Source organism: Taudactylus pleione, unplaced genomic scaffold (assembly GCF_031769625.1).
Source record: "Taudactylus pleione unplaced genomic scaffold, aTauple2 ptg000762l, whole genome shotgun sequence".
NCBI lineage: Eukaryota > Metazoa > Chordata > Amphibia > Anura > Myobatrachidae > Taudactylus > Taudactylus pleione.
In genome coordinates this window covers 225,140-287,554 of record NW_028285164.1, presented here as the reverse complement: position 1 = coordinate 287,554, position 62,415 = coordinate 225,140, and the positions used below count along the sequence as shown (strand labels likewise).

General features: G+C 45.1%; 1 protein-coding gene across 1 annotated transcript; it reads right to left on the bottom strand.

Moving 5' to 3' along the window:
- Nucleotides 1-18,846: 18,846 nt before the first annotated feature.
- On the bottom strand, nt 18,847-60,722 carry LOC148476867 (sulfotransferase 1C2-like). Its single transcript, XM_088457469.1, has 8 exons — nt 60,551-60,722; nt 30,825-30,997; nt 30,600-30,713; nt 28,961-29,058; nt 24,698-24,824; nt 24,346-24,440; nt 24,082-24,262; nt 18,847-19,151 (listed from the first exon to the last, which is right to left on the bottom strand). Exons 1-8 carry the CDS (start codon nt 60,586-60,588, stop codon nt 19,039-19,041), a joined length of 939 nt encoding a protein of 312 aa, XP_088313595.1. The 5' UTR covers nt 60,589-60,722; the 3' UTR covers nt 18,847-19,038.
- Between the last annotated feature and the right edge of the window lie 1,693 nt (nt 60,723-62,415).

The following is a 62,415-nucleotide window of genomic DNA, read 5'->3' as shown; positions in this document are numbered from 1 at the left end:
AGATTTTACTGAAATCTCCGGCAAAGTGCTAATTAGCACTTCAGATTGCAGTCCCCATTATTATCAATGGGGACTAAGATCTGACCCCTATGTACTAAACTCCAAAAAGCAATGCTTTTCGGAGTTTAGCCCTTTTAGTTTACACCATCTTCAGATGGTGTAAACTACTGTTTGTCTATGGAAGGAGAAGAGATCTTTCGATCTCTCTCTCGCATCCCCCAGCCAGTCCTGGAAGCTGACGCTGTGCGCATGTGCAGTGTCAGCTTCCCCCTGGGAAGTCTTTCACTTCAGTGAAAGACTTCTCTGAAATGCCAGGGATATAACTCACGGGGAGAGCGGTTACCGTAACTGCTGTCCCTGCGAGTTCTCGGTAGTACATAGGATATTCTTATAAAAAATGAAAATATCCCTGGCGAGTTGAAACGTTATTCATATATAAAGGTAACCAGTTCCATTGGCAGCCATACATGCCCACACCATGACACTACCACCACCATGCTTCACTGATTAGGTGGTATGTTTTGGATCATGAGCAGTTCCTTTCCTTCTCCATACTCTTCTCTTCCCATCACTCTGGTACAAGTTGATCTTTGTCTCATCTGTCCATAGGATGTTGTTTCAGAACTGTAATGGCTTTTTTAGATGTTGTTTAGCAAACTCTAATCTGGTCTTCCTGTTTTTGAGGCTCACCAATGGTTTACATCTTGTGGTGAACCCTCTATATTCACTCTTGTGAAGTCTTCTCTTGATTGTTGACTTTGACACATATACACCTACCTCCTGGAGAGTGTTCTTGATTTGGCCAACTGTTGTGAAGGGGTTTTTCTTCACCAGGGAAATAATTCTTCTGTCATCCACCACAGTTGTTTTCCGTGGTCTTCGGGGTCTTTTGGTGTTGCTGAGCTCTCCGGTGCGTTCTTTCTTTTTAAGAATGTTCCAAACAGTTGATTTGGCCACACCTAATGTTTTTGCTATCTCTCTGATGGGTTTGTTTTGATTTATCAGCCTAATGATGACTTGCTTCACTGATAGTGACAGCTCTTTGGATCTCATATTGAGAGTCGACAGCAACTGATTCCAAATGCAAATGTCACACCTAGAATCAACTCCAGACCTTTTACCTGCTTAATTGATAATTAAATAATGAGGGAATAGCTTTTGAGTTGATAGTCCCATTACTTTTGGCCCCTTAAAAAGTGGGAGGCACATATAGAAACCGTTGTAATTCCTACACCGTTCACCTGATTTGGATGTAATTACCCTCAAATTAAATCTGAAAGTCTGCAGTTAAATCACATCTTGTTTGTTTCATTTCAAAGCCATTGTGGTGGTGAATAGAGGCCAAAATATGAAAATTCTGTCAATGTCCCAATATTTATGCACCTGACTGTATATTATACAGCTTTTGATTGGTGGTGCTCCCAAAGTTTAAGTATCTAAACTATTAAATCTTTTTCCCTGCAAGAACGCAATGCCTCGATTATTAATACATAGACCCCTAAGACTCACTTAAAGACTTTCATTTGAAAGACTTAAACCTATTCTCTTCACAAAAGGCTTGGACCAAACTCTGAATATTTGGCCGCTAATGAAGAAAAGGACAAGGATAACACTGGAAGAACTGAGGCCCCGATTCAGAGGTGCTCGCAAAAAGCGAGCGCTCGCTCTGAATCAGGGCGGTTGTTTTTTTTTTTTTAACCGGCCACCTGGCCCATCGCTAAGCTGTGTGCACTGCCTGACCATCGACCTGCTTGCGAGCGTATAGCGCTTGCGAGCGGGTCTGAATGAGACCCTGAGTCTGAATTTTTTTTTTCTTGATGTGCATGGCAGCAATACTTATCTTTTTTTGTGACAAGAGGATGGAGAGGAACTTGAACATTTGGAGTGACATACTTGGTATAATTGGTAAGATTTCCCCGGACTGTGGGTCTCATTCAGACCCGCTCGCAGCCTACAAAAGGGGCTGCTGTCAATGGTGATCGACAGCTCGCACCGTTTTGTAGGCGGGGTGGGGGTGTGGCTTGCCAAACGGAGGCGTTCCCGAAGGAACGCCTGCCATTTGGGGGCGGCCCCACTGACATCACTCTATTAGAGCTGAAAGCTAACTGGGGCTTGCGGCAGAGGAGACCCTACCACAAGGGTCTCGTCAAAAGCCCGATGGTCGCGATGTTCTTGAGGCCGGCTCATTATAGAGATGCGGCCGCCTTCATTCAGAGCGAGCGCTCGCATTTTGCGAGTGGCTCTGAATGAGGTCCTGTGGTCTTGCCTTACCTGTAACCACAATAGACATAACATAGGAAAATTAATAGGAATAGAATGTTTCAAAGACAAATGTTTGTCAGGGATAAAGGATTATGGAGAAAGATCAGAATCAAATTAAAACAGAGCAGACCAAGATAGGACAGTTTGTAAGAATTGTGGGAAAACAATATGGGATATTACACAATATGGGCAGGGCCGAAACTTTGTCACCCGTGGCAAGACAGTAATTTGACACCCCCCCTTGTAATTCCCCCATAATAATGCCCCCTGCAGCAGTGCCCCTATAGTAATGCCCCCTTCAGCAGTGCACCTATAGTAATGCCCCCTGAGGTAATGCCCCTGTAGTAGTGCCCCTGTATTAGTGCCCATATGGTTATGCCCCCATAGTAATGCCCCTGTAGTAGTGCCCATAAAGTAATTCCCCCATTGTAATGCCCCTGTAGTAGTGCCCCTATGGTAATGCCTCTGTAGTAGTGCCCATATAGTAATGCCCCTGTAGTAGTGCCCATATGGTAATGACCCCGTAGTAATGCCCCTGTAGTAGTGCTCATATAGTAATGCCCTATTAGTATTGCCCCTGTAGTAGTGCCCCTATGATAATGCCCCTATAGTAATGCACCTATAGTAGTGCCCATATGGTAATGCCCCTGTAGTGCCGCTTACACAAAAAAAACCCAATACTTACCTTAAACCCCGCTCCTATGTCCGCTACCGTCCAGTCGCTCCTCGGAACTATGGGAGAGACGTCATGACGTCTCTCCCATAGTGCCCATGGGGAGAGCCTGAAGCTGGAGTTCAAGATAGAGCCCAAGACAGTGCCCATGGGGAGAGCCTGAAGCTGGAGTTCAGGAGCGAACTACAGCCTCTGGCTACTGCGGCGCTGCTGGGAAGGAGCCGGGTGCCCGCTGGTGATAACATCTCAGTGGGCGTCTGGCTTGGAGCCCCCCTGCGGCGCCGGGCTGGAGGACACTGGCGGCGGGTGCAGTGTCGCAAGGTAAGGAAGTCATGTATATTACACACATTAGATAACCATAAGTAGTAACAAAGTGTCATTAACAATTTTTTAATCTAGTACCCACATAAAGCTATGTAATTGGCAGCTTCTTCTACTCTTTAACATACATGACCAGACCTTCCACTACATAAAGGCAGGTCATCTTTGTAATGGTAATCTATGGGATGCCACCACTTCGAATCTCAATTATTTTCTAGAGAAACAAGATTAAGATTTGCTTTTTATTATTATTATTATTATTATTATTATTATTAATATTATTTTTAGCATTCATTTATATGGCGCCACAAGTGTTCCACAGCACCTAAAAAAGTACATAAAAAAATAGGTGACCAGTGACTTACAGTACAGTATAATACAATGCAGGACAAGGACATGGATAATGTACATTGCTACATTATGGACCATAACACCCACATAAGCAACAGCCCTAGTGGGGAGTAAGAAGTAGATGAAAGTAAAGTAGGGAGAAGAGCAAGAGGGTAGAGGGCCCTGCTCATAAGAGCTTACGTTCTAAAAGGGAGAGGCAGACAAACAGGTGTGACACAGCTGGGGCAGACGGGGAGTAAGGAACATGTAGTAGCAAGTTAGGATGAGAGCTGGAAGGCTTTAATGAAGTAGAGGAAGAGAGTTCCATAGGAGCGGAGCAGCACGGGCAAATTCTTGGAGGTGGGAGTGGGAGGTAGTAATCAGATGGCATGAGAGGCAGCGTGCATTTGTTGAACGAAGAGGGCGGACAGGAGAGTGAAGGGAGATGTTGTCAGAGATGTAAATGGGAGAAGATTGGGTGAGGGCTTTGCAAGCAAGTGTGAGAACCTTGAATTGGGTTCTAAAAGGAAAGGAGAGCCAGCGGAGGGCTTGTACGAGAGGGGAGGCAGATATAGAGCATTTGGAGAGGAAGATGAGAGCAGCAGCATTGAGGACAGACTGGAGAGGAGATAGATGGGAATTCTGGAGGCCAGATAGGAGGAGGCTACAATAGTCCAATCTGGAGATGACCAGTGATTGTATGAGGGTTTTGGTAGCATCCTGGGTGAGATAGGGTCTGATCTTGGAAATATTTTTGAGATGGAAACGACAGGACTGAAAGAGGTTCTGGATATGTGGTTTGAAGGAGAGGGATGAGTCCAGGATGACTCCAAGACAGCACACTATGGGGCAAGATGAGATAGTTGTGTTATCAGATTATATATTGAAATGGTGGGAAGTGAGGTTATATGGGATGATGGGAAGATGATCAGCTCAGTCTTGGACATTTGGACACAGTTTAAGAAATCGCTGGGACACCCAGGAAGAGATAGCAGAGAGACAGAGTCAGTAGAGAGGTGGAGAGATCAGGGGAGGAAAGGTAGATCTGAGTATCATCATCATAGAGATGATAATGGAGGTCAAAAGAACTGATGAGTTCACCTAGAGAGGACGTATAGAGGGAGGATAGGAGAGGTCCAAGAACAGAACCTTGGGGAACACCTACTGTAAGAGGCTGTGGGGGGAAGAGGAGTCATGAGAGGAAACAGAGAAGGATCAGTCAGATAGGTAGGAAGACTGCCAGGAGAGGGCAGTGTCACATAGACCAAGGGAGTGAAAGATTTGCAGCAGGAGGGGGTGGTCCACAGTATCAAAAGCAGCAGAGAGGTCAGGGAGAATGAGCAGAGAGTAGTGGCCCTTGGATTTGACAGCAAGGAGGTCGTTGCTGACTTTAGTGAGGGCAGCTTCAGTGGAGTGGAGAGAATGGAAGCAAGGCTGAAAAGGGTCAAGAGAGAGAGAGAGGAAAGAAAAGTGGTAAGGCGGTTGTAAGTAATATGCTCAAGGAGTTTGGAGGCAAACGGAAGAAGAGAGATGGGTCGGCAGTTAGAGAGAATGTTAGGAACAAGGTTAGGTTTTTTTAAGAATGAGGGAGACAAGGGCATGCTTGAATGCAGAAGGGACATTGCCAGAAGAGAGGGAGAGATTAAGGAGGTGGGCAAGATGGGAGCCGGCAGAAGGAGAGTGGTAGTGGAGGAGGTGGGAGGGGATAGGGTCATGGGGGGAGGTGGAAGGGGGGAGGACCAGATGAGGGCTTTGATTTCCTCTCCAGATACAGGGGAGAAGGATGTTAGAGTCGGTAAAATGGATGGGGATGGGTGATCCGGGAAAGAAGGTGGTGGAGAGCTGAGGGACTGGTTGGATATGATGTCCTGATGTATGGAATCAATTTTAGATGTAAAGTAGGTAGCAAAGTCAAGGGTAGAGGGTGAGGAGAGGAGATGAGCAGGGAGTGGGCAGATGAGGGAGTTGAAGGTGGTGAAGAGACGTTGGGGATTTGAGGACTGGGAGGAAATGAGGTTCTTAAAATATGACTGTTGAGAGATGGAAATGGCAGCACTGTAGGATAAGAGCATAAATTTGAAATGGATAAAATCTGCCTGAGAGCGTGATCTTCTCAACTGTCGCTCGGTGGTTCGTGAATACTTTTGCAGGTATCTGGTGCATTTGGAATGCCAGGGTTGAGGTGCGGATCTGTGAGGGTGAGTAGTGATCGTCGAAGCAACAAAGTCATGAGCAGAAGTAAAGGAGGTATTGTATAGGGAAGCAGCTTGTTCAGGGCAGGAGAGAGAGAGGATAGGGGAGAGAAGTGAATCAAGCAGGGAAGAAAAAGATGATAGCCACACTTAGTGATGGTGGCTTTAGGAGGTAGAGGAGGGGAAGGAGAGAGGGATAGTTTAAAAGAGAGAAGGTGATGGTCAGAGAGGGGGAATGGAGAATTGGAATAATCAGAAATATCACAACGGTGAGTGAAGACCAGATCAAGTGAATGACCACTCGCATGGGAGGGTGATGAGGTCCATTGGGAGAAGCCAAATGAAAATGTGAGGATGAGGAGTTTGGAGGCAGAGTGGGGATATCAATTGGAATATGGAAGTCACCTAGGATGATAGAGGGAAGTTAATTGAATAGAACCTGCGCTTAAAGGAATCAGCAGCGGGCACCAGGAGTCATCCAAACCCCTACAGTCAAAGTAAAAAAGTAAAAAAAATATATATATCTCACAAGTGCAACAGAGTCTCGAAAAAAGTCTCAAGCAAAAACAAAGTGTTGTTAAAGTCTGTGGTAGTTGCGCTCTGGTCCGTCAACTTACCCGGTGTCTTGTATAGTGCCGCGATCCTCCGCTGTCCTGGATGTTTAGACCCGCTGACTCCTATTGGAGTGTGTGTCTGGTTACACACTCACTATGGGTCCACCTTAGTCACCAGCCGCGAGGTAGTCTGCCGGTGCCCATGCTTCCTTGCAGTCACGTGGTCCCGGCTGACTGGTGATGCGGCCGGCCGCTCATCCCACCGGCCTCGGGGACTTGGGAGATGTAGTCAGTCAGCAGTTCGGGATGTGCACGTGGGCTGTGCACAGTTTCGACGTGCTGCTGGATCAGCTGATGTGAAGTAGGCACAGATAGTGGATGAGTATTGATAATGAGAAGAGAGATCTTGTGGATGTCTGACGTGTAGGGATGTGTTATAGTGGAGTAAATGGTCTCTTTAAATAGGGGAGACGCGCTTACGTAGTTGATGACGAGTGATAATTGTTGTCATGGATACACATCGTCATAGGGTATACATAGAGACTGATTGGCTGCTGTCCATATTAGGAACAAGGTATAGGATTGGCTGTTGTGTGTCAACAGCCTGAATGAAGAGGAACATTTAGGACAGAGCTAGTTTACCCGTGAAAAAAATGTTGTTCGGGTGTTAGTAGTTTTGATAAGAAATTGATTTGTCATGCACTATGGGTGTGGTCACAAGGGGCGTGGTCACTTAAAAATGGGGCATGTCTACATGACACACACCCCTTTCTCATCACTCTGAACATTCCTTTCCATATGCACCTTAATGCAGTGTCTCTTATACAGTCCCCCCTATGCAGTGCCCCCAGTAGTGGTCCCCCTTTGGCAGGCCCCCAGTAGTGATCCCCCCCTATCTAGTGCCCCTATAGTGGTCCTCCCGATTCAGTGCCCCCAGTAGTGGTCCCCCCCAGTGCAGTGTCCCTTGTGCCCCAGTAGTAAGTCCCTTATATAGTGCTCCCAGTAGTAGACCCCCCTCTATGCAGTGCCCCCTGTAGTGGTCCTCCCTATTCAGTGCCCCCAGTGCAGCATCCCTTGTGCCCCCAGTAGTAAGCCCCTTATATAGTGCCCCCAGTAGTAAACCCTGCTATGCAGTGCCCCCTGTAGTGGTCCTCCCGATTCAGTGCCCCCAGTAGTGGTCCCCCCAGTGCAGTGTCCCTTGTGCCCCCAGTAGTAAGCCCCTTATATAGTGCCCCCAGTAGTAAACCCCGCTATGCAGTGCCCCAGTAGTGGTCCCCCCTATGCAGTGCCCTTTATATAGTGCCACAGTAGTAGTCCCCCCTATGCAGTGACCTTTATATAGTGCCCCAGTAGTAGTCCCACCCTATGCAGTGCCCTTTATATAGTGTCCCCAGTAGTAGTCCCCCCCATGCAGTGCCCTTTATATATTGTGCCCCCTTAAGTAATACCCCCCTAAATACACTTGCCTGAATCCACGCTCTGGCTTCGGCTACTGCTCACGCCGCTGCCCGCACATCAGTCCTCCTGGGCTGACGCACTCTGCATTATGGAAGAGACGTCATGACATTTCTCTCCCATTACCCACTGCAGGAGCCGGAAGACGGAGCTCATGAGTGAGCTCCAGCCCAGCTCTTGCAGTGGGTGCAGCAGCAGCAGCCAATGAGAGTCTGCCTGACTCTCATTGGCTGCTGGTGTGTAAATACACCAGCCTGAACCCGCCTCCCGCCCCCCGCCTGGCGCTATTGGGTAAGTGCTCAGGGGGAGGGAAAGGGCTCGGCTGTGCAGCACAGGACGGAGCTGGGCGCAGGGAAGCCAAGCCCTGGTCCTGAGTAAATGTGTAGTGCTGACCGCACTCACTGCAGTCGGCACTACACTGGCTAACTAGGACGGGCCGGTACCTTGGCCGGCGGCGACCCCCCCCGTGCCTCCGGTCCCACGGCGCCCAGGGCACGAACCCCGGCGGCCCTGAGCTACTTATAAGCATGGCAAACATTATAGTATAGCAGTTCTCACTGGAGGCATATATTCCTCTGATTAAAGGCAACAAGTGTAGCAGGTTGCTGTTGTTGTTAAAAGCTCCCAGCCAGAACTTAATGTTTCCAATATTCCACGGTGTTCCAATAATGAAATTCAAAATTGTCAAAGTGTCTCAGCATAAAGTAAGGACAGCTTAGAGTCTTAGCTCTCCGGAGTACTCACTGTCCACCTGCGTATGATACAGCTACAGCAGGTTTTACACTGTGTGTACTCCGTGAGTATTCCTCCCGGCGCAGTGTTGCGTCCTCTCTCTCCATGAGTCTCACTGATCTCAGCTCTGAGTCTCACACTCTCACAGGGCTGAATGGGGTCACACAGGGTGCTGACAACTGCAGATGGGTTTCATGGGTTGAACAGGGTCACATAGGGTGGCGACAACTGCAGATGGGTTTCATGGGTTGAACGGGGTCACATAGGGTGGCGACAACTGCAGATGGGTCTCATGGTGCTTGAGACGGGACCCTTGTGCTAGGGTCTCATCCGTCGCAAGCCCCAGAGAGCTTCCTGCTCTAACAGAGCAGGAAGCTCTCCACTGACATCACTGGTGATGTCAGTGGTGCCTCCCACAAACGGCAGGCGTTCCTTCGGGAATGCCTCCGTTTGTGTATCCACCCCCCTCCCCGCCTACAAAACGGGGTGAGCTGTCGATCAACATCGACAGCCGCCCCTTTTGTAGTGAGTCCCGGAGCGAGAGAATTTCTCTCTCGCTCCGGGGCTTGCACATGCTCGCGGCGCGCGCCGCATGTGCGCAGTACCCCACCATCGACCCGCCTATGAGCGCTATGCGCTCGCAAGCAGGTCTGAATCAGGCCCACAGTGCAAGACCCGCTGGAGCTGTATCATATGCAGGTGGACAGTGAGTACTCCGGAGAGCTAAGACTCTAAGCTGTCCTTACTTTATGCTGAGACACTTTGACAATTTAGAATTTCATTATTGGAACACCGTGGAATATTGGAAACATTAAGTTGTGGCTGGGAGCTTTTAACAGCAACAGCAACCTGCTACACTATTATCAGTGGTATATATGCCTCCAGTGAGAACTGCTTTACTATAATATTGCTGTTTGCCACAGACTCTGTTGGGTAGCCATTATCCATTCATACTATTTGGTAGCTATCTGCCACAAGCTAGTCTATATTTGTGGATTTATTTTATTTTATTGCACTACATTTTATTTGAGGAATGTTTTTTTCTTTATCGTTATTATATTGATGTATTCACAACCCCACTCCCGGGAGTTTTATAAGTGTTGATTGTCTATTTATTATTTATGAACAACATTTTGTCTCAATAAATTCTTATATATTATCCCTGGCTGTGTGTTCTAAGCACCATCTACTTTCCTTGTTCAGGTCTCATCAACACCTAGAATTAGCCAATGAAGAAGTTTTATATACTTTCTCCTCATTTACTGCTGCCTCCCCAGCTAGTCCCCATGACTCCCAGTTCCCTGACTGGAAATCTCATGGACACAGGGGTTCTCCACAGTTGAAACCTTTAGCATCCAGAACTGACTGAAGGGGAACTTCTGTATTACTTTGCCTCCATTGCCATCTGCAAGAGGTGTTTCTCGCTTTGTGGGCAAATGTCCTACTCAGAGTCAGGAGAGGCAAGTGATGGCTTCAATGTGGAACCCACACACACCTGGCAAGGACATTGCTACCCCTCTGATCTGGGTCTGCACAGTGATCAAGGACCCCACCCCCCCCAAGAACCTGGATGAGAACGGCTTCTAGACAGGCAAGTGAGCTGTCATTGTCACGCAGATGGTTTCCAACACCTGCCACAAAGCTTCTCCCTGGGTGGATCTGCAGGGTTCTACTACACTGACCAACTACGGAACTGCAGAGACTGTGGTGGGCTATACCACATTTGGAGAAACTGCAAGATCTCAGCCTGCGGGGTTTGTAGTGTCAGGTCACGAGATCAAGAACTGCCCCCGAAAATTGACCTGCTACCTCTGTAGCCAGGCTGACCACATTTACAGGGAATGTCCCAAACGAGCAAGAACCTATGCTGTGGCTGCAGCCACAGGACCGCAAGACGTGGGACCTGCTTCTAATCTGCATCCTGGGCTGCCACGCGGGCACAGAGGAATAAGAAGCAGAAGCATCACCAGGAAGGTAGGAGATCTACCAGTCCACCCCCACCCCCTTCCTCTGAGTCAGTGGCTCCCCTCTCATCATCTGTCCCAAGTGTTCCTTCACCACCCTCCCTCCTGCCTCACACCACCCCCCACCCACCCTCCCTTCCCCCATGCGGTAGCACTATCCCCCACTCCTGCTAATGCAGTGCCCCTTCTCTGCCTGGAATATTTTCCCCCTTTTTGTGTCCACTACAGGCAAAAAAAACAAAAAGAGGAAGGAGACGGAGAGTCCAGAAGCTAGCACCGACCCTTTCAAGAAACTGGAGGTAGGTCCTGTCAGGATAGCAAATCACTAGAGAAGGAACTGGAGGAGTTTGTAGTCAGGATACGGGCAGAGCAGACATCATCCATCGAGGAGATGGAGGAGAGGCGGATGAGTTCCTAGATCTGCCAACACGCTTTACTGCAGAACAGAACAAGGCTCGGCTTTATATATATAATGTCTTTATTTTATACAGTATATATATAAATATAAAATTACAAGTTGGATGGCTCTCACCATTGCAGCAATAAAAATGTCCTTTATTTGTTACATACCACCAGTGTTATAGCACATGTTCCGACGTTTCGGTCTGAGAACAAACCTTTGTCAAGGTAGATAAGTGTTGCAAGAAGCCACAGCCATCAGAAATAGTCAAATACACACCAAACACGAAATATATATATATGTATATATATATATATATATATATATATATATATATATATGGGGAAAATGCTATAGTCTCCTTTATCCTAATGGGGATGATATAACATGGCCATAATCCAACTCTGCCTCTAATGTTTAATTGGTGTCATGGCTACATCTACAGTATGTATATCATGTGACATCATGACATCACTCAATGGGCTTGATTCAGAGTTGTACGCTAATGCCTCCGCAACACCGATCCTGTACTCAGTTAAAGTGTGAACACATGGAAATGCTAGTATAATCATTTCCTGTGTGTAGGAGCAGGAGATGGGCTATGTAAGATGTGAGAGGCTCAGTATACTTATCTGTGCATTGGCCAGATCCGTCAGCTGATCCGCGCCTTCCTCCACCATCCGACCATCGGACAAACATCGATTGCCCAAGTAAGTCCTCTGTCGTGCAGATTGAACTGTATAGCTTCCACAAAATATGGCCACTGCCTGCGGGACTGCGCCCATGACACTCCCAGTACACGCCCAGAACACAGCCTCTGTTTGCATTGAAGTTTGGTTACCTCCCAATCCCCACCCAGATTCGCAAGTCCTTCCCAGTGGTCTTCTCCTATCTTTGTAGAACGCAACTGTGGGCCTGACCCGGGCACTCCGTCGCTCCGGGTCTCGTACCAAAGGGGGCGTGCTGTCATTGTTGAGTGAACGCCTACCGTCTGGGGCCGGCCCCACTGACATCACAAGTGATGTCAGTGGGAGTGCTTTCGGCTCTGTTAGAGCCAAAAGCACTCTGGGGCTTGCGGCAACGAGACCCTACCACAAGAGTCTCATGGCAAGCCCGATGGTCGCGATGGTCTTGACCATCGTGACCATCTTCCTGGCCGCTGGCTATAGCTGTGGGTGGTCACCCACAGCTATGCGAGCGGCCAGGAGGCCGCTCTAAAAAACCAGAGGGCCGGCCCTGATTCAGAGCGAGCGCTCTGTCAGAGCTTCCGGCTCTGAATCAGGCCCTGTGTGCGTTATAAGGGTACCTGAGGATATTTGCGCATGCGCAGAAAAAAAACATCTTCCATTTTGTAAAAACATCGGCATAGTGTATGTTGTACCCCCATACAGGGCCGGCATCAGGGGGGGACTGCGGGGACTCCAGTCCCGGGCCCGGAGAGAGAGGGGGCCCGGGTAGCGGTGGTGTGAAATGCAGTGATGTGCGGTACCGCACATCACTGCTGGAATGCACCGGGGCCAAAGAACTAAAGAGACTTGGTGGCATTTAATACATAGAGCCGTCCGCAAGCCAATCACAGCAGCTCGCGGAACGGCAGCCAGCCAATCAGCAGTGGCCGCTGCTGATTGGCTGCAGTTCCACGAGCCAATCACAACTCGTGGAACAACATCCAGCCAATCAGCAGTGGCCGCTGCTGATTGGCTGGCTGCCGTTCAGCGAGTTGTGATTGGCTTGCGACCGGCTCCATGTATTAAATGCCACCAAGACTCTTCTTCTCTTGTCTGGCAGCTGCCGGTGCATGCATTCCACCAGTGACACGCGGTACCACACATCACTCTGCACTGGCTGTCCTCTGAGCTCCCAGAGTCACGAAGATGGCAGAGTGTCCAGGTAAGTTTGTGTGTGTGTGTGTGTATATATATTTATATATAGTGTGTGTGTGTATATATATATATAGTATGTATACAGTGTGTGTGTATGTGTGTATGTATATATATATATATATATATATATATATATATATATTGTGACACAGTCAGATTAGGAGGTCCCTCTCCTTCCTTTCACACACACACAGCAGCAGGGAAGCAGCACACCAGTCTGGAAGCGAGTACAAGCTGGTCGGCGCCAGTCTTTATTGTGCAAAACAGAAACAACAAAAGAAACCATAAACATAAAACCTAGCCCTGGCCGGGCTCTAACTTTACAGGTGGTTCCCTCACTACCAGAACCTGGCAGGGCCTAATGCCCTCACCAGCAAACAAGGCACAGCACAACACTCACAGTTAGGTTTTCCAGTGTCTCTGAGCAAACTCCCTGTCTGCTCTAACAGGTGAGACACTCAGCCCTAAACACACTAGGCTTATATTGGCCACTCTCAGGTGGAAAACTAACAAGCCTGTTACCAGGCTGCGAGAACCAAAACCTGGAGTGGCCGTGGGTGGAGCCCTCCCTCTCCTCTCACCCACAACCCCCAGGTCCCAAACCAGCTTTTCAAAAAGCCGAAACTCAAGCCTGCTACACTGCAGACTTTCTCCTGGGGGTTTAAAACACAAAAGACAGGAATCTGGGACAAATGTACATGCCACAGACCACTTTACCAGTGATCCTATCACAATATATATATATAAAATCACACCCATAAATGTGGGTAAGTGCTGTCATATTACTTGCTGTGCTGACACCTACATGCTTTCATGCTTTTAATTTAATATAGCTACGCAGCACCAAAAAGTCTAGTTACGGCTCTGTTTGTTTGTGTATGTATGATAGATATATATATATATATATATATATATATATACACATACACACACACACAATACATCTTGTGCTTAGATATATTAAATTAAACACATGCAAATAAAAATGTCAGCACAGCAAATAATATAACAGAATTTACGAATGATTAATCTGTGCCCCCAATAGGTCCAGCCCTCCCTGTCTCTCACCCCCAAAGTAGCTCCACCCACATCCACAGCTCCGCCCACTTCTGCCCCATATCACGGGGGAGGGGGGCCCTGCCTAATTTGTCAGTACCGGGCCCTACCATTTCTGATGGCAGCCCTGCCCCCATAAAAAGCTGTGGAACTACACATGCCAGCATGCTTCTGCAGCCAGCAAGGCTGAGGCATGCTGCACACAGCCCACCTCTACAGAAATGACAGGGACAACATGGGATAATGCAGCTAGAGACAATACAATGTTGCCAGCTGCAAGCCTCCTTACCTTCCCCTGATTGGATGCTCTGACAGTGGGAATCCCAGGCATGGAATGTTGCCCTGGACAGAGAATAGTATTAAATATGCCCTGCATCTGAAGGGAGCTGAGTAGTGCAGAGAAGAGGCAGTGTGGAGAGACAGTGTTGTTGATGAGCAGAGAAGGACTGATTAAGTAAAGAGGGAGTCCCAGCGACACTTGTAACCACACAAGGGCAGAGGAGACTTCCACAGCAACAGGGGAAACCCCTGCTATCAGCACCCAGGCAAGAGCTAAGGCAGAGAGGAAAGCCCTGCACTTAGAGTGACCCTGCAGCCTAAGTGCCCCCGGGCCCCAGCAGTCACCCCCCCACACAGCTCTGTGCCGCGGGAGCTGGCCTGGGCTGTGCTCCACCCGGCTACACTTGTGTTATTCTGCACCTGCTTTTCTACTGGTTACTAAACCAATCCCTGGTGAAAGGTATCTGTTGTGTGGACTTAGAAGAAAACAACCCTATGCTGAAAGCAGGAGGTGCTTCTCAAACACCCGGAGGTTGTCGCTGTGGGGTGATAAAATTTACATTGATGAATTAGGGGCCTATTCATCATTACTTAATTGTCACAAAAGCAGGTGAAAAAGCACATTTTCACCTGCAATTGTGACAATTAAGTATTCTGGCCATTCATTAAGAAGGTGTAAGAGGAGATATCACAGATATACACCCCATACACTAGTATCACAGATATCTCCTACTTACCTTCTGTTTGCGGAATGTGCCGCTGTCCCCATACACTAGTATCACAGATATTTCCTACTTACCTTCTGTTTGCAGAATGTCCCGCTGTCCCCATACACTAGTATCACAGATATCTCCTACTTACCTTCCTCTGGCGGAATGGCCCGCTGTCCCCATACACTAGTATCACAGATATCTCCTACTTACTTTCTGTTTTCAGAATGGCCCGCTGTCCCCAAACACTAGTATCGCAGATATTTCCTACTTCCTACTTACCTTCTGTTTGTGGAATGGCCCGCTGTCCCCATACACTAGTATCACAGATATCTCCTGCTTACCTTCCTCTGGCGGAATGGCCCGCTGTCCCCATACACTGGTATTACAGATATCTCCTACTTACCTGTTTGCGGAATGGCCTGCTGTCTCCATACACTAGTATCACAGATATCTCCTACTTACCTTACTGTTTGCGGAATGGCCCGCTGTCTCCATACACTAGTATCACAGATATCTCCTACTTACCTTCTGTTTGCGGAATGGTCCGCTGTCCCCATACACTAGTATCACAGATATCTCCTACTTACCTTATGTTTGCGGAATGACCCGCTGTCTCCATACACTAGTATCACAGATATCTCCTACTTACCTTCTGTTTGCGGAATGGCCCGCTGTCCCCATACACTAGTATCACAGATATCTCCTACTTACCTTCTGTTTGCGGAATGGCCCGCTGTCCCCATACACTAGTATCACAGATATCTCCTACTTACCTTCTGTTTGCGGAATGACCCGCTGTCTCCATACACTAGTATCACAGATATCTCCTACTTACCTTCTGTTTGCGGAATCGCCCGCTGTCCCCATACACTAGTATCACAGATATCTCCTGCTTACCTTCCTCTGGCGGAATGGCCCGCTGTCCCCATACACTAGTATTACAGATATCTCCTACTTACCTTCTGTTTGCGGAATGACCCGCTGTCCCCATACACTAGTATCACAGATATCTCCTGCTTACCTTCCTCTGGCGGAATGGCCCGCTGTCCCCATACACTAGTATCACAGATATCTCCTACTTACCTTCTGTTTGCGGAATGGCCCGCTGTCCCCATACACTGGTATCACAGATATCTCCTACTTACCTTCTGTTTGCGGAATGGCCTGCTGTCCCCATACACTAGTATCACAGATATGTCCTACTTACCTTCTGTTTGCGGAATGGCCCGCTGTCTCCATACACTAGTATCACAGATATCTCCTACTTACCTTTCTGTTTGCGGAATGGCCAGCTGTCCCCATACACTAGTATCACAGATATCTCCTACTTACCTTTCTGTTTGCGGAATGGCCCGCTGTCTCCATACACTAGTATCACAGATATCTCCTACTTACCTTCTGTTTGCGGAATGGTCCGCTGTCCCCATACACTAGTATCACAGATATCTCCTACTTACCTTCTGTTTGCGGAATGACCCGCTGTCTCCATACACTAGTATCACAGATATCTCCTACTTACCTTCTGTTTGCGGAATCGCCCGCTGTCCCCATACACTAGTATCACAGATATCTCCTACTTACCTTCTGTTTGCGGAATGGCCCGCTGTCCCCATACACTAGTATCACAGATATCTCCTACTTACCTTCTGTTTGCGGAATGACCCGCTGTCCCCATACACTAGTATCACAGATATCTCCTACTTACCTTCTGTTTGCGGAATGGCCCGCTGTCCCCATACACTAGTATCACAGATATCTCCTACTTACCTTCTGTTTGCGGAATGACCCGCTGTCTCCATACACTAGTATCACAGATATCTCCTACTTACCTTCTGTTTGCGGAATCGCCCGCTGTCCCCATACACTAGTATCACAGATATCTCCTGCTTACCTTCCTCTGGCGGAATGGCCCGCTGTCCCCATACACTAGTATTACAGATATCTCCTACTTACCTTCTGTTTGCGGAATGACCCGCTGTCCCCATACACTAGTATCACAGATATCTCCTGCTTACCTTCCTCTGGCGGAATGGCCCGCTGTCCCCATACACTAGTATCACAGATATCTCCTACTTACCTTCTGTTTGCGGAATGGCCCGCTGTCCCCATACACTGGTATCACAGATATCTCCTACTTACCTTCTGTTTGCGGAATGGCCTGCTGTCCCCATACACTAGTATCACAGATATGTCCTACTTACCTTCTGTTTGCGGAATGGCCCGCTGTCTCCATACACTAGTATCACAGATATCTCCTACTTACCTTTCTGTTTGCGGAATGGCCAGCTGTCCCCATACACTAGTATCACAGATATCTCCTACTTACCTTTCTGTTTGCGGAATGGCCCGCTGTCTCCATACACTAGTATCACAGATATCTCCTACTTACCTTCTGTTTGCGGAATGGTCCGCTGTCCCCATACACTAGTATCACAGATATCTCCTACTTACCTTCTGTTTGCGGAATGACCCGCTGTCTCCATACACTAGTATCACAGATATCTCCTACTTACCTTCTGTTTGCGGAATCGCCCGCTGTCCCCATACACTAGTATCACAGATATCTCCTACTTACCTTCTGTTTGCGGAATGGCCCGCTGTCCCCATACACTAGTATCACAGATATCTCCTACTTACCTTCTGTTTGCGGAATGACCCGCTGTCTCCATACACTAGTATCACAGATATCTCCTACTTACCTTCTGTTTGCGGAATGGCCCGCTGTCCCCATACACTAGTATCACAGATATCTCCTAATTACCTTCTGTTTGCGGAATGGCCCTCTGTCCCCATACACTAGTATCACAGATATCTCCTACTTACCTTCTGTTTGCGGAATGGCCCGCTGTCCCCATACACTAGTATGGGGACAGAATTCATCAAGCTCTGAAAATATTATATTTTTGGAGCTTGACTGCGGGGGCATTCGCCTTCTTCAGATGGCGAATACCCCCGTTTGGGGTTCGCAACCCGCTCTTCCCTATGGGAAATAGGTTCGTGTTGCGAAAACGGAGCCTTTCAGATCCCTCCGCCCCTGTCCGGCTCTTTCTGCCGGACGTCGGGGCTCTTGTGCGCATGTGTGACCTGTAGGTGAAAAGATTCACTGCTCCGAAAAGGAGCAGTGAAGCCGCTCGCGGAGGCAGCTGATTTCACATCAGCTGCCACCGCGCCGGAGCAATGCTGAATTGCTCCGGTGGCCGCCGCGAATTAGAATGTTAATTATCGGGGTCCGTTCGGGCCCCGATAATTAACATCATGAATATGCCCCTATGTATTTTTCTGCTGGTGCACTGCAGGTTCCAGAAACCCCTGGCATGCCAAAGCTGTTTGGGTATGCTGGTCCTTGTAAATCTACAATTGTCAGCGTACCCATCACTGTATGTACATGCTGGAACCTATAGTGCACCTGTAAAAACAAATACAGTAAAATAAACACACCCTCGTTGTAAGAAAACATTTTATTAAAAATAAAAACTCCCTCCCACACCCACTCGCACCCACGTTTACCACCTTATTACTGGTCTAATGGGGATTCTCCAGTCCAAACGCTTGGAAAACCATTGGGAGAATATAAAAACGATGAGAGGTGATGGTAATATTCTGCGACCCCTGTAACTGGGACCAGTGTCTATCATCTGCTAATCTATACAGAAAGTCCTCACTCTGATTGGTCAGAGTGTGCGGGGTTGTAGCTGTGAGGCCCCAGGCAGTAATAACTTGGCTCTGATTAGGACAGGTTATAATAGGAATTAGGCCTATGCTGGAATCAGACATTGGAATGTTACACTGACATTTTACATACTCATGAAACTTTATTAGATATAAAGGAGATTTAGTTATGGCACAACATACTGTATCTTATTCTATACCAATAAATGTAATTTCTTAACAGTCTATTTACTAAGCCTTGGAGAAAGATAAAATGAATGGAGATAAAGTACCAACCAATCAGCTCCAAACTGTCAGTTTGTGTTTAAAAAATGACAGTTAGGAGCTGATTGGTTGGTACTTTATCTCTATTCATTTTACCTCTCTCCAAGGCTTAGTACATAGACCCCTGAGTTCAATGCTTGTTCTTCAAGTTTTCGGTGACTTCAGCAGAAGAAAATTGTAACAATGCTTTTTGGATCTTCCACCCAAGGAAATCTGTACATAGTTATTGTGGTGTATGAATAAAATATATATATATATATGCCGATAACAAGATGATCCTTTTCCTTATCCTCAGAGCTGGGTGCGGAAGCTTAGGCCGCTGCCCTCCATTTTCTTCTTGTACTCCTCATCAAATACAATGTTCTGGGAAACCAGGAAATGGTTCTTCCAGTCTCCCACAATTCCTGAAAATGAAAAAAGTAATTATCTACTACAATCCTCCTACTGGAAACACGTGCCATTACACCTCCAACATGGATCATTACACCTCCAACATGTGCCATTACACCTTCTACATGGGTCATTACACCTCCAACATGGGTCATTACACATCCTACATGGGTCATTACACCTCCTACATGGGTCATTACACCTCCAACATGGGGTCATTACACCTCCAACATGGGCCATTACACCACCTCCAACATGGGTCATTACACCTCCAACATGTGCCATTACACCTTCTACATGGGTCATTACACCTCCAACATGGGTCATTACACATCCTACATGGATCATTACACCTCCAACATGTGCCATTACACCTTCTACATGGGTCATTACACCTCCAACATGGGGTCATTACACCTCCAACATGGGGTCATTACACCTCCAACATGTGCCATTACACCTTCTACATGGGTCATTACACCTCCAACATGGGTCATTACACATCCTACATGGATCATTACACCTCCAACATGTGCCATTACACCTTCTACATGGGTCATTACACCTCCAACATGGGGTCATTACACCTCCAACATGGGGTCATTACACCTCCAACATGGGTCATTACACCTCCTCCAACATGGGGTCATTACACCTCCAACATGGGCCATTACACCACCTCCAACATGGGTCATTACACCTCCAACATGGGTCATTACACCTCCAACATGGGTCATTACACCACCTCCAACATGGGTCATTACACCTCCAACATGGGTCATTACACCTCCAACATGGGTCATTACACCTCCAACATGGGTCATTACACCTCCTACATGGGCCATTACACCTCCAATTTGGGTCACTACACCTTCTACATGGGCCATTACACCTCCAACATGGGCCATTACACCTCCAACATGGGCCATTACATCTCCAACATGGGGCCATTACACCTCCAACATGGGGCCATTACACCTCCAACATGGGGACATTACACCTCCAACATGGGGCCATTACACCTCCAACATGGGGACATTACACCTCCTACATGGGTCATTACACCTCCAACATGGGTCATTACACACATTGGTTCCCAGAGCTCTTATCATAGTACTGCAGCCAGCCTGCGCTGTATTCCACAGACGGGACACTGTAGTGAACAAAGGCCCTGATTTAGTGTTATTGGCTAATGCCGTTGCAGCAGCGTATGTGCACGTAGCTGCTATGTGACATATGCAAATGTTGCAGATGCCAGGAGATGTATTGAGACGCCCTCACCTGCGGCTTTGCAAATTTCTGCTTAAATTGTTGCACTATTTGCGTAGAAAGGGCCTGATTCAACAAGGATCGCAATAGCAAAGCTGCACGCAGGCTATAGATATGATGTATGCACGCAGGCTATAGATATGATGTATGCAAGCAGGCTATATATATGATGTATGCAAGCAGGCTATAGATATGATGTATGCATGCAGGCTATAGATATGATGTATGCACGCAGGCTATAAATATGTTGTATATATACACGCAGGCTATAGATATGATGTATGCACGCAGGCAGCTTTGCAATTACAATCCTTGCAGTTATGGTAATGCAGCAGGAGGCATCACTTATCGGAGCTGCGTCGTCCAACGCTGCATCGGATAATCTGCGTAACATTGGCTGGCTACGGTGACCCATGGGGTCACGTAGCCGGCCGCCGCAGTTTAGAGGAAGAGGCCTGGAAATCTGCGTCAGCCGATGGAAATCCTGGCCTCTTCCCTCCCCCCCAAATGGTATTGACACGCATCCGTTTCGGGTAACCAAAACGCCAGCAGACTGTCCATCCCTGACAGTCTGCTGCCAGTTTACGTGCACCCTCGCAGACCCGTTCTGCACATGCGCAGAATGGGTCATGCGCCTGCGCAGATTCCCGAACATTGGGAATCTGCATTCAGTAGTGCACTGCTGACAGGGTCTGATTCAGAGCCGGATGCTATTTGCGCTCGCTCGTTGAGAAAAAGGGGCTGGCTATTTAAATTGACCGTTCGCTCTTTGCGGTCTGTTGACGCCTCTATGTCTGAACGAGCGAACAAAACATGTGGTCGTTATTTTGTAAAAAACGCCCCCTGGCCGCTCGCATCATACGTCATGTCCGCTATTTATTAGATTAATCGAGTACATGGAAAGGCGTCTGAACTGCTCGCTATTCTTGTGGTTGCATTTTCCTACCGCAATCATGCGAGCAGTTCTGGCTAAAAGACAACCAACTGACGTTGTCGTTGACGCTGCTTTGTAAATTATGCACACCCTTACAACGCCCGTTTTGACCTTTTGGCACGCCTGCGTTCGGATCTCCACTCCCCGTTTTCAAGCACCTTCCCCCATTACTCCCACATACGCCTCATCCTGTCACTCAAATTAGTAGACATTCGCTATTTTGCGAGCACACGATTTTCAACCGCACTAACTGGTTCGCGCATGCATATTACAAGCCATACGCATGCGCAGATGTGCGAACATCGCTCGGAACGAACGAGCGGCCGCTTACGAGCGGCTCTGAATGAGGTCCTCAGGCCCAAAGAGTCCTGAGTAAGTCTACGGTCCCACAGAATGGCCATGGGAATTGAGACGCCATGTTTCTTGGGTACGGGATCGCAGTCGCAGGGTGTGACGTGCCTCTAAAATGGTCGCGACATACTGTACCTGCGTTCTTTACTGCCTCTCAAAAGAACAGAACAGGCTGTTCTGGGTGCAGGGAAGAATCACAGCAGTTAATTCTACCACTGGCAGTGACCTCAGGGCTTCATTCAGAGCCGCTCATAAGCGGCCGTTCGTTCGTTCCGAGCGATGTTCGCACATCTGCGCATGCATATGGATTGTAATACGCATGCGCGAACCAGTCAGTGCGGCCGAAAATCGTGTGCTCGCTAAATAGCGAATGCCTGCTAATTTGAGTGACAGGAGGAGGCGTTTGTGAGTGGTAACAGGGGAAGGTGCTTGAAAACGGGGAGTGGAGATCAGAACGCAGGCGTACCTAAAGGTCAAAATGGGCGTTTTATGGGTGTGAATAATTAATAAAGCAGCGTCATCGACCACGTCACTTGGTTGTTTTATAGTCAGAACTGCTCGCATGATTGCGGTAGGAAAAACCAACCACAAGAATAGCGAGCAGTTCATACGCCGTTCGATGTACTCGATTAATCTAATAAATAGCGGAGATGACATATGATGCGAGCGGCCAGGGGGCGTATTTTTCAAATAAACGACCGCATGTTTTGTTCGCTCGTTCAGACATAGAGGCGTGAACAGACCGCAAAGAGCAAACGGTTCATTTAAATGGCCACCCCCTTTTTCTGAACGAGCGAGCGCAAATAGTGTCCGGCTCTGAATCAGACCCCCAGGCACTTCCTATTTTACACTAAAGGAACCCGGTAACAAACACACCTGCACTAATTACAAGTGACAAACACACCTGCACTAATTACATCAGCTTGCTAATTGCAACTGACAAGTGGAAACCTGTAATTGCCTAGCTTCCTAGTAACTAGGTAACATAACGTCTATAAGACTGGACTGGAAGATCTAGGGGTAAATTTACTAACAATCGAGATAGGTCGAGATGACCATCTCGTGTGATTTATTGATTTTTTTTCCTGCTTGTAAATTACTAAAGGCAAAAGTCAGGTGAGTTAGAGAGAGATTTCTCTCATCTCACTCGGAAAACTCGGGTGAGATAGCAATCTCGAATCTTATCACCATCGGGCCAAAGCGGAAGTACTTTTCACCTAAAACATACATCTCTCAAATGTACCAAAAATCGGGATGACAAGCTGGGTGAGATAGGAGCAAACTTTGCCAAAATCACTTTTCAAACTCTCAACCCCCTGATCTGCGAGATGGTCAGAAACATACACAAATCATTGTGATCTGTGTATGTTTCTTTCTGTAAATTCTGAAAATAGGGATAATATGTAAAACAAAAAATGACGTGAGGTCCCCCCCCTTATATACTATCCAGCCCTGGGCTTACCAGCCTGTCCTGGTTCTTAGTTTACAGGGAAAAAAAATGTGTAGGGTTCCACTGTAAATTACGAACCAGCAACAGGTAGCAGGGACAGAGCTGGGGGGGTCACCAACTCCCCAGGGATCCCTGGCTTGGGCTGACTAACGGTCAGGCCAGATGCTGCGGCTGGGGGGCCCGGTGAAAGGGCACCCCTGGCTGTGGCATCAGTCCCCCATTAGAAAGGGTCCAGGGCTGGTTTTAAATATACGGAGAAACTAACATTATTTTTTTTCTCCGTATATTTAAAACCAGCTCTGTCCCTGCTGCCTTGTGCTGGTTCTTACATTACAGGGGATCCCTACACATTTTTTCCCCTATAATGTTAAGAACCAGGACAGGCTGGCAAGCCCGAGGCCGGTTAGTGTTTTGGGGGGAACCTCACGTCATTTTTTTTAAAAAAAACATATATCTATTTTTACAAGGCTTAACACACAAGCAGCAAGCACATATCTCACTGATACAGTATGTGCAGGCTGCTAGCTCGGGAGAGATTTGCAGAAAGAAAACACTGCAATCTCGGGTGAGTAATCTCCTGCAAAACGAGTTACTCGGGAGAGATATCTCATTCTGCTTCACCATCGGCAAACTCTTTTAGCCTCAAATCGCCTGTTGGGAAATTTGGTAAAATAAAAGGGATTAAATCACTCGGATTTTGGCGAGTTCCAGCGAGATAAATCACTTTGAAAATCGGGTCCATCTCGAATCTTAGTAAATTTACCCCCTAATCTTTAGAATGTATCTTAAAATATTTTTTTAGAATATACAGTATACATCTCTGCCAGTCCCACCTCTGAGGTTCTCCCATTGTAATTTTTAGTTGGTATTATTATTGTGTAGCTAAGAAGTGTCAAATGGTTGTTTTGTATTTTTTGGCCATTGCATCATAGTCACAAACCTTTCCGAAAGAAAGACGAGCCGGATTTGTCATATATCGCTGAGGAGAGGACACCAAAATTGACCATTGGGTTCGTCTTCATTGAATTGAATGAAGTGAGTTGCTGGATCTTCTGCAGAGCCTCTTCAGATAGATCCTTACCCATGAACCTCATCACTCTCTCGATCTCACGCCGGTGATCCTGCCCAAGGAAAAGCGCTGAGTGAAAAGTGACAGAACCACAAACGGCTAAGTATAACCGGGTGCCGATATTTCCATCATTACCTCGATCATGTCCTCATAGAAGACGTAAAGTATCTGATGTTTGTCTTTTGATTTCCACCATCCGGTCACGTGGTCAAACCAGCTCCCACAGGAAACTAAGACAAGAAACAAGGACACAACACTCTTACAGAAGAGGACACTTCTGTAAGAAGGGCCACGGTTCTAAGTAACTGAGACATGTTATATTCCAAGAGGAGTCAGGAGAAATTTTCAGCTCTGTATTATGCTACGTTATGACACTAAACTAAAAAAAGTAGAAGAAGCTTACTGTAAGTAATATGTGGATCAGTAATGCCCAGGCATGGCCATTATATGACACTCACTGATAATTTAGGAAGCTGAAATGACCCACCTTCGCCAGCCATGAACTCTGAAAAGAAATTCTCCCAGGTTCCGGGGTCCGGCATAGTGCTATTCATCTTGTGGAAGAAATAGTAGGAGACCAAACAGTCTTTAGGGTTCCTCGCCACGTATACAATCTGTCAGAGCATTACACAGGATTAATACTATAAATACTCTTTATACTAGAAAGCCAGATTATACATCTTGAATTTCAGTTAAATATCAATGTTTTAAGTTGATTGGTTATAATAAATAAAGTATGACCGCTATTGGTTTACAATGATATACATATAACCTTCAATAACAAACTGGCTTAATAAGCCGGGGGATTGGGGGCATATTTTGTACCAGGGCACCAACCAATTTATAATTATACAGGGCACCCTCTCATACATTTATATATTAATAGGCTACTAAGTAAAGTAAATCATATAACCCATTCAGAGGTGCATGTAGTTACAGGCGCTAGGAGTGTTTGTTGGCGTAGTCGTGATAACATGCAAATGCAAGTTTCAGCCTTCCACTCTGAGCGTTGGCATGTGCAAGCCCTGAGATACCCACTTTCAGCACCCGTGTACACTGCGCCGGTGGTTCTAGACAGCGCGCCGTTGTCAGACTAGTATTTGTTTGTGAACCCAGTGTTGGATATTCGTCGGTGTTGGTGTCTGGAGGAGTGTACAGAAAGCTGGCAGGCCTAAGGAGACCTCCTGGCATGTAGTGAAGAACCCGGGAATCGAACCCGGGTCTCGGCGGAGAGATGCCAGATCGTACCCACTAGACCACCAGGGACGTCGGTGTTGAAGACAAGTTGTTATGTGCAATCAGAGGAGAGTGTGGCAGTAGATTGACCAGGCTGATACTGGATTAGTACTGTAGATATAATAATAAAAACACTTCTTTCTGTAACCGGAAATGCTGGAGTGGTAGATCTTGGCAACGTATTCACCAGGCTGAAACTGGGTTGTTGCTCTAGTCCAGGATCCAGGAGCACTCAGATGGTAGCAGGACCGGATGAAAATAAAACACCGGAATGGGTAGTAGGTGATGATACCAGGAACGGCATCTAATGGAGCAAGAACCAGGAACACTCACCAAGTAGTGAGAATGGTATACACAGGCGAGTTGTAGGTGCGGATAGCAGGAACAGGTAGGTACTCTCTGTGCAACTAGTGAGATAGCTGCCTCAGGCATAGATGGAACCGGATTCAGACCGGACACCGGAATGGATAGTGGATGATGATACCAGGGACGGCATCAATGGTGCAGGAACCAGGAACGCTCACCATGCAATGAGAATGGTATACACACGCGAGTGGCAGGTTTGGTTATCAGGAACAGGCTGAGATTCTCCGTGCAGCCAGTGGAATAGCTGCCCCAGGTGTAGATCACTTGCAGGAGTCCATGTAGCAGCAGGAAGCAAAACTCCACAAACAGGATACAAGTAAGCAACAGGAGCTCAGTATAGCTCTCTCAGTAGGAACTGAGATTAGATATTGTACTAACAATTAGGTAGAGTCAGCAGCTGGGATATATACCCCTGGGTTACCTAGAATAGGCTGTGCAGGGGCAGGTGGTACGGAGAGGCTCAGGATATCACTCGATTGGCTGCTACAGTCAGGTGATCGTGACTTGTCAAGGCAGTACTCTGTAGCAGGCTTAGATCTTGCTTGAGGCCTAGCAGGGCCGAGAAACACTGAAGCCTGTGTGTCTGGAATGTGACAGAGAACACTGGTAGAATCGGTGAGTGACCCGGCGACAGGGGAAACAGACCCGGGTTGTGACCGTCGTCACGTGCACCATCGAAACTTGCACCAGTCGATGGCAGACGCAGAGTCTCCTTCCGAACGTCTTGTAAGCATGGCCTCGGTGGCTGCGGTTGGGCATCTGAGAACACAGCTGCTTTCACTGACACGCCCACGGCACTCCCATAACACTCCCATGAGACGGCATTCTAATGCGTTCACTTCAGGCCATCGCCCAGACACTGGCCAGGAATGCCCATCACTTTGTGTCTCGTCCATTACCAACTCTCCCGTGACTGAAGAAGCAACCCACTACATACAAAGGATGCTGCATCCTTGGGACGTGCCCGGCGGAGCGCATCTTACTGTGATTGGAGTTTGTTATTTGATTAATGATGTCACGTGCCTCGGGGTTGGCGGCAGCGGTTGCCAGTCCAGATCCCAAGAAGGGTTGGCTTCACTACGCCCTGTGGCATAGAATGATTCTTAAGCCTGACAAATATTAAACAATATATGAGGACGTATAAATCGCAAATTGGGCAGGAACTTCCCTATGGGTCATACTGGGCTTAAGAAAACGGTATACAATCGGGAAGCCGGCTGCCTTAATACCGGCAGCCGGCTTCCCAACTGTGATATTCCGGCAAGGGTGATATGCCGGGCGTCTAGATGCAGACGCCTGACATTTCCCCGATGCCGGGAGACCGGCGCTCTGCATCCCGATCGAAGGGATGCCAGGCGCCGCGAGCGGACAGCCGCGGGTTAGGTTTAGGGATCCCGGGGGGGACTTAGGGTTAGGCACCCCCCCGGGAGGGTTAGGCTAGGGGGAGGGAGGGTTAGGGTTAGGCTAGGGGGAGGGAGGGTTAGGGTTAGGCACCCCCGGGGGGACTTAGGGTTAGGCACCCCCGGGGGGGACTTAGGGTTAGGCGCCCCCCCGGGAGGGTTAGGTTTAGGCAGCGGGGAAGGGGGGTTAGGTTTAGGCACTTAGAGGGGGGATTAGGGTTAGGCACTTGGGAGGGAGGTTAGGCTTAGGCACCCCTAAGGGAGGTTAGGTTAGTTTATACTTACCTATCGACGAACGGGATTTCCAGCGCTGTCGGGCTTCCGCTGCCGGGAACTCTGCTGTGGTCGGCCAGGCGCTGCCGGGAATCGAACTTCTGGCCATGCGGCCGACGGTATTTCATACCGATTCCTAGAAAACTGAGCGTTTCCCTACAGCTATGAATAAATCATATTACTCAATTGATGACATTGTGATAGTAGACAGCTAATAAAGACGCAGTCTAATTCTCAATCGTAAATGTTATAAAGAACAGAGCACATGCTGCTTTGTGACATCACTCACATATATCTGTGCGAATCCCCCATTTCTATGGGTACATGCATGGATGTGTGTGGCAAAGTCTCTGATGAAATCGCTAGCAGTACACAGAAACGCATCCGCTTCCTACACAGTGTATGTTGCCATGTTATAGAGGACCATAACAATTGCCCCATAATAATATCTACCCCAGAGTGGGATATTCAATCCAAACAGAAAACTACATTAATAACAGAACTTAGGGCCTGATTCAGAGCCGGACGCTCTGACAAGAGCCAAAAACACTCCCACTGACATCACTAGTGATGTCAGTGGGGCCGGACCCAGACAGTAGGCGTTCCCATGGGAACGCCTCCATCTGGGCTGGCACGCCCACCAAAGGGGGCGTGCTGTCAATCACCATCGACAGCACGCCCCCTTTGGTGCGAGACCTGGAGCAATGGCTTCCGAGTGCAAACCGGGTCTCGCGCATGCGCACGATGGAGCAGCCTCCGTCGTGCGCATGCAGACTTGGGCAACATCGACCCACTTGTGAGTGCTCAGCGCTGAAGCGGTCGCACTGCGCATGCGCAAGCCCTGCGCACGCGAAGCGGTCGCACTGCGCATGCGCAAGCCCCGGAAATTCTCTCGCTCCGGGACTCACTACAAAAGGAATTGACAGCTCGCCCCTATTTGTAGGTGGGGCGGGGGGGGGTTCCCGACGGCCTCCGTTTGGGGGCGGCCCCGCTGACATCACTCGTGATGTCAGTGGTGAGCTTCCGGCTCTAATAGACCCAAAAGCTCATTGGGGCTTGCGGTAGATGAGACCCTGCCACAAGGGTCTCGTCGCAAGCCCTGATGGTCGCGATGGTCTTGACCATCGCGACCATCAACCTGGCCACTCGCTAAAGCTATGGGTGGTCACCCAGAGCCTAGCGAGCGGCCAGGAGGCCGGCTCTGAAAATAGAAGTGGCCGCCCTCATTCAGAGCGAGCGGTCGCATTTTGCGAGCGGCTCTGAATGAGGTCCTGAGTGTGCCACTTAGAATGTGTGGGGCAGACAAGTAAAGGGAAGCAGCACGGTTCCGCATTTACTGTGGGTTATAAATTAGATTCTTTGCTCTGAAGTTTCAGAGTCAACTATATTGAATTTAGCAAGACCCCATACCCCCACCCACACACACACACACACCACGCAGTCCCAATCTATTCTGTCATCCATCCCAGTCTCACCCTGACGTTCTTCTCCAAGATGGATGGTGGCATCAGCTGTATGGGCAAATGAGATTTAAGCAGACGAGGGCTCGGCATGGAATTGGCCACCACCAGAGCTGGAAAACATGGCATCTAGTTACTCATAGACAGAACAAACAAAACACATGTGTACAGTACATAGAGTAAGGGATAATGTAACGACAAGTGTAGATAAGAACATGACTGGCAGCCATGTTGAGCATCCAGACCACAAGGCTCCATGATTATGTATGCTGACAGTGACGTATATAATTGGGCCGGAAGGAAGAATTAACAATTTTCCAACTTTATTATTTCATAAAATACACAGAAACAGTGAGCTAAAAATGTAACTCCAGTGCAAAGTGCTGGTCACCAGGAGGCTCAAGGCTAACATTTCCCACGCTTTGCATACATCAGTGATATATTGTTGCAATTCATCGAACCCCAGATGCCGCGATTGGAGCATCAGTGAATCCAACAATAATTTCCCCGATTCCCCGATGGCTCGGAGATCATCGATGGCCGCAGATCGGTATTTCCGACTGGTGGATAGACGGTCCTGGTCTGATCAGGGGATTGGCCGCCTGATGTATGGGGCCCTTGAGACTGGAGCAGGTGACTTCCACATCACGTACCATTTGTACAATACAGGGAGGTCACGCAGCAGCATACCGGAGGAGCGGGCAGTGCGTTGTGCTCTCCTTCCTGCCCCTACCGGCAGGACTAAACTGGAAAGGGGGGTAAAAGTGTGGCAAATTGTAATGCTTGGACTCTTGCAAAAATAATTTGTGTCCTAATTTAGATATGTTTCTGTAAGATAAATATTTTGTAATGCATAGTTACTGTAGGCAACCTGCAGGACTCTATTTGGTGTAGAACTACAAGTCCCAGCATGAGTCATGCTGTGACTTGTAGTTCCTCAGCACCCCGAGGGCCTTTTACTGAGTACCATTTTTAAAGTAGTTACTAGATATAAAGCCTTCCAATTCTCATCCTAAACCCACTGCTCCATGGGCCTCATTCAGGTTGGATCGCAGGTCTCCGGACGCACGCAACCGGCCAATGTTTCCGCTCTGCGCATGCGTACACACCACAGCCTGCATGCACGAACTTTCCGCTGCGATCAACAAAAGCGAACACATCGGCTACGCACAGACACAGAGTAATGACTGACAGGAAGTGGCGTTTGGGGGTGGTGAGGGGGGTGGTCGAAGGAACACAGGTGCACAGGTGTAGTCATTACTTAGCAACACATTTTAAAAGTTCCACAGGTGGAGCTAATTATTTCACTTGTGATTCTGTGAGGAGACCTGGAAGGACCGGGTTTGAGAACCTGTGGTCTATGTTATTGTTTCCCAAATCCAGTCCTCAGGGTTACCCAACAGTGCATGTTTTCCAGATCTTCTCAGAGAATCACTAGCGCAATAATTAGTATCACAGGTGGATCTTTGAAACCATGTTAGTCACTCAGTAATAAGTACATCGGTGCTCCAGCTAGGAGAAAGGGAAACAGGCGTTTTTAGGCCTGAGGACTCCATTTGGGAACCCTTGACCTAGGGGCTTCCATTTTGTTTGTCCACTGCCTGTGCATGCCCAGCTTGCCATATTGTGAGATATTCACTTATAAAGCACTTACAGGTGCGTCCAAACTCCAGAAATGGCACCCTGACGAACAAGGGCGCCCGCATGCTCTTCTCCACGTCCCCTTCCTGAAGTATCATATCCATAATCTCCTGCATCCAGGTGGTGCCTGTAATTAGACCACACACAGCATTATACCATGTTCTTCAGCTCTGTAGGAGGCGCTCTTACTGCTGAGAATCCTTCCCACTGCACAACCTACTTATAGAACGTCTCTCACCTGATTTGGGGTAAGACGCAACCACAAAGTCACCGTCTCGAGCCTGGAAGTTGTATATATTGTCCCATACGTCACAGGTTTTCTGCAGTATCGTAACGCCCTCGATTTTACCCAGTGCGTTGCTGAAATTTTTCCATTCTTGCACGATTTTCTCTGTTGTTTCTGGATCCATTCTAGGGGTAAAAGATCAGAGGTTGTCTGTCAAACACCAGCAGCCATCTGCCATGTCTCGGGACGTATTCTCCTCCACCCTCTATGATACGATCAGTAGAGCTAACGAAGTTTGGTTTCACATGACATATTTGTAAAGGAATTCTCTATTTCACCATTTTAAGGGTGTCGAAGTCGAATAATTGCATGCGACCGCAATTCAACTGTTATCGGACGATTTGGTCATCCGCTGTCCGATTTATGTTGGTACAATCCACAATGCACCATTGAGTGCGCACACACCCAGTGTGCGCACGTAATCACATATTCGCACAACACTAAATAGCGAATAATATACAACACTCTCACACTAACAAACACAATATTCATGCAGGGTTTAGTTTGTAATGAGAAACAGCTTCCTTATACATGTCTGAGAAAAGTAATTAAAAAATATATACACCAGGATACTGTGAGTGTTTTACATATAAATTGAGAAGCCCCGCATACAGACAAGTATGGCTGTGGCAATTGCAATATAACCCAGACACTGATATGCATAATTGAATTTGTCTGAATGAGAAGTTAGAAACAATGGTCGGAGGTTTGCTTAAGAAGTACTGACAAGTGTATTCTAAATAGGCAGAGGAAAACCTTTGAATTAGCTATCAGACGATGTGGCAACGGCAGTCAGCTGGAGGTCTCCACCCTGCTTGAAATTTAACCTAGCTGCTTGTAACACCTTGCACTGTAGTTTTAAAATATGTTAGAAAGGGATAATATATATTAAATCCATCATAGATACACTGACTTGCATAACACACACACATAGACTTACATGCATGCACACATTAAATAAAACATATAAATATCGCACAGTTGCGATGTATATCAAAGCACAAAACACATAAACGCACCACACATATTAGCGAAACTACGCAATATTCTTACACTTACACATTGCACACTTACATAAAAAGGTTCCCTAGCATTAAGGTTAATATTCAAGGTTTATTCATTATTAATTATGTAATGAAGCGACTGTATTTAAGATCTCAGGTTTAGTACATGATAAGCAGATCGTGTTTGGTGCTATTCTAAACCACTGTTTATTTGCAGACTTCCGGTTCCATCGGCAAGGAGATCGGAGCAGGCATTCGCAAGATATGAATTATAGGTTAGAATGTGTCTCTGTATGTAGTGTCTATTGATTAGTTAAAACGGACACAAAGAAGCTGTTGGAGGCTGAACTATTACAATACAAACTGACCTATGAACTGCATCGTAACAGGAGAACCAGGAAGATGAACCAATGGGATTATGTCAACTTGTTCTATTGTATTGCCTATCTCTGCAAGGGTTTATATGCAAGCTCCCTGAACCTGATAGTCAGTCATCATATTGTTTCTGTTGACGGAGGCTTCACCTTTGATGCTGGAAATCTGGATCCAGAGCGCCTGCATAATGTATTGACTGTACCTTGTTTATGTATAATCTTTTGCGCTAATTGTATGTAGATCACAGCGTGTAACTATCTTCTTTTTGGTGAATAATATCTTTTTGTGCTTCGGAACCACAATCCAAGTCTGGAAAGCAATTATTTCTTGTGCGACCTATAACGCTATTTAGCGACATTTAGAGTGTATAGATAGATAGGAATCAGTAAGGGTTATGTCAGGGGCCACAGAGAGATTGGACAGGCCCTGGTACAGAGGGGTGTGGACTGCTTACAGAGACTCAGCATCGGTCGCAGATCATTCGACTGTCGCAGTTCTGAGTGACCCTAGGGCTATTCAGAAACAGAGAAGCCACAGCCGCTTTTACTGCATGTGGGAACGCAGAAGCAGGATATGACATCACTGAAAAGGCTGTGACACGCCTGCGTTTTTGCTACCGCGCCCTGTTGCCTCCCACAAGTGCTCGCTGACTGTCAATGACACTGCGAGGAAACAGCCACTGCGATTGTCTACGGAAATGTACCTTGATGCACGCACAGTGCGACTCAGATACAACGCTCTTAATCAGTCCCCCTGTACGGACACCATCAGGACGAATATCGATCCGCACATCGAATCCATGGGTAGTTTTTAAGTGAACAATTTTTTTATATGGTGGAATTGTTCCCTAGAGGATATGTATAATAATGGGGCCTATTTATCAATATTAGTTCAGATCTTTCTTTTCAGCCATCGCCATTTATTGCAGTAATACAAAATATGATTTGGGTCAATTCACCCGTAAAATCTCACTGGGCAGGTGAGCATCGCTCCGCTCCCCTGTGATAATGGCTGACTTGTGGCGGGATGCATGATGCATCGTACTCGCGATGCATTCCGCTGGTCATCGCATGCATGCCGGTGTTGGTAACATCGTTATGCATGATGATCCCCGCAAAGGACCGCTCTGTCGGTAAGAACAGCCCTTTGTGGTGGAGGTACCTCCGGGACTATGACCCTGAAGCCCCTCCAGCATCCTTCTGCGCATGCGAAAAAGGACGCACGCGATATTGTGGGAGCAGGAAGGGATCCGATCGTATCCCTCTCACAGCACTCTTCGGAAAGAAGCCCATAGGCTTCAATGGGTAACACCAGGGCCGCAACTAGGATGGTGCGACCGGTGCCATGGCACAGGGCACCTCAGGGCAGGGGGCGCTGTTTAGGGTATGCAGTCGGGAAGCTGGCGGACGTAATCCCGATGGCCGGCTTCCCGACTGCTTTATCCGGCGAGGGTTAAATGACCGGCATCTACATCTAGACGCTTGTCATTTTACCGACGCTGGGAGACCGGCGCCCGTCATCCCGATCGAAGTGATGCCGGGCGCCGCTGCGGACAGCCGCGCGGGGGGAGGGTAGGTTTAGGGCTCCTGGGGTGGACTTAGGGTTAGGCACCCCCCGGGAGGTTATGGTTAGGCTAGGTGAAGGGAGGGTTAGGGTTAGGCACCACCCCGGGGGACTTAGGTTTAGGCGGCGGGGAAGGGGGGGTTAGGTTTAGGCACTTAGAGGGGGGATTAGGGTTAGGCACTGGGGGGGGAAGGTTAGGGTTAGGCACCCCCGGGGGGGAATTAGGGTTAGGCACTGGGGGGGGGAAGGTTAGGGTTAGGCACCACCCCGGGGGACTTTGGTTTAAGCGGCAGGGAAGGGGGGGTTAAGTTTAGGCACTTAGAGGGAGGATTAGGGTTAGGCACTGGGGGGAAGGTTAGGGTTAGGCACCCGTAAGGAGGGTTAGGAGGGGAGGTTAGATTAGGAAATACGGGATTTTCACCCATGTCGGGCAGCCGTTGTCGGGATTTGAACCCAATTCATACCGATTCCCTGTTTAGGCTTGTAAATTTTCTATCTATTATCATTCTCACTTGTAGCTTCCTCTTATTTTATCCCCAGCATCTCCTGGCCTCCCCTATCTCTTCCCTGGCTCATCCCCATGAGGCCATGGCCCTTTTTCGGGTGCATTATGTCCCTATTTGAAATATAGGGTGGGGCGCCAATGTTATTTCTGGCACAGGGCACCAAAAAGTTGAGTTACGGCCCTGGGTAACACCATCAGGAAGATGGCGTTACCAACCGCAACAAAGTCCCTGAGTGCATCGCATTCCGGGGCTTGGTGCATATGAGAAATGCGGTCAAACCTGCAATTTCAGGGTTTGACCACCTTTTTCACCTTGCTGCATCTGTATGAAGAGAATTGTCACTTCTTCGTTCAGCTCAGGTCCCATAACTGCAAGCACGCTACGCTGGGAGCCTGGACTTAAGCTTCCAGTATGGTCGCTCAGTGGGATGTGCGAGCACTGCTGTTGCTGCCCTACGACCCCTGCATCTGATTAGCCGGGTGGCGGACAGTGGTGCAGCGTCAGTGCTGCTTGGAGCTTCCAGAAGACCCTCTGGTCACGCACCCTGCAGTGTGTGGAGCCTCCTGGAGCGTCTGGACAGCTCTATACACTTCTCTTGCAGTTGGTCACACCCCCTCCCATGATGCAGTGGGTTCGGGGCCGCCCTGTGCTATAAATTAGAAAAATTATGACTTACTAAATGACAGAGTGGAAAAAAATCTGTTTATTTTGAAAAAAAAAAACTTTTACTTTAGTACCACACAATATCCAACCTTCTCCCCCCCATCTCTTACCTCTCACCTCCTTCAGTCCTTCTATCCACTCTCCTTAGAGAGCGCCAGTGGCAAATGCAGGATTTCTAGAGGGGGGTTTCCAAATGCTTGATTTTAGAATGAGTGTGGCCAGTCCATGAAGAGGGCATAATTATCACTTATCCAGCTTTAATATGTGTCATACATAGTGTATTGTGTGTCATAATTCCAGCATATACAGGACAAGCAGTGCCAGATTAAGGTCTACCTGTGCCTGGAGCTGAAATTTATGAAGGGCCTACTGAGTGCTGCCACAGGAGGTGGGACTAGCACAGTGGGTGGGTGACTACTGATGAGAGGGTGTGGTCTGTGCCACTGGGTGTGGCTAGCAACATGGAGGGCAAAGCTACCTGTCTATCTTTGACCGCAGGTGAGGGACGTGTCCTGTATTTGTCACTCTGGGGGCGAGTTTAGTGCTCCCCGAGTGGTTGGGTTCCCCCTAGGCTTTTCTCCCCGCACTGCTTACATGCCTTCTATGCTACTCCAACCAGCGGCATTTAGGAGTCCTTGCCAGTATCCAACACTGAAAGTTGCCGGAGAGTGGTCTGTGACATACCGACTGATTAGAGCATTACAAGCGGAAGTAGGCAGGTTCAGTGATTAATGTTTATTGCAACTTGCATGACAGATTAGGTGTTTACAAAATCTTTTACATTCTACAAATGTACACACCTGTTGTGCCTAATATATACACTCAGGGCTGGCCCGACCATTACGCTGGGTACGCGAGCGCATAGAGCACCACAGTGAGGAGGGCGCCACCATCCCGTAGCCCGACATGTTAAACTTTCTGCTGCCTGGGAGTACCGTGCCTGCTGCACTGATACACACACACACTGATCTTAGGTTGTAGATGTTATTATGTGTGTGTAGCACGCTGATTCTATGCATGTATTATCCCGAAGACGGTGCTGAGAGCACCGAAACGTTATGGAATAGCATGAACTATTAATACAAATCCTCTGAGTGCCGTCCTTATTTGTGAATATATACTGTATATACATACCTACAGTATATATATATATATATATATATATATATATATGCTGCACTCGGCATATAATACATTATTTGTATGCCGAGTGCTGCACATTTATCTATACCTATGTGTTTACATCTGTAAGGGTGCGAGGGCACTGCTGCTGATTGAAACATTTGCAGATGGAGTGCCGGATCATTGCTAATATATATATATACACACACACACACAGTATATATATATATATATAATATATATTCATATATTGTATACATATATTCACATATACACTCACACATCTATGAATATACACATGCATATTTATTTTCAATTAACACATGTGATCAGCAGCAGCCTCCCTGACAACTTTCTGGTGGATTAATTACTTACCCAGCCTTCATGGAGTTCAGTCTGAGTGGTTTCTTTGGAGAAGGGCAACTGCTTCTTCTCGGCGCGGACTGGCAAAGAGGCGGTATCTAAGTGATGTCATGCGTTATGACGTCACTGGGCGCAGCGGAGGTGGCGAGACACACAGTGCATAAGTGGCGCAGGGAGGACTACAGAAGCCTTCCACCGCGCCTATTAATCTGTGTGTGTATTAAAAGCAGATGCTGGTGTTTGATCCCCCACGGCCGTGGGGTGGGATGGTCGCGGCTTGCGATGGGGGGCGGGGCCTCAGGAGGCTACTATCAGGCTGCTGTAACAGGAAAAAACAATCCTGTCTACAGCAGTGTAGCTGCATGCTGTGGGCCTATTTTGATTGGCGGCCTGGAGCAGAAGCTCCACCCGCCCCATGGTTAATCCGGCCCTGCTAACACTGAAACGTTGATTACATCCGATTGTCAATGCCTGCTATTGCACCGAGTGCCGCACCTTACTCTACTACATGTTTTGCTTTTGTTGTGAGGGCACCGCCAATGTGTATGTATGTGTGAATATATATCTATCTATATATATATATATATCTATAAATATATATATATATATCTACACACATATGGAGCCGTATTCAATTTGAGCCGAGTTAAGTTAACACGGCCCGGATTTAACGCCGACTTCGCCTGTTTTGTAGGCGTTAAAGTATCGCACGCGTGCACGCTTTTCCCCGTATTCAATTTGAAAGTACGTGTAAACGGCACCCGGCGATACTGTAACTGGCGGAAAGTACTGTCATTTTTGGGGAAATCAGCCTGTCACCCCCAAGTGATGATCTGACATGGGGGTTCATTATGGTACCCCCCGATTTGGCTCGCTGAAGGTATTTGGTGTTTTTAAATGGGATCAATAGCTGCTAAATAGCGTTTCTCTATACCTGGTGCAGAATAGTATTTAGGAGTATTTTTTCCTGAAAATAAGTTATCCCAGCAAATTTGGGGTACTTGAAAATGTGGGTCAGCATATTTAAAGTTGAAAAAGTGAACTTGAAAAAATTTTGAAAAATCCACCTGCCACAAACACCTGCAATCAAAAAACCACCTGGGGCATTCTTGGGGACCCCCCCAGAGGCAAGTTTGCTAGTTTTTAAGTTTGTACCCCAACATTTTTTTTTTTGGCCCCCTTTTTCAAAGTAAATTTTTGGGGTGTCCTTAAGTTTTTTTTTTACACAGATTACCTTTGGGGGACTGTCTGAAGGCTGCATGGGGGTTCCCGAAAGTCTGCACCCCAAAACCCCAATTCTGTACTTTTTTCGGCCTGCTATTCATAGGCGATACTTTAGCGCCTATTACACTGCATTGAGGCGGAAAGTCTTTCAAATTTAAAACCAAAACAGGCGATAATGACATCATCGGTGGTAACTTAACGCGGATCCGGACTTAACGCTTCAAATTGAATACGGGCCTTAGTTTTATATTATATATATATATACATATATATATATATATATATATACATATATATAGTGTATAATATATACAGTATGTGTGTATGTATATATATATATACACACTTTATATGTATATATATATATATACATATATATATATATATATATATATATATAAACACAGTATGTATATATATATATATATATATATACACACAGTACATATATAGATATAAACAGTATATATAATGTATATATATATATACACATACATATATATATGTATATATATACACACATACAGTTATATGTGTGTATATATACTATATATATATATATATATATACATACATACACACATGAGCATAGCTCGTATGCATGGTCTTTTCTTTGCAATATGCTTTGTACACACAATATATATATTTATAAACATATTTTTAAGGATATTTAATCATTTAATATTATGTATGGATATGTATATGATTGATATGCATACATATCAATACATATACAGTACAAAGCAGCATGGAATTGAGGACTGAAACCCAGCTTTGCTCACCTTTGGGGGACTAAACAGAACCCTGCAGATCAAGCTGCTGTCGTGCGTCTGAGACAGTTGCTGCCAGTGGTCGGTGCACGGCCGGGGGTGGGGTGTGGTCGGCCCACAGGCTGCTGCAGAGGGACGGTGCACAGCCGGGGACGGGCTACGTGTGGACGCGGTGCGGTGGTAGCGGCGGCGGGCGGGACCTATGTGACGTCACATGACGGGCAGACTCCGCCGCTGCCTATTCGCTGCGCTTGGAGGGCTAGAGAAGCCCTCCATTGCGCTGCCTGCCCTTACAGTATTTTTGTACCCCGGCATTCCGGTGTCACAGCCGCAAGGGGGGGGGGTGTTATACGCGGCCAGCGGGGGGGGCGTGGTCGGCCCTGAGGCTTTAATTTCCTTTATACAGCAGCAGACACGCATCAGAGGGCTGTGGGCCTATTCTGATTGTAGGCCTGGAGCTGTAGCTCCATCAGCCCCATTACTAATCCGGCCCTCAGGACAAGCGATCACAGTAACCCATTATATGTGTCATACATAGTGTATTGTGTGTCATAATTCCAGCATATACAGGACCAGTGATCACAGTAACCCATTATATGTGTCATACATAGTGTATTGTGTGTCATAATTCCAGCATACAGAGGACCAGTGATCACAGTAACCCATTATATGTGTCATACATAGTGTATTGTGTGTCATAATTCCAGCATATACAGGACCAGCGATCACAGTAATCCATTATATACGTAATACATAGTGTATTGTGTGTCATAATTCCAGCATATACAGGACCAGCGATCACAGTAACCCATTATATGTGTCATACATAGTGTATTGTGTGTCATAATTCCAGCATATACAGGACCAGTGATCACAGTAACCCATTATATGTGTCATACATAGTGTATTGTGTGTCATAATTCCAGCATATACAGGACCAGTGATCACAGTAACCCATTATATGTGTCATACATAGTGTATTGTGTGTCATAATTCCAGCATATACAGGACCAGTGATCACAGTAACCCATTATATGTGTCATACATAGTGTATTGTGTGTCATAATTCCAGCATATACAGGACCAGCGATCATAGTAACCCATTATATGTGTCATACATAGTGTATTGTGTGTCATAATTCCAGCATATACAGGACCAGTGATCACAGTAACCCATTATATGTGTCATACATAGTGTATTGTGTGTCATAATTCCAGCATATACAGGACCAGCGATCACAGTAACCCATTATATGTGTCATACATAGTGTATTGTGTGTCATAATTCCAGCATATACAGGACCAGCAATCACAGTAACCCATTATATGTGTCATACATAGTGTATTGTGTGTCATAATTCCAGCATATAGAGGACAAGCGATCACAGTAACCCATTATATGTGTCATACATAGTGTATTGTGTGTCATAATTCCAGCATATACAGGACCAGTGATCACAGTAACCCATTATATGTGTCATACATAGTGTATTGTGTGTCATAATTCCAGCATATACAGGACCAGTGATCACAGTAACCCATTATATGTGTCATACATAGTGTATTGTGTGTCATAATTCCAGCATATACAGGACCAGTGATCACAGTAACCCATTATATGTGTCATACATAGTGTATTGTGTGTCATAATTCCAGCATATACAGGACCAGCGATCATAGTAACCCATTATATGTGTCATACATAGTGTATTGTGTGTCATAATTCCAGCATATACAGGACCAGTGATCACAGTAACCCATTATATGTGTCATACATAGTGTATTGTGTGTCATAATTCCAGCATATACAGGACCAGCGATCACAGTAACCCATTATATGTGTCATACATAGTGTATTGTGTGTCATAATTCCAGCATATACAGGACCAGCAATCACAGTAACCCATTATATGTGTCATACATAGTGTATTGTGTGTCATAATTCCAGCATATAGAGGACCAGTGATCACAGTAACCCATTATATGTGTCATACATAGTGTATTATGTGTCATAATTCCAGCATATACAGGACCAGTGATCACAGTAACCCATTATATGTGTCATACATAGTGTATTGTGTGTCATAATTCCAGCATATACAGGACAAGCGATCACAGTAACCCATTATATGTGTCATACATAGTGTATTGTGTGTCATAATTCCAGCATATACAGGACCAGTGATCACAGTAACCCATTATATGTGTCATACATAGTGTATTGTGTGTCATAATTCCAGCATATATAGGACCAGTGATCACAGTAACCCATTATATGTGTCATACATAGTGTATTGTGTGTCATAATTCCAGCATATACAGGACCAGCGATCACAGTAACCCATTATATGTGTCATACATAGTGTATTGTGTGTCATAATTCCAGCATATACAGGACCAGTGATCACAGTAACCCATTATATGTGTCATACATAGTGTATTGTGTGTCATAATTCCAGCATATACAGGACCAGTGATCACAGTAACCCATTATATGTGTCATACATAGTGTATTGTGTGTCATAATTCCAGCATATACAGGACCAGTGATCACAGTAACCCATTATATGTGTCATACATAGTGTATTGTGTGTCATAATTCCAGCATATACAGGACAAGCGATCACAGTAACCCATTATATGTGTCATACATAGTGTATTGTGTGTCATAATTCCAGCATATACAGGACCAGTGATCACAGTAACCCATTATATGTGTCATACATAGTGTATTGTGTGTCATAATTCCAGCATATACAGGACCAGTGATCACAGTAACCCATTATATGTGTCATACATAGTGTATTGTGTATCATATATACAGCATATACAGGACCAGCGATCACAGTAACCCATTATATGTGTCATACATAGTGTATTGTGTGTCATAATTCCAGCATATACAGGACAAGTGATCACAGTAAGCCATTATATGTGTCATACATAGTGTATTGTGTGTCATAATTCTAGCATATACAGGACCAGAGATCACAGTAACCATTATATGTGTCATTCATAGTGTACTGTGTGTCATACTTTCAGCATATACAGGACCAACAATCACAGTAACCCATTATATGTGTCATACATAGTGTATTGTGTGTCATACTTCCAGCATATACAGGACCAGCGATCATAGTAACCCATTATATGTGTCATACATAGTGTATTGTGTGTCATAATTCCAGCATATACAGGACCAGTGATCACAGTAACCCATTATATGTGTCATACATAGTGTATTGTGTGTCATAATTCCAGCATATACAGGACCAGCGATCACAGTAAGCCATTATATGTGTCATACATAGTGTATTGTGTGTCATAATTCCAGCATATACAGGACCAGTGATCACAGTAACCCATTATATGTGTCATACATAGTGTATTGTGTGTCATACTTCCAGCATATACGGGACCAGTGATCACAGTAACCCATTATATGTGTCATACATAGTGTATTGTGTGTCATATTTACAGCATATACAGGACCAGCGATCACAGTAACCCATTATATGTGTCATACATAGTGTATTGTGTGTCATAATTCCAGCATATACAGGACCAGTGATCATAGTAACCCATTATATGTGTCATACATAGTGTATTATGTGTCATAATTCCAGCATATACAGGACAAGCGATCACAGTAACCCATTATATGTGTCATACATAGTGTATTATGTGTCATAATTCCAGCATATACAGGACCAGTGATCACAGCAACCCATTATATGCGGCAGTAGGGCCATCCTGCCTAAGCTGAACGTTTTTATTTTAGATGTGGGCACAATTCCAGAGTATTAGAGCAAGTCCGGGAGTCTGGGAGCAGCAGAATAACCTAGCACTGCCCTGGACATATATGTACATATTGGGCTCTATAGCAGCACATCCCTAACAGTGAATGTTTTCCAGATCTCCTAGTTGATGCACAGGTTATTTATTACTGACTGATACATGTTAAAAGATCCACAGGTGGTACTAATTATTTCATTTGTGATATTGAGAAGATCATTCAGCACTAGTAAAATTCTATTACATTACTATTTCTATTGTGGGCTGCGGAGGGGGGTTTCCAGGCAGATGGAAACCCCCCCTGTGTTTGCCTATGAGCGCACCCGTCTCCAATTTCTAGTCTTATCATAGCAGGATTAGGTACTCCTGCATACGGTGCAGCACTCGAACATCCCCCAATACCCAACCCCCATACCCTTCCCACATCCCTCCCCCCCTTCTTCCTCTCCCCCACCTTCCAGCACCACACCAAGATTGACATAATTCCCTTACCCCCTCCTCTAATGACCGAGGAGCGTCGTATACCAGGTTTTTTCCTAGCGCAGAGTAGGAAAAGTATCACATTTCCGAAAAGCTGTCTCTGCAGAAATAGTAGCTTTTCGAAGTGATACTTTAATAATGAAAAAATTATGAATAGGTCTGAATTTAACAATGAACTCTCAGCGAGTTCACAAGTAAAGTATCATTACTTACATTTTTATCATGATGAATATGGCCCCAAGACACAAAAGCCTAGTTTGTGGGGAATAATTGGCATTTTCTATACTCTTGGGGCATAGGCAATTAGGAAATAACACTTCAAACACAAGGACAAACAAAAAAATAAAATTTGTTACTATGGGGTCTAGTTACTAAGCAGTGTTAGGAGACAGAGTAAAAAGTGATAAACCACCAGCCAATCAGCTCCTAACTGTCATTTTTCAAACACAGCCTGTGAGATGACAGTTAGGAGCTGATTGGCTGGCACCTTATCACTTTTCACTCTGTCTCCTAACACTGCTTAGTAAATAGACCCCATAGTGTTATTGTGGGCCTGATGGGGCCACAGAGTGTTCAGCAAACTTGCTTGCAAGATCCAGCGCCATCCCAGAACCCTGCTTCTTCCTATGGGAGAGAAGTCTGGGGTTGTGATCCCTTCACCACCTCTGCACTGAGTGCCCAGTGACCGCAGCTCATCCATGCACAGTTGGCCGGACCACTACTTCTGTAGCAGTGTTAGGAATAGCAGAGACAGCTGCTTTTTGGAGCAGCTGTCTGCGCACCGCAGCAATACTGAATTGTTCATGTATTTAAGGATCCACCGCAGCAACTTGTGATGAATAAAATACTTAATCCCGGACCATCCTGCCCAGTGGCAGACTGGGCCGGGGGGCAGGGTGCCATCTGCCCCTCGGGCCGCTACAATTGTGCAGCACAAGGGCCGCTGCTGCACTGTTGTTGGGCTGCCACGCAGGAGGGGGGGAGAGGGCTTTTCCGGTCCAGTCATCGGACGAGTACCGATGACTGTACTGTATTATGATCCTTCCTTATCATCCACGTCCACGCAGCCGCCGCCGCTGCGGAGGAGCTACTGTGGTCTCGCGAGATGATGACATCATCATCTCGCGAGTCTCTCTCTTGGGCTGGGAGCAGAAGCAGCGCTAGAATCTACATGGGTGCGTTGAGACTAATGATGGCCTCCCCATGTATGTGTGAACAGGGCCTTGGTAAGGTAAGTTGCAGCTCTCACCACAGTGCGTCACCTTCACCATGGTGTGAGACATATATGTATGTGTGTGTATATATACAATACATATATATATATACAGTATATGTGTATAAATATATATATATATACAGTATATGTGTATATATATATATACAGTATATGTGTGTGTATATATATATATATATATATATATATATATATATATGTGTGTGTGTACATATATATTTGTGTGTGTGTGTATATATATATATGTATACATATATGTGTATATATGTATATTTGTGTGTGTATGTATGTATGTATATATATATATATGTTTACATTACATATAGGTATATATATTAAACAGTTGTCGATCCTAGGACAAACTGAAGCGGCACTCCGGGACTTAGATGCAAAAAGGTATTTACTTGAGTCTCATATATATATACTGTTCTTCAGCTCTTAACTCCGGAAGAACTGATAAACCGGTCGCTGGACATTTTTTATCTTTACAACATCAAGTCTCTACGTTAAAATGCCATATCATCGATTGTATACCTCCACCGGTGAGAGGGGGTGATCGTTCACTTCTGCTTAAGAAATTGGAAGCCAAATGGATTTTTCGACTGGAGACCCTAATACCTAAGGGTCTGAATGAGAATATCCCACTTAATATTTTTTTGCGTTAACCTTATAAATTTTCTTTTTCTTGCGTTGTTATTTTTTATTTTCTATTTTTTGGGTCTGCCACCTTCTAATGACCCTGTGCTTAATTATATAGTTATGTATATATTTAAACACTTTTTTCATTTGTATGTTTATGTATGTCTCATGTATTTGTTTGTGGAAATGAACATCATTTTATGTGATACAGTGACACAACCTGCCTCTATATCCTTATTCTAGTGTTACGTTTATACATTGATATTACATTTCAGCCCTCTGTTGACTATATTGTACGAAGTATGCAGCACTTGTTTATACATGTGGTAAGTGTACCATTGTTGCCCGCTCTGGTACTAGTTGCGATTGCTGCCAGCCTGCCAGCTTGTTGCTCCTCTAACTTTTTTGTTATCTTGACGACCCATCTATAGCATCTCTTGGATTGGCTCAGTGTTTGAGAGCTTCCGGTTTTCCAGGTTGCGTGGCTACCAGCAGTGTGTCGGGGCAAGTATGACTGAGCGCGGCTGCCTGGATGTTTACGCTGATCGCTCCCGGTTTTTCTTGGCTGCCGTGACTACCAACATTGTTTGGGGAAGTGAGGCTGAGCGTGACTGACTGGATGTCTCTGTAATGACATGCAGTGCTACTAACCCAGCGCGATCGCGTGCCTGACACTCGATCTGTGTTTGTACTATTAGGTTGGTGTATATGTGGACTATTGTTGATAGCCTGTCCCTCGTTTTTTTGTTACTTTATTATGTGGGTTATGTTGTGAGGTCTGCGACCGGAAGTGACATCATGCTGATGTCAGTCTCATGGGAGGTGGTCAGCTATGTGCCTCAGGCAATCCACTCATTAGTATCAGGGTATAAGAGGCTGTTGTGTCAAGGTAAGTTCTATTCTTGGTTCCTACCTGGTAGTTGCTGTGTTCGTTTGTACACTTATGCTGTGTCTCTTGAAGAAGGTCATTGGTTGTGACCGAAACGTCGAGCCATGCTCTATGATTAATATAAAAACCTGACTAACTCCTTTTAAAGCCTGGTGAGTGCTCCCTTTTTTTCAATTTATACTGTATATATATATATATATATATATATATATATATATATATATATATATATATACATACAGTCAGGTGCATAAATATTGGGACATTGACAGAATTTTCATATTTTGGCCTCTATTCACCACCACAATGGCTTTGCAATGAAACAAACAAGATGTGCTTTAACTGCAGACTTTCAGATTTAATTTGAGGGTACTTACATCCAAATCAGGTGAACGGTGTAGGAATTACAACGGTTTCTATATATGCCTCCCACTTTTTAAGGGGCCAAAAGTAATGGGACAAACTAAACAATCCTAAATCTAACTTTCACTTTTTAATACGTTGTTGCAAATCCTTTGCAGGCAATTACAGCCTGAAGTCTGGAACGCATAGACATCACCAGACGCTTTGTTTCATCCCTGGTGATGCTCTGCCAGGCCTCTACTGCAAATGTCTTCAGTTCCTGCTTGCTCTTGGGGCATTTTCCCTTCAGTTTTGTCTTCATCAAGTGAAATGCATGCTCAATCGGATTCAGGTCAGGAGATTGACTTGGCCATTGCATAACATTCCACTTTTTAGCCTTAAAAAACTCTTTGGTTGCTTTTGCAGTATGCTTCGGGTCATTGTCCATCTGCAGTGTGAAGCGCCGTCCAATGAGTTCTGAAGCATTTGACTGAATATAAGCATATAATATTGCCCGAAACACATCAGAATTCATTCTGCTGCTTTTTTCAGCAGTCACATCATCAATAAATACAAGGGAACCAGTTCCATTGGCAGCCATACATGCCCACGCCATGACACTACCACCACCATGCTTCACTGATGAGGTGGTATGTTTTGGATCATGAGCAGTTCCTTTCCTTCTCCATACTCTTCTCTTCCCATCACTCTGGTACAAGTTGATCTTTGTCTCATCTGTCCATAGGATGTTGTTCCAGAACTGTAATGGCTTTTTTAGATGTTGTTTGGCAAATTCTAATCTGGTCTTCCTGTGTTTGAGGCTCACCAATGTTTTACATCTTGTGGTGAACCCTCTATATTCACTCTTGTGAAGTCTTCTCTTGATTGTTGACTTTGACACATATACACCTACCTCCTGGAGAGTGTTCTTGATTTGGTCTTCTGGGTCTTTTGGTGTTGCTGAGCTCTCCGGTGCGTTCTTTCTTTTTAAGAATGTTCCAAACAGTTGATTTGGCCACACCTAATGTTTTTGCTATCTCGCTGATGGGTTTGTTTTGATTTTTCAGTCTAATGATGGCTTGCTTCACTGATAGTGACAGCTCTTTGGATCTCATATTGAGAGTCGACAGCAACTGATTCCAAATGCAAATGTCACACCTAGAATCAACTCCAGACGTTTTACCTGCTTAATTGATAATGAAATAACGAGGGAATAGCCCACACCTGTCCATGAAATAGCTTTTGAGTCCCATTACTTTTGGCCCCTTAAAAAGTGGGAGGCACATATAGAAACCGTTGTAATTCCTACACCGTTCACCTGATTTGGATGTAATTACCCTCAAATTAAATCTGAAAGTCTGCAGTTAAAGCACATCTTGTTTGTTCACCACCACAATGGCTTTGAAATGAAATAGAGGCCAAAATATGAAAATTCTGTCAATGTCCCAATATTTATGCACCTGACTGTATATATATATATTTATAAGTCCACAAAGTGAAGGCACTACTCCTTGTTTCAATATTCTTATCACAAAACGTTTTTTTTATTCACCACCCAGTAAACACAACACAACACCATCACTGAAGCATATTGTCCATCCATTGAAAAAATGCATGTAAAGCAGTTCATGTAACAGTCAAGATACTTATGACATCAATGTCTGTCGACTTCGGTCCACTTCAGGGCCGTTCTAGACTCACAAAGACTTATCAACAATCCAGCGTGGTATACAGGTAAGGCGCAACAAACCCCCATATTAGCAGGACTTTTAAACCTTGTCCTTAATCTAATCATCATCTCACCTGTGTATCCCGGCTGGCGTGCGTTCCAGCCGTCTGCGCATGCGCATGTTTGGTTCAGTCTCCTCTGACTGCTCCGTGTTCTCGCGAGACAACAAGCTTCCAGCCCTCATTGATGACGCACACTTCCATGTGACCATCAAAACATACGGAGAGTTGGCCAGCGTCACTGCCTTATCATGGCAACTCAATTTGTTAACCCATGCACTAGCGCACTTATTCATATTATTAAGTGAGGGAAATCTGTTTATCAATCCCTAAGTTCTATTATCGCTAATCCTTACTACTGGGGGGTTGTATGCCTCACCTATAGTCCAAACTCTAGACATTATAATTATATCACTATACAATGTGAAATATCTCACCTTATACATTACAATAATGCTATCACTGAATATATTAAAAAACATATATTAAATATTAAAAAGATATATTCGTGCAAACCTATTAACCAATCTCTTTATATTACCTTAATTATACAAATAATGTATGCTTGAATCCTTATAGACCCATTTTCACTTTAGGAACCATAGTTAATTACTACATACACCAATATGTTATATTCACATATCTCCACATTAGATATGGATTAACAAGAAAAACAGACAGAGTATTTTTATAAGAGGCAGCGGTAGTTAATGTTCTCATTCAATCCCCTAGGGGCAATCGTATTGAGGTTAAAGATCCACCCTGCTTCTTTTTGCAACAAATACTTTTCACAGTCACCACCCCTTTCTAGCACTGGGACATGATATATTAACATGCTTTTCAACATCGATACGTGATGTCCCTTTTGCATGAAATGGCGAGCTACAGGTTTATCACTTCTACCATCATTGATGGCCTGCCTAATTGACATTCGATGATTTGCCATCCGTTCACGGAATGTTCTAACAGTTTTTCCCACGTAATAGAGGCCACACGGGCACATCAAGATGTAAATAACAAAGGTGGACGTACATGTTAGCCAATGTTTGATCCCAATTCTAACTCCTGTATGTGGATGCGCAAAGTCCTTGCCAGGGATCATGCTGCTACAAGTCGCACAGCCTAGGCAACGAAAAAAACATCTCAATTTCTTCCTTTGTAACCATGTGCCTTCCATTTTCTTGTGGAAATTTTTTGTTGGTTGCATAAATAGCTGTTTGAGATTTGGACCTCTCTTAAATGCTACTATTGGCTTCCTCGCCACATTTTTGAACGCCACACCTGTGCCAATTATTGGCCAGTATTTGTTTACCGCCTTTGCAAAACCTTTTGCTCTGGTGTTATACTGGGTGGTTACTATCATTCTGTCACTAGTTGTTTTTTCACTCCGTTGACTTTTCTCCTGATGAATATAACGAGCTCTACTCAAACATCTATTCACCACTTTTTTGGAATAGCCTCGTGTCAAAAATCTTTGTGCCGTCTCATTTAACTGTGTCTCTGATGATTTCGTCTCGGTGTTGTTACGTAAAACACGAATGAACTGTGACACTGGGAGGCCCTCTTTTAGAGCCTTAGGGTGGTGACTTGTTGCATGCAAAATTTTATTCCTGTCTGTTTTCTTCCGAAATAAAGTGGTTCCTAGTCTATTTTTACTCTTAAATATACATACATTTAAAAACTCTATCCTCTCAAATTGTATATTTTTCGTGAATTTAATTGGACTCTGTAACTCGTTTAATTCATCCACCATTTGGTGGAATGAATTTTCAGTGTCACGCCATAGGATCAGTATGTCGTCTATAAAACGAAAATAGTGCAGAATGCTGGGACCGTATTTTGGGTATATGTATTTACATTCATATTGTATCATGTATGAATTTGCATACACTGGCGCCAAATTAGAACCCATCGCAGTCCCAGCATTCTGCACAAAAAAAGAATCACCATATTGGAAATGATTATTTTCCAACACACAATAAATCATGTCACATAAGAAATCTACCGGGGGGCCCTCATAATCAGAATATTGCACAACCTCCCTTACTGCCTCCACACCTTGTACATGCGGGATCACCATGTAGAGTGATGTAACGTCTAGCGTAGCGAACCATAGATCTTCTGGAATATTATCGATGTTTTTTGATTTAGTCAACAAATCACGAGTATCCTTAATATAACTTCTACTATTGGAAATTATCGGCTGTAATAGTAAATCAACATACTGTGCCAGTGGTTGTAGAACTGAGGATCTGGCGGACACTATAGGGCGGCCCGGTGGTTGCGCCAATGACTTATGTATCTTCGGTATTGTATAAAAAATCGGGCATACTGGATGCTCCGTAGTTAATATTTTGGCTAAATACTCATCCAAGTATCCTGCAGACACACCTAGTTGAATTAATGTGTCTACCTTCGATTTTACCGATGATACTGGACTATTATTTACTTTAGTGTACACTTTCCTATCACAATTGTTCCTTGATTTCTTGATCATAATAGTCAAAGTCTAGCATAACCACCGCCCCGCCCTTGTACGCCAGTCTTATTACGATTTTATCATTATTCTGTAAACTCAAAATCGCTTTTCTCTGTCTAATCGTCAGATTATTGTATACTCTATGTCCAATATTCCCCTCAATATATTCCCTTTCCACCAATCGTAAGAATGTTTTAATGCTACCATTGGTGGAAACAGGATCAAATGTGCTGGAACAATTTCCCAGATTGATCTTCTGTCTACACATATCAGAGTCACTGTCTTTAAAGTATTCACGTAATCTTAATTTCCTACCTAATTTATATAGATCAACTGAAAAATCTAAATCTTGACCCCTAAAAGTAGGGACATAAGTAAGTCCTAACGCTAGAACTGATATTTCATCTTCAGTTAATTCATATTTTGATAAATTGAAAACATTATCTATCGTCGTCTTCGTCTGCTCCTTCTTCCACCTCCTCCCCCTCCGCGTATGGGACCTCTTTCTTCCTCTATACTCTCTACCTCTACCATTTGTGGGGTCCCTAAAAAAGGAGTATTACCACTTGGAGGTAGGCAACCACTCTGTTCACTCTCGGAAGAGGAATATGACGAATCCACTGAAAATGGCAGTCTACGTCTATTATTCCTAAATCTCTGTCTGGGTACCCCAGCACCATCACCTGTTAGCCACCGGTATACATTATGATTTTTAGAATCATTCTGTACTACCTCAAGTTTATTTCTCTTGAATGCTATAAGATCTTTTTTATATCTTTCAATATTTGCATTCAACTTGTCCATCCATTTTTCAGTTTTATCTCCACTAAATACAGTAAGACTTTCTCCCTTTATTACACTTAACTCATTTCTGGTATGTTTCAATTCCATGCCAACTTCTTCAATTACCAAGAGGATCAGGTCCATAGAGCATTTATTTAATACTCCCCACCATTTACTGCAAAATGTGGGGTTAGTACCCCCTATGGTGGGAATGTTCTGTATCCTGAATCCTCTTGGTATTTTTTTCTGCCTGTAGTAGTCTGATAAAAACTGGCCGTGGAGGACCAAATCAACCTCCCTTTTAGTTAGCCTTAACAATTTATGGTATACATCCACCGGTGTTTCTTCCGGGAGTTCCCCAAATTCCTCCTGCTCAAATAATACTTTCTCAGCGTCTGTATCAGTTAGACTCAATTGTGCATTTTCTGCCTGATCTAATAAATGCTCATCCAAAAATCTTGCTCCCCCTTGTGACATATTGACACACCAAATATCCCCTGGCGTGACACTCACATACAATTAAATCAGTTAGCACAACATTAAATTGTTTAGCACTATATATCCATTAAAATCTATTAACACATTAAATCCAGATGTTTAGACCTTCTTATTACCAGGTGAAAAAACCTTATTTCCTTATTCATCAAATTCTCTTGAAAAAATCAGCAGGGTGCAAAAAGCAATATACTGAACTATACATGTCCAACATTCTGTATACAATTGTAAGCTTATGCACTGTCCTTATATATTCATCCTGGGTGTGCTCTTTCATGGAAGTATCCACAATTGATACCTCTGCAAACAAGTCCACAAAGTGAAGGCACTACTCCTTGTTTCAATATTCTTATCACAAAACGTTTTTTTTATTCACCACCCAGTAAACACAACACAACACCATCACTGAAGCATATTGTCCATCCATTGAAAAATGCATGTAAAGCAGTTCATGTAACAGTCAAGATACTTATGATATCAATGTCTGTCGACTTCGGTCCACTTCAGGGCCGTTCTAGACTCACAAAGACTTATCAACAACCCAGCGTGGTATACAGGTAAGGCGCAACAAACCCCCATATTAGCAGGACTTTTAAACCTTGTCCTTAATCTAATCATCATCTCACCTGTGTATCCCGGCTGGCGTGCGTTCCAGCTGTCTGCGCAGCCTGGTGAGTGCTCCCTTTTTTTCAATTTATACTGTGTATGTGTATATATATATATATATATATATATATATATATATATATACAGTCAGGTGCATAAATATTGGGACATTGACAGAATTTTCATATTTTGGCCTCTATTCACCACCACAATGGCTTTGAAATGAAACAAACAAGATGTGCTTTAACTGCAGACTTTCAGATTTAATTTGAGGGTAATTACATCCAAATCAGGTGAACGGTGTAGGAATTACAACGGTTTCTATATGTGCCTCCCACTTTTTAAGGGGCCAAAAGTAATGGGACAAACTAAACAATCCTAAATCTAACTTTCACTTTTTAATACGTTGTTGCAAATCCTTTGCAGGCAATTACAGCCTGAAGTCTGGAACGCATAGACATCACCAGATGCTGGGTTTCATCCCTGGTGATGCTCTGCCAGGCCTCTACTGCAAATGTCTTCAGTTCCTGCTTGCTCTTGGGGCATTTTTCCTTCAGTTTTGTCTTCATCAAGTGAAATGCATGCTCAATCGGATTCAGGTCAGGGGATTGACTTGGCCATTGCATAACATTCCACTTTTTAGCCTTAAAAAACTGTTTGGTTGCTTTTGCAGAATGCTTCGGGTCATTGTCCATCTGCAGTGTGAAGCACCGTCCAATGAGTTCTGAAGCATTTGACTGAATATGAGCATATAATATTGCCCGAAACACATCAGAATTCATTCTGCTGCTTTTTTCAGCAGTCACATCATTAATAAATACAAGGGAACCAGTTCCATTGGCAGCCATACATGCCCACGCCATGACACTACCACCACCATGCTTCACTGATGAGGTGGTATGTTTTGGATCATGAGCAGTTCCTTTCCTTCTCCCTACTCTTCTCTTCCCATTACTCTGGTACAAGTTGATCTTTGTCTCATCTGTCCATAGGATGTTGTTCCAGAACTGTAATGGCTTTTTTAGATGTTGTTTGGCAAACTCTAATCTGGTCTTCCTGTTTTTGAGGCTCACCAATGGTTTACATCTTGTGGTGGACCCTCTATATTCACTCTTGTGAAGTCTTCGCTTGATTGTTGACTTTGACACATATACACCTACCTCCTGGAGAGTGTTCTTGATTTGGTCTTCCGGGTCTTTTGGTGTTGCTGAGCTCTCCGGTGCGTTCTTTCTTTTTAAGAATGTTCCAAACAGTTGATTTGGCCACATGGGTGACCACCCACAGCTTATGCGAGCGGCCAGGTGATGGTCGCGATGGTCAAGACATCGGGCTTGCAACGAGACCCTTACGGTAGAGTCTCGTGGCCGCAAGCCCCAGTGGACTTCCTGCTCTAATAGAGCAAGAAGTCCACCTACTGACATCACAAGTGATGTCAGTAGGGCCGCCCACAAACGGCAGGCGTTCCTGCAGGAACGCCTCCGTTTGCCCAGCCACCCCCCCTCCCCGCCTACAAAACAGGGCGAGCTGTCGTTCAACATCGACAGCCGCCCCGTTTGTTGCGAGCAGCGGAGCGAGTGCTTTTTGAGCTCGCTCCGAGGCTCACGCCGCTCGTGTGCACTGGCCCACCATCGACACGGTTGCGAGCGGGTTTGAATTAGGCCCTCTGTTCTGTACATGAACCACTTTGCTGTTATTATGTAATGCAGGGATGGGGAACTTCAGGCCCGGGGGGCCGTATAAGGGCCGCGGAATCATTTGATCTGGCCCTCTGAGCTTTTTTCTGCTAGCCTCATCTGGCTAACATAGTGCCTAAAATGGCACCCTGCAGCCAGAATCTATGCAGCAGTGCTGCCTTGAGTGTCCTTAGGATGCTTCAGATGGTCACACCGCTGCCCCTACAGTTCCCTGGAGCATCCTCAGGATGCTCCAGGCATCACTGTAATCACTGGCATCACCCCTGGACATTTGCATAGGAGCAATGAGAATTAGGGAATGTCACTTTCAAATTCTCATAGATGTAGATCAAGAGGGACGATTACCTGGTGACACTGTATACTTATGAATATTGTAACGAGCTATGTTATATAAGGTAATCGATGTAATGAGATGATTAGGCATTCAATTCTGTAGCCCAAAGCATGCTGCCGCTGCAACGATAGCTGCTGATATCATTGCTGATTTATGATGCTTGCTGAAAATATAAAGACATGCCCTTGTGGGTTTCATTAGGCTGGTTTGTGTGAAAAATGTGAATGCTTTTGCACCTAGGGGTCTTCAGGTTAAGTTAATCCTAATTTGTGCTGCCCCAGTTGGCTACTGGGTACTCCCAGGTTGATAAAAAGCTATCCCTAGATTGAGCTGACTTGGTACAATCGCAATCAAATAGACACACTGATTGATTAGGGAATTATTGGAAAAACAAAAGTTCATCAATTTCTAAATGAATAATAGACTACAAAGACAGAAAAAAATGACAATAGAAAGACAATGAGTACCAGCGAGATTTCCACCGGAAAAGGTGATTTCCACGCAAATCCAGAAGGAGCTTGCACATGGATGAGACAGAGGTATAGGGATGATAGTATGAAATATGTGAGAGAATGGTCTGAATTTATGAAACACTGTCTGCACTCTCTCCCGAGGCCCCTTTATTCCTTCTGTATTATCAAATATTGAAGAAAAAATGATCTCATTACGTACTGCTGAAAACAGATTAAATCAGATGAAATGTTTGAATCTATGGAAACATAAAAGCATAATAGCGCAGATAGCCACCACAATTGCGTCTCCATTATATAATCTGACAGCGTTAGCGCCGGGGCATAGGGACCCCTTGCAATGAGAAAACACTACCTTTAATCAGAAACGTGATATATCTGCAGAAACTACAGATGCTGCTGTATTAATAGAAACCCCTGGGCAAACAAAAGCCGATCACATCGGACTGTTCTTCTGACGCTCTGAGGATAATACAAACATAGAAACAGAGAATTTGATGGCAGATAAGAACCGCTTGGCCCATCTAGTCTGCCCCATTTTTAAACATATTGTTACCTCAACCCTTATTGATCCTTACTTCTTCTGAAGGATATCTTTATGTCTATCCCATGTGTGTTTAACTTGTTCTACTGTCTTAGCCTCTACCACCTCTGATGGGAGCTATTCCACTTGTCCACTACCCTTTCTGTGAAGTAATGTTTCCTCAAATTCCCCCTGAACCTACTACCCCACCAGTTTCAGAACATGTCCTCTTGATCTAATACTTCTCTTTCTATGAAGAATGTCTCCTTCCTTTACCTTGTTAAAACCCTTTATATATTTGAACATGTCTATCATGTCCCCCCTTTCCCTTCACTGCTCCAAACTATACATATTAAGATTTTCTAGTATTTCCTGGTACGTTTTGTGGTGTAGACCTTGCACCATTTTAGTTGCCCTTCTTTGTACAGTCTGTAATGTATTAATATCCTTCTGGAGATATGGTCTCCAGAACTGAACACAGTATTGGAGATGAGGACGTACCAATGACCTATACAGTGGTAATATCATTTCTTTCTTTCTGCTACTGATTCCTCTCCCTATGCAACCAAGCACCTGACTTGCCTTCCTCATTGCTTTGTTACATTGCTTACCTGCCTTTATGTCACCTGAAATAGTGATTCCTAGATCCCTTTCCTCTTCAGTACTTTCCAGTATGGTGCCATTAATATTATATTTATCCTTTGCATTTTTGAGACCCAAGTGCATGATCTTGCATTTTTTGGCATTAAACTGTAGTTGCCACGTTCTTGCCCATTCCTCTAGTCTACCTAGATCATCAATCATTTCTTTTACCCCTCCTGGTGTGTCTACCCTGTTGCATACCTTTGTGTCATCTGCAAATAGGCATAGTTTCCCTTCAATACCATTTGCAATGTCACAAATAAAGATATTAAAAAGCACTGGTCCAAGTACAGATCCCTGAGGTTCTCCACTGGTAACATTTCCCTCTAGAGACTGCACTCCGTTTACTACAACTCTGTTTCCTATCCAGCAGCCATGATCTTATCCATTCAACTATCTTTGTTTCCAATCCCATGATTTCCAGTTTATTTAACAGTCTGCGATGTGGAACAGTATCAAGAGCCTTTCTAAAGTCTATATAAGCTATATCTATTCCTCCCCCCCCTTTATCTATTTTTTTAGTCACCCAGTCAAAAAAGTCAATAAGATTTGTTGGACATGATCTCTCCCCCCAGTAAATCCATGCCCTTTGGGGTCCTGCAAATTGCGGGATTTGAGATATGCTATGACTCTTTCTTTTAAGAATGTTTACATCAATTTCCCTACTACTGATGTAAGGCTCACTGGTCGGTAGTCACTGGTTGGTAGTTGCTTGCCTCTTCCTTGCTTCCACTTTTGTGCAGTGGGACAACGTTTGCTCTTTTCCAGTACTCTGGAATTGCTCCAGTAGCTAGTGACTGGTCGAATAATTATGTTAATGGTGTTACCAGCACCCCTTTAAGCTCTTTTAGTATCCTTGGATGTATCCAATCTGGCCCCATTGATTTACCCACTTTCAGTTTTGAAAGTTCTTTTACGATCTTCTCCTCTGTAAATGTGCTTGTTCCTACCTAATTTTTCTGATTACGCCTGCAACTTAATGCTCTAAATACAGCAGTGTCTCCATCAATTTCGGTGTCCGCTGTTTCTCCTCTACCCGCTATGGTCCCACAATATATCTGTCAGGGTTCAGCCTAGGATCGGCTATCTCTTACCTCCGTGCCGCCTTCCCCTGACTTCCTTGTGGTCAGATGTCTGGTGCAGTGATGGGCGAGATGCTGAGTATTCTGCCTTAGGTGCTTTCTGCGGACTTCCATGGTCGGCTGTGTGTGTTGGGGATCGGAGTTCCCATCATGGGCGCCGCCATGACAGTTCTTCTCATGTGACAGTCCTCCTAACCAATGGTAGCATGATCTCAGTCAGCTGATGCTGTGCTCCAATTATCTGCTACCCCTGGGAGGACTAGCGGGGGCCATTAGAAAGTTGGCCGGAGCCAGTGCTGTGGAGCGGAGCTCCTGTGTAAAAGCGTCCCATACCTCAGGGATGTCGGTAAAGAGCTGCCTGCGTGAGCGGGAAAGCAGGACTGACCTGACATCGGTGTGCGGAGCAGCCAGAGGGCTGTGAGAACACTTTCGGGAGATAGCAGTGTCATCGGAGGGACCACCCAGCTACTTCCCTGGATGAGGTGACTGGTAGCTGGGAGGCTGAGGGGCGGTCCTGGGATGAAGACTATCCTGCCTTCCTGTGAGCCAAGTCAGAGGAGCATGGAGTGCAGAGGCGTGGCTTTCCAGATGGTAGGCTGAGCCGGAGGCGGTCCTGTGAGTACTACAGCCAGCCTTTATGTAAAGCACAGACGGTGTAATGGTTAGCATTACTGCCTCACAGCACTGAGGTCGTGGGTTCAATTCTCTGAGGTCGTGGAGTTTGTATATTCTCCCTGTGCTTGCGTGGGCTTCCTCCAGGTGCTCCGGTTTCCTTCCACACTCCAAAAATATACTGGTAGGTTAATTGGCTCCCAACAAAAAAAAAAATTATCCCTAGTGTGTGTGTGTGAGAGCATGTGGTAGGGAACATAGATTGTAAGCTCCACTGGGGCAGGGACTGATGTGAATGGCCAACTATTCTCTGTAAAAGCGCTGCGGTATATGTGTGCGCTATATAAATAACTGGTAATAAATAAATAATAAATAAAGCACACACCCCACCACCTCCAACACAGTGTCCAGAATCTGACAGGGTTCAATAGCTAGGATGCAATCATTAATCACCACCACAGTTATAGGCAGAAACTTTGTTATCAACTGCACGAGGAGCTAATTAATTACTGCAAATTGCCAGAGTTGGCAGTTTACACTCAGACATTAGCTAAAGTATTCCGTTGCAGGAAAACCCTTCAGGCAACAGTGTCCCAAGTTAATATTCGAGATTGGATAGGACTGCTGAGGACCCAGGCATTAATGGACAGTAGTAAACTCCTCTATCCATGCTACCAGTGACCCTGCAGCGTTTATGTTGAGGTAATGAAACCATTACACTGTTAAAGCTATCAGGAAAGTATAGCCAGAATAGCAACATTCTCACTGCTCTCGCAGGGGGACCAGCCAGGAGATATTGCCATTAGATTGCTTCAAGTAACTCTAATTAAGCCTATACAGCTACAGTTCGTTGGTTACCTCAGTAGGAGTGTTGCCTAAAACTGCATATCCAGGCAAGCTGCCAATATCACTTTGCAAGATAATTCACAAAGGATTACAGTGTTACCTTAATATTAGAGACAGGTGGCTGGAACCGTTTCTAAAGTATCAGTGCAGGACTTGCATAAATAGAGTATCTTCAGTGTCAGCACAGGCCCGGGCTTGCCACATACAAGCGTCAGCATCAGTGACAGCACCAGAGTTAATGCAGCCTTCATAATTACCACCAGGTTTCAGGGAGAAATAGTGACAACGCAGCTATTATTCAAACGTGCACCAACGCAACGTAAGAAGTTTCATTGGTCACTGTTGTTTTGTGAATTGTTAGTTGATGTATTACATGTATGATCTAACAACCGTCTTTTCAGCCTGAAGACAGAAGTGTTCCAGATTAATAAAATCTTGCTGGGAACAGAGTGTATTTATTGTATGTAATGTACTGAAATTTATCTTGTTGATGTGTTATCTACTGTACCAAATTGCTCTTTTGTGAAATTGTAATGTGTGAATAAATTCACCCAAATGTTCAGTTTATTTGCCGGTATTTGCTTTGAATAATTTGGGAGACTCCTGGATGAACCAGAAACCGTGTGTTTGGTAAGAAAACAATCTATTGTACCATACCAACACACCACTCATAGAACAGTGCACCTTTATCCGGGTGTAACACATTTAGCCCTTATGGCACTCAGGGTTCGTTTCAGACCCGCTCGCTAGATGTGCACGCTCGCACCCAGCGTATGCAAATCTGGCCAACCCACAGCAAGGCAGGCGATCGCACGGCAAGGCATTAGCATGCCTACTATGTCTTGCCATGCGATCGCTTTGAGTATGCAGATGCCCACTTGCTTGTCTTATACGCCCATTTGCACAAATCATCTCCAGGAAGTGTATGCAACCATCGGTACATCGGATGCAATCACAGTGCTTGAGGCAGACCATACCCTACCGCAAGCACTGCGAGCACTTAAGTGTAAAATCCAGCCAGGTGACGTGTACAATGACGCTGTCTCTTAATTATGCATGCCTCTAAAACGTGTAGTGATCTTTACTGTATGTTTTGAATTAACCCGTTCAGTTTTACAGACGTACAGGCCCGGAAGCGATACTGTTCCAGTATAATAAAACTTTATCTTATGCTCTATATTTTATATGTATTTAACTGTGTCTGCTTAGATACACCCCAGCTGTGTGCTCAGAAAAGTATCAGTATTTCTGCTGAAAATGTTCCCTGTTATTGAAACTATTGTGAATAAAATGCAAAGTGTTTAAGTACCAATTGGTGTGATACATTGTAAGCAGAACGAGATACTATCTAACACGTCACAAGGTAACTTGCAGAAATACACCTACTGCGTGCAGCTAAAGTGAGAGCTGGGAAGCTACCCAAAGCCCCGTGATACTCTGCGATTTCAGGTAGGGGTACTCCATACAACATGATGACAATATTGTCAGATAGAAAAACACTTAACAAAGCCTTGGATGGAGCAAAAGTGAACGGAAATAAAGTCCCAACCGATCAGCTCCTAACTGTCATTTTTCAAGCACAGCCTGTGACATGGCAGTTAGGAGCTGAATGGTTGGGACTTTACTTCTGTTTACTTTATCTCCATCCAAGGCTTAGTAAATAGACCCCATTATGACTTCACTTGGAGCTGCACACATTGCTGAGGCAACAGAAACAGCTACAGGCTGCACCACCCGTGGAACGCACTACAAGGGGATGGGCAGCCTACCAATGTTATGCCTGCAGTCACCTGCTATAAATGCGGATAACAGGGTCACATCAGCAAATATTGCAAAGTGCCTCCAATAGGCAGACAGGTCTTCCCAGGCGTTAGAAGCCAGGCATATCATACACAACCAGCCTGGAACCCAAGTATGGACTTCAGGATGGCAGCATGCCAAAGACAACAACAGCCACTCCAACAGCGGGTGCCTATATGGCACCGCCCATAAAGGACCAGGGTCAGTTAAGCCTTGGCCATCTACAAGACAATTGGAGTTTACATTGATAACATTTCATGTGAATAGCCAGGATGGGCCTGATCAGCCCAATATCGTTCTCTTTCTTCACCGCAGAAATTAATATACTTGATTTTTTTTTCATTGCAATTATATTCAGTGCAAATCCTAAATGTAACATATTTTACTAAATTCTGCATGGTGCAAATTTTTAAGGACTTTCTGTTTGATTTAGTGGCCATAAACCACCTAAACACTGATTAATTACTTTTCTATTTTTGTTTCTTTTCTAACACTACAACTCCAGAGTATAAAAAATATACAGTAAGCATTTATATTTACTAAGGTAAAAGGTGCCTCTACTAATACACACAATTGTATCATTTTATACAAAGCTTATTTATAAACGTGTCTAACCTTGTCGATTTTTCTCCCACGATGGAATTATCAGACATCCACGGTACTTCACACGCAGACAACAGTTTACTTTAAAATTGTTTCCTATTCCAGAGCTGAAAAGCTAGAAAGGAGCTTACACCTTACTAGGACAACAGGATTTTCTGCTTCATTGCCGACCGAGAGAAAAAAACTGTAACATTCTCTATTTTTCTTCCTCATTCTAGAAAAAAACATCTCACAGTTACGTCACAACTTGCAGATCAACATAACAGCGTGTATGAGAAAAATGCAGGTTATATGCGATGAGTTGACAGTGTGTGGTGCTATGACATGAGAAACTTTTTTAGTTTAAAGGTGACGAGTGGTTTGTATGAAAGCTGTGTGAATTTTTGTTTTTTTTTCCGCTCATTTCTGTGAGAGACAGAATTTTTTTACCGTTTTTTCCGCCTAGAAAAACGAAATATTAGTTCAAATATTTTTTCTTATTTCTCACAAACAAAAGGTTCTTATAACAAAAATAAGGGACGCCGTGAGTTTAGTGTATCCTTATTTATGATTGTAGTATTATATTTAGCTCTATTGAAACCTACATTTTTTCCTAAGCATAAACCACTTAGTTTTGTTGTAGATACTCATTTTTCTACTAATGGGAAAACTGATGTTTTGGTTTTTTTTTAGCAGTGTTTTATCATGGGTTTTGTATTATCCAATTTACAATAAGGGGTAAATTTACTAAGAATCGAGTCTGGGAGAGTTTGCTTTTTTTTTTCAACTTGATTAGTTTCACCTAAACTCGGGTGATTCGAAGCTCCTGAGACTCTCAAATTTACAAAGAAGTGAGTTTAGCTGAGAGTGAGAAGCCCGATGGTGAAGCAGAATGAGATTTCTCTGCCGGGTAGCAGGTTTTGCAGGAGATGACTCACCTGAGATTGCAGTGTCTTCTCTCCCGAGCAAGCAGCCTGCAGATATCAGTGAGATATGAGTAAGCTGCTTGTGCTGTATCTGTAAAAAAACGGGTTAAAAGTTTTAAAAAAATGACATAGGCCCCCTTCCCCCCCCTAAAGCTTAACCAGCCCCAGGCTTGCCAGCCTGTTCTGGTTTCTAAAAATACAGGGAACAAAATGTGTATAGTTCCAACACCAGGCTGCAGGGCCAGTCCTGGTTTTAATTATAGGGGGGAAAAAATTGCATAGGGTCGCAAGACGGGGATCTCAGGGGAGGTGGGGTCCCCCCAAAAAAGGGGTCCCCCCTCTCTCTTAACCCCAGGCTTGGTCTGAAGCCCGGGGCTCTTCACCGCACCCATGGAGCGTTGGGTACGGATGTAATAAAGTGGGGAAATTTAAGTAAACTATTGTATTTTACAGTGGGACTACAGGTACCAGCATGCCTGCCCTTTGGTACTTGTGGAACTACAAGTGCCAGCAGACAGGCGGCACCTGTACCCCCACTATAAAATAAATAGTTAAATAAAGACAAAACACACACACCGTGATTCGTAAAGCTTTATTACATACACCTGAATGTGTCCATTCACACATACTTACCTATACCAGATGCTTCTGTCTCTTCTCCAGTGGAATCTGTAATGACTGGCCCTACAAAAAAGATTGCATACTCACCTATATCCTGGCGCTGGTCTCTGCAGCATCCCCGGGACTTGGCAAAATGAAAATACGACTTACCCGACCAGACGGACCCAGGATCTGTATGTGTGTTACCAGTCCCGCCAGCCACTCAGTGGCCGCACAAACTGTAGAGCTGCCGCTGATTGGCTCCGGCTACTAACAGTTCCCACGTGAAAAACACACAAGAAAAAAGGGCGCTGTGATTGTAACAGTGATAAATATAAATAAATAAATATTCCGTCTGCTGCTCTCAATATT

Bases quoted from the DNA above. Each gene is read 5' to 3' on its own strand.
- LOC148476867 (XM_088457469.1), bottom strand. From the start codon at position 60,588: ATGTCTGATAATTCCATCGTGGGAGAAAAATCGACAAG. The intron at 30,714-30,824 runs GTGAGAGACGTT...GTCTAATTACAG, and splicing joins TGCGTCTTACCCCAAATCAG to GCACCACCTGGATGCAGGAG. The intron at 24,263-24,345 runs GTAATGATGGAA...TTCCTTGGGCAG, and splicing joins TCTATGAGGACATGATCGAG to GATCACCGGCGTGAGATCGA.